Source organism: Carica papaya, chromosome 6, assembly GCF_054855325.1.
Source record: "Carica papaya isolate Zhongbai chromosome 6, ASM5485532v1, whole genome shotgun sequence".
Taxonomy (NCBI): domain Eukaryota; kingdom Viridiplantae; phylum Streptophyta; class Magnoliopsida; order Brassicales; family Caricaceae; genus Carica; species Carica papaya.
In genome coordinates, this window is record NC_142314.1 from 7,140,474 (window position 1) to 7,212,562 (window position 72,089).

Consider the following 72,089-nt stretch of genomic DNA (forward strand, 5'->3'; position numbering starts at 1 on the left):
AGGTCGAGAGGTGGAGGATAGAGTGTGAGTCGCCGATGTTGGTAACGTGAGATGATGGTACTTGTGTGTGTGCGTGGCCTAATGAGGTCGAGAGGTAGAGGAGAGAGTATGAGTCGTCGATGTTGGTGACGTGAGATGATGGTACTTGTGTGTGTGCGTGGCCTTATTAGGTCGAGAGGTGGAGGAGAGAATATGAGTCGCCGATGTTGGTGACGTGAAATGATGGTACTTGTGTGTGTGCGTGGCCTAATGAGGTCGAGAGATGGAGGAGAGGGTGTGAGTCGCCGATGTTGGTGACGTGAAATGATGATACTTGTGTGTGTGCGTGGCCTCGTGAGATCGAGAGGTGGAGGAGAGAGTATGAGTCGCCGATGTTGGTGACGTGAGCTAATGGTACTTGTGTGTGGGTGACTTAGTAAGGTTGTGAAGTAGCATGGTGAGTGTGGGTAGCCGATGTTGATGATGTGAGGTGTTGGATTGTTGTTGTGTGTGGGCTATTGACAGCCAGAACTGTTCTTTTGGGGTAAGATCTTGATGGCTAGTCGTAGGGGAGTTCTATAGTTTGTTTTGGGTTGGGTAGGATAATTGCATGTAGATATTTTTGAATTTCTTATCACTGCATACTACACTTGTAACTTGATTTTTATTGTATTGAGTTATGTGAACTCACTTCTCATCATTAACAGATGGAGTAGGAACGGAGCCGGGATCCGAGCTGCTGGTAACAGAGCCCAGTCTGTAGTGCCATAGGGCACAAGTTTTATTTGTGGTGTATGGTAGTTTGTAAAAGTTGTTTTAGTATGGATATTGATTTCTGGAAGTGTATGATATTGAGTTGCTATGTGATGTAGAGGTAGAATTGTATGTATATTTAGTTTGGAATAATGAGCTATGGACAAGTTTCTCTTATGCGTGATTGGAATGACATGAGATTTGCGTGTCGAGTCGTAAGAGTGCTTTATCTTATGCCGTTAAGAAAAAAAAAAAAACAGAGTATTATAATTAGCGAGCTTCATTTTTAAAGTTTCTCTGATTGTCGGTTGCAGCTGTAAATACAGAGTTCAACTTATTTGTCTACTATTTTTTATTGTTAAAGAAAATAAAAAAATAAATATAGATTGAAGTAATTTAAATAATAATATTTTTAAGTAGAAATTTATATTTTTGATTAATTATATAATATATAAATAATTTTCAAATAAGAACACACATAAATATATTTTGATTTTGTAATTTTTTTATAAAAAATATATATTACTATTAAGTTGAATAATAATTAATAAATAATAAAACTAAATATTTAAATAAAAGAATTATAATTTTTAAAAATGAAATAAGAGAGAAAATAATTTAGGAATAAGTATGTGTACTTATATATACTTAAAAGTAAAATGAGTATTTTATATTTAAATTAACTTAACTTATTAATAGTAACAATCAAAACTAATCGGTTATATCATTCTAATAAACAAAAAATATTTTATAGAAAAAATAAAACGTAGACTTGCTTTTGAAATATAATCATTTACAATATCATACATAAGTTTTGTTTAAGTACAGACAAATAAAATATTGGATAAATTTATATAAAATTAAAAAAAATACAAAGCTTTTTCTAAATAAAAATAGAGTAAAATTAAAATTTAACTTGTCAATTATCGTATAAAAGTGATCTTTTATGAATTATATTGGCGTCGACGGGATCCAACGGTGTCGTTTCGGGTAAGCCATGCCCAAAAGGACACAAACGAGAGCTTCAAGTCGCAGAATTGTTCCGATACCCGCCGCCGCTAGTTACCTTCCACCCCCGTAGCCGGACCTGAAATGGCTTCCTGGCTGTTTAATAGAAATTGGAAGGCTATCTCCTTGCTAACACCGCGTTTGGGAGCTCGTCTATGCTTCCGATCAGACGCTGCACTTGAAGCCATAGCCAAAGCGTCTGAGGAGAAGGTGCCAAACGTGGTGCTGTACAACTATCCGTCCTTCTCGGGAGCGTACTCGGCGCTCTTTGCTCACCTCTTCCACTCTCGTCTCTCTCTCCCTTGCATCATATTGCCTTTCTCGTCCATTGAACCTTTCAGGTCAATAATAACTTTATTTTTTACCGAACAGACATTTATACATACATAATATGTGCGTGCTGAACTATTTCGATGGGGCGGGGGGGGGGGGGGGGGGGGGGAGGGTGTGCGCGCGCGCGCATGCTGGACAAAATACGTGAAGTTGAGTGATAGAGTGAGTTTGTCCTTTGGTTGATTGGAAAATACAGGATAGTAAGAGAAATCAAAACACTCTGTGCTTGCTTAAAAAAAATTCAAGAACCAAAGTGACTTTGGATTCGTGTTAATTATTCTTTGTTGTAGGGTTGAGGATTTGTATGTTGAAGGGTTTGAGAGGTGTTATCTTCTTGATCTTCTAGGTCCACAAGGATTCATTGCAAAGCTCTTGCAGCGATCAACATGCAAGTATGTTTAAATTCCATTTGTGAGTTTTCTCTTCTTGTCATGCATACAGATATATCTGTTACATTGTTGAAGTTTTTTTAAGGTTTTGAATAGCTTAAGTTCTAATTTTTTTCGTTTGGATTAAGGATAATATGTTTTGATCACCGAAAAAAATCTGTACTTTCACAAGTGCCCTCCATATATGACCATCCTGAGAAGCTTTCAGTTCATGTTGATCTCGAAAAGTGTAGCTCAAAGGCTGCGTATGAATATTTCTCGAGAAAGTTTGCGGAGACAAAGTCTTCTCATCTGAGCAAAGTAGAGAATGCTGTCTTTTTTCCTTTGTTAACTTGCATCTTAGATGATAATGCATTAAACATTGAGGCGGAAATTTACTTCTCTTTGATCAGGGGGATTCTGTTAGTTTCTTAATGCCAGAAGAAAAAGATCGTGTCGAAACAGTTCTTACCTACGTTGAAGATATAGATCTTCGTCGATGGAATTTACCGGACATTAAAGCTTTTAGTATTGGAGTCAAGCAATGGAATTCAAACATAAATTGCATCACTAATCCATACATGTATAAACAGGTTCAGTGCTTTGAATTTGATTATCTCTTCTTGTTCTCTCTCCATCAGTCCACTTCCATTTTCTCATGCTTCTCTCCTTTTCTTGGGTTAATTTTGAGAGTAATATTTTATTCTGTGAATTTTAACCTAGTTAATTTGTTGGTTTTCAATGCTGAAAATCGAAGTAATATAGAAGTTTGGATCATACTGCCTGACATTTTGGGTTTTTTTTTTTTTTTTTTTTTTTTTTTTTTTTTTCCGGAAACTATATAAATGTAATTGTGAATGTTTAAATGAAGTTGTGATCATCTTTAAGAGAGACCACATTTTTTTTTCGGAAACATATAAATGCATATGTTTCTCATGCTTTTCTGAGTAATCTAAAAAGTTTTCTTCAAAACTTCCTTAAAACATAAATTAATGTTTAGAAAGATGTTTCCATGGGAGCTCACTTTGCTCTTGGGATTAAGTGTATAATATCTATGATCAATGCTGCCTTATCTTTACAATATCTCTGTCAAAAACCTTACAGTATTAATATCGTGTGTAAATAGAATTAGATTTGAGATAATCCAAAGAGCATTTAGAGAAGTGATTCTCATTTGATGCTTTTTTTTTGGAGATAAGGCTCTCATTTGATGACTTGTATCATGTTACTGTTTCATTTTCATATATCACTTTCTTGTATTTTGGTTGGACATTATCAACTTTTTGAATTTTTTCAATGTGCAATAGAGAATCTTAACCATCCCTTTGTTCTCTTGGTTTTATTGCATTAGGATCCACTTTTGTTTACCATTACGCATATTAGTTTGTTGAATTTATAAAAAATTCTTTCCCATTTTTATATAACTTGAGTCTCAAATTGCTTTGATGATTTGTGATAGGTAGTTTATTCAGACTCATAATGTATGTTCTACCAAATTTTATTATACTATTCACTGGTAAAACTGATAATGAGAAATGGACATGAGAAAACAACATCGACTTGAAGGTTAAAGGATCTACAGCCCCTTGCTTACTCTGTGTATGCTTATTCCCTTCTTGCATGCTCAAAGTCAGTTAATTTCTTTATTTGAACTTATTTTAAGAGTGGAGTGGGTTTTGGTAGAACAAGTCACATGGTAGTTGATAAGAGCATCTTTTTGGTGCTTTGTTCATTTGTGAAAAGAAAATGAAAAAAACAATCCAGACACTATGTCAGAAATTAGTTACCTTTCTTCCTATAGGTGTATTTATTTGATCGTGTCACAGTGGTCATGTTTTCATTAGCCAGTAATAACAATGATCTATCTACCTAGAGGAAGATAAGGGAGATTTAATCCTATATCCTTCTGTAATGACAATTGATTCTAGTCTCTTTATTAACTAAGATAGGTGGCACCCATGATTTTTCGTTTGTCTAACTATTTCATAAAGTTTGTGGAAAAGTTATCAATTGATGGTTAATTCTTATTGAATGATCTTGAACTGCTTTTGTTACTTCTAGTGCATGTCATATCTTCTGTATTAGTTATTGTTGATAAGGATTTTATGTTAAGTAGAATACTATATTATTTAGAGTTCTAATGATATAATTATATCCTATAATTAGAGTTCAAATAGAATAAGGATAACTAGTTTATATATATCTTTTAAATGTAAACAAAATAAGGAATAAAAAATTTAGAAATTTATTTTCTCTAAAAACTTCATAGTATCAGACCGCTGGTAAAAACTGAAGTTGCATATTTGCAAGCACCGATAAAAATTGAAGCTGCACATTCGCAGGCGTCGATAAAAATTGAAGCCGTTTATTTTCAGGCGTCGGTAAAAAGTGCAACTACACCTCCAAAAACGCCGGTAATAATATACAACCACACAACCATAAGCGCTGGTAAAAAATTGTAGTCGCACATCCTCAAGTGCCAATAAAAATTTAAGCCGCACGTCCAGAGATGCTGGTAAAAATTTAAGCCGCACATACAGAAACATTAGTAAAAAATTACAGCCGCACATCAATAGATGCAGGTAAAAAAGGCAACACCATTACCTTTTTCTGCGCACATTCAGAGATCTGTCCGGAGAAGACGAGCCAAGCCAACTTTGAGTCATTTTAGAGCCGAGTCTGAGTTGTTTTAAAACTAAACTCAAGCTGTTTTAGAACTAAACTCTAGCAGTTTAGAGTCGAACCAGATCTTGTTTCGTTTTTTTGGCTCCTTGGTGCAGATAGGAGGTCCATTTTTCATTACTGGGTATTTTTTCTTCTTAGTTTTAGCATTCTAAAATAATAGAAACAAAAAAGTTGAGTGTTATTAGCTTTGATAATTTTTCATTACAAATCAGTCCATAAAACTTGATAGAACTAATTATTTTGTTTGATCGAGATTTTGTTTATTGTTCATCAAATCTAGAGGATTGCAGGGTTACATTACTGATAAGGTGAAGAAATCATATATTAGTAGTTTAGAATATAACAGATGGGACTCTGAGAGCTCATTGGTGATGTCATGACTCATAAATTCCATACAACCTTATGTTGTCAGAACATATATGTTGCTTAACACTGCCGAAAAAATATAGAATGCAGCATCTCTTACATATTCGCAGATGGATAATGACGCCCAGATTTATGAAATCCGGAATAAAGTTCATGGCACAAAGCAAGAAGAGATGATTATTTCTCAGTATTTTTCTGAACTAAATGAATTATGGCAGGAGTTAGATTACTATCAAGATTTTCAAGCAGAATGTCCTGCAGATGCAGTCAAATTTCAGAACTTGATAGAAAAAGAACGAATTTATAATTTTTTAACTGGTTTGAACACCGAATATGATCAAATACGGGTCTAAGTGATTGGTAAGGATCATTTTCCTTCATTAGAACAAACTTATGCTTATGTTCAGTAAGAAGAGAGTAGAAGAAATGCCATGTTTCACATTGCACCAGTTGAGAAAGCTGGATTAGTTGCTCAGTCTGATCAATCCAGAGATATATGGAAATGTGATTATTGTGGCAAGGCAAGACACACTAGGGAAACTTGTTGGAAGTTGTATGGAAAACCAATTAGAGGTCGGGGAAAAAGAAGAGATGGAACCACAAGAGCTTAAACAAATTTTGTTGAAGTTAGGGAAACACCTGGTTCACCATCCATTGGAACCTTTTTCACAGAAGAAGTTCAAAATTTGAAGCGCCTTCTGAGTCAATTTAACTCTCCATCAACTGTTCGCACATCAAATATGGTAAAATCAAGTATTATTCATTCTATTTTCACTCCTGATAATTGGATCATATACTCTGGAACTAATAGACACATGACAGTCTCTTCTAAAAAATTCTTAACCTATTCTTCATGTACTGAAGGAGATAATGTCCGTATAGTAAATGAGTTATACACCCCCGTGTCGGGAATAGGTTCCATTAATTGTACTTCTACTATTACACTGTCTTCAGTTTTACATGTGTCTAGTTTTTCTGATAATCTTTTATCTATTAATGTCATAACTAAAGATCTCAACTGTAAATTGAATTTTTTTCTGATCATTGTATCTTTCTGGATCTTCAAACTGGGAAGAGAATTGACACTGGTAAACTGCAAGATGACTTATATGTTTTGGATAAACATCTGAATTTAATTGAAAATCAAGCAATCATTGGGAATAAATAAGTCAATATGGAGATACTACAATCGCACCCACGATTGGGACATCCTTCATTTTTTCTTTTTAAAAAATTATATTTTAAGTTATTTAAAAGAACTTTTATGGAGTTTTTATTTTTTGATGCATGTGAACTTGTTAAACATAAGAAGAGCTCTTATCATTTAAGTAATAATAGAAGTATTGATTCTTTTAAGACTATTCATTTTGATGTGTGTGGACTTATTCAGAATACCTTTCTTTCTGGTCATAGATGGTTTGTTATTTTTATTAACTGTTGTAGTAGAGTATCCTGGATTTATCTGTTAAAAGTAAAAAGTAATGTATTTTCATGTTTTCAATCTTTTCACAAAATAATATGTACACAGTTTGGTGCTAAAGTTAAGATTATGCGAACTGACAATGGTATAGAATGTATGGATAGTGGGTTATGTGCCTACTTGGAGTCAAATGGGATAATTCATCAAACAAGTTGTGCTTACACCAGTGAACAAAATGGAATTGCTGAAAGAAAAAAAAGACATATACTAGAGGTAGTTCGGTCACTAATGTTCACCATGAATCTACCAAAGAGTTACTGGGGAAATGCAGTTCTCTCAGTTGTCTATCTTATTAATAGAATGTTTTTGCGGATCCTAAATTTTAAAAGTCCTATGGAGGTTTTGCAAGGAAAAAATTCTTACATTGTTTCCCCAAAAGCGTTTGGATGTGTATGTTTTGTTTATGTTAGAAATGTGGGTAAACTAGAACCTAGAGTTCTTAAGTGTGTATTTGTTGGATATTTTTCTATCCAAAAAAGTTATAAGTGTTATCATCTACCATCTAGAAAATATTTTGTAACTATAGTTGTTACCTTTAGGGAGAATGAACCTTACTTCAACTCAAACTCAACACCTCTTCAGGGGGAGAGTGAGAAGGAAGAAGTAATACCTAATTGGATAACGATTGAGAATCATATTCAGGGGGAGAATTCTATTACAGAAAGTCTTAATCAAGAAAATAATGTAGGATATCTAGACAAATCAGACTTGAAAAGGTATTCAAGGAAAGAGAAGTTTGAAAAAGTTATTATGCAGTCTGTCCCAGGTCAAGAATCTTCTTTGGTTTCAGAAGATACCGGTGAATTATTTTTCTCTTGTGATTTATCAGATAAATGTATTGCTATTAGAAAGGGAACGAGAACTTGCACTAAGCACCCTATATCTAACTTTGTTGCATATGACTCTCTATCTCCCTCTTATAGAGTCTTTGTCTTGTCTATTTCCTCTGTGTCTATTCCACAGCATTGGAGATAACCTCTGGGAGATCTCAAGTGGAAGAAAGTCACGATTGAAGAAATGAAAGCATTGACAAAGAATGAAATATGAGAACTTGTTTCACCTCTGCAGTAAAGAAGATAGTTGGTTGCAAATGGGTGTTCACTGTAAAACACAAAGCAGACGAATCGATCGAAAAATACAAAGCTAGATTGGTGGCTAAAGGATTTACTCATACCTATGGGATTGACTATTAGGAGACATTTGTACCTGTTGCGTAGATGAACACAATTAATCTTGATTGGGATTTACAGCAGTTTGATGTAAAAAATGCATGTCTCCCTGGAGACTTGGAGGAAGAGGTGTACATAAAAATTCTACCTGGATTTGAAGATGAGAGGATGCAAGGAAAAGTTTGTCAATTAAAAAAGGTTTTATATGGATCGAAACAGTCTACAAGAGTATGGTTTGAACTGTTTAGAATAGTTATAATCTCTTTTGAATATCAATAAAGTAATGCGGATTATACCTTGTTTATTAAATATCGTGAGGGTAAAGTCACTCTTTTCATTATTTATGTGGATGATATTGAGGTGACCTAAGATGATACAAAGGAGATGACTCAATTGAAAGAACTTCTTGTTCAAGAGTTTGAAATAAAAGATTTAAGAATATTACAATACTTCTTGGGGATTGAAGTTGACAGATCCAATAAAAGGATCTTCATTTCTCAAAGGAAGTATATCCTATACTTACTAGAAGAGACTGGTATGATGGGTTACAAGCTAGTAGAATCACCTATTAAGAACAAACACAAATTGCAAGCAGGTAGTGGTACATCAGTTGACTTGGAAAGATACCAGAGACTAGTTGGAAAACCCATTTATCTCTCACATACCAGACCCGATATAGCATATGCAGTTAGTCTTGTGAGCCAGTACATGCATGATCCTCGTGAGACTCATTTACATGTTATCTTCCGCATATTACGATATCTGAAGTCTGCACTAGAAAAAAGTCTACTCTTTTTTAAGTATGGTCACCTTAAAATATAAATATTTACAGATACCAATTGGGTTGGTTCCCTAGATGATAGAAGATCAACTACAGGTTATTACACACTTGTAGGAGGCAACTTAGTCACATGGAAAAGTAAGAAATAAAGTGTGGTTGCTCGCTCCAGTGTTGAGGCAGAATATAAAGCAATGGCCCAAGGAGTATCTGAAGTACTATGGTTGTAAAAACTAATGAGGGAGTTAAAACTGCTTAAAAATGAAAAATTATTCATGTTTTGTGACAATAAAGCAATGATTAACATTGCTCATAATTCAGTTCAACATGATAGGATAAAACACATTGAGATTGATCGACATTTCATAAAAAAGAACGTGGTTGATAGCTCTCTATATTTATATCATGTATTTTCTGACGACTGAGTGGCTGACATTTTTACTAAAGGACCATGCAACAAATCTCTTCAGAACTTGATTTGCAAGTTGGGCATGTGTGATATCTTTGCGCCAACTTGAGGAGGAGTGTTGATAAGGATTTTATATTAAGTAGAATATTATATTATTTAGAGTTCTAATTGTATAATTATATCCTATAATTAGAGTTCAAATAAAATAAGGATAATTAGTTTATATATATTTTCTAAATGTAAACAAAATAAGAAATAAAAAATTTATAAGTTTATTTTCTCTAAAAACTTCAGTTATTATTGTTGCTGTTTTATGTTTGTTGCAGTTATTGAAGATCAGTACAGAGGGTCTAATTAGCAGCGGAAATTCATATATTTCTTATCAGCAGATTGCTGCAAATAAGCTGATGGATAAGGTTTTTAAAATTAGATTGGGCAGAGGTTTTTATGGGGAGTGCCTGGTAATTATAAATCACCATGTTTCTTTAATGTACTTCTATACATTTTATCAGAACTTATTGTTTATTTTATGTGGACTTCCTTGACCATTTGCACAGCCTTAGCTCTCCAAGTGACGCTGTTCATTGCACACATCTTAATTTTATGGTGTAGGATAAAATTGATGGATGCATTTTGTAGCATTTCCCTCTCTGTTCTTCCTGACTTCTTAAACATATTTAAGCAAATTTTTAATTTTTCTCTCTGGTCTCAGGGAGTGAAAATAGACGGAAATTCCAACTTAAGTGATGAAATTGGCAAGCAACTTAGTCTAAAAAGTGCAGCAGCTGGTTTAAGGTAATTATTCTCTGTTAAAAATGTGTCTAGATGTCTTAAATTTCTCTTCCATATTTCCTACTCACCAAAGGTTCCACGGATAATTTGTTGTTAGTGTAGAGATTTCCATATGGCAATCAGATATGATTTAAGTATCAAATTGGCATTGCTCTGAAGCAATCTGAGAGTCTGAGATGCCTTTCCTTGGCACCTATTGATACCACCTGATTTGAACATAGCATGCTATTCAAAACAACTGAGAATAGCTCTTTATGCCGAAGCCCTATTATACATAGTCATGTCCCAAGAGACTTTTGCCATCCAACCAAGTTAGTTTTTGGTTTTGGTGTCAAAATTAAAATGTCTTACAACTGTTCGATTTTATGGCCTAGGTTGTTTTCTGTTGGTACATATTTCTAAATTAATTCATTGCCCTTCTCATGGATGCTTTTATTTGAGATGCTTATTTTTGTGGGGTAAAGAAAAAAAGAAGCTTTAGAGGGTGTTGGGATTGCTTAGTTGGTGCTTATAAGAAACTTTAAGCACTCATGTTCTGATATTCATGTTTGGTAACATCTAACAGAGTGCTTATTAGGCTATTAGAATTGACTTAAAGTATAAAATAGGTACATCAATTCTAGAATTTTATGTTCTTTTTCATATCCTCTTAAAATTAGCAATACATATATAACATTTGTAATTAATATCTAAATTTTTATTAATTTTTATCAAAACACCAAGTTTATTGACACTTCGGGATAGAAGAGCACTCTGTCAATTTGAGTGGTTACATGCTCATAGTTTTAAGGTGAAATGTGTACACTTACTTTATTATTATTATTATTTTTCCAAAAAGACTGATGAAATGTTGTCAATGTCTTTTCACATGTGCTGTCTGCTGTGAAGGTTTTCAATTATTTGGCTGCCTGCTTTTTTAAAAGCTTTTCTACTACTTCATAGTTCAAACCATTTCTCAACAGCACAGTTTCTTCCTTAACAAGTCATTCTCATTTCCTTGTAAGCAGATATTTCCACTTTTGGCGTATATATGTATTGCTAAGTGCAGAAGGACCTATTACATAGTATCTGTATTGTTGATGTCAGGCCCATTGGAGCTGTTGTATGCATGCAACGGAAGAATTTGAAAATGTGCTTGAGGAGTACTGATAGCACCACTGATACCTCTGAAGTTGCTAAGGTGAACTCCTGGTTAATGAACTCCATATTTTCACTTCTATATGACTTTGGTATATAGTTGAAACAAGTTTCTTTTGCCTTGCTAAATGGAAGGCATACGGTGGAGGTGGCTCCCCAAGTTCGAGCTCTTTCATTATAAGAATGGATGAGTACAACCAGTGGGTTTCAGGGCCTGCAATGTGATCTCCTCAAGGTATGAAACACCATCCTTGAGGCACTCACCTATTATCAAGTCAATGGACTTGTTCAAAGTAGTATATTATCTCCTCCTACATATCAAAACTGCTAAATTGTAGTTCACAGTGTTGTTTGTTTCATATAATTTTTTTATGGTCGTCTGTTTCATATAATTTGGTAGTTGTCTGTTTCATATATTACAGGCTATTCATATCTAGTGCTTTTATGACTTTCAGTAGTTTAATGATGTTTGTATTGTCTGATCAAAAATTATATCTTCAATTTGAAACATCAAACCCACCCCCCAGAATATCTTTTAAGGGAGTAAACATTTAACCAGAAGAATATTACATCTGCTTCAGCTTATTCTTTGATAAAGATGATTCCCTTCTCCTCAAGAGCTTTAAAATTATAGTATGCCCCAAAAAATTTTCCTCATTAAACCATTTGGAATAGATATACAAACTACCTGTGGTCGTTTGTCCTTTTTGTATCATTCAAATGGCTAATAGTTCCAAAAACATACTAAAAATACAGAGGTGGATTTTGTTAGGACAATTATCCTTGTGGCATACGATCTCCTTAGTCAAAGAAAGAGTAAAAGCCCTGTTGGTTCTTCTTGCATAACCATTTTGATGTTCTGCTTGTTCTTACTAGAGCTTTCTTCCTTTAGTGATTGATTGAAGGATAGACCGGTTTGCAACTCTTAATGGTGGTGTTCAAACTTTTGAAGGAGAATGCATATAACAGAAAACTACAGGTATTAGTTCACTGGGCAACCATCAACCATTATGCCCTTGGCAGTCGGACAACTTGCTAGTTCACAGTGTTCTCCATCTGTACCCCACCAAGTCAAACCTTTACCTTCCATGCTTAGTGAGAAGTACAATAATACAGCCATAAAAGCCACGCCAGCATCTAGTGCTGCTGAGAGGACATAATTGTACCTCTGCCACCACTGTTTACGGTAACGGAAGATGAAAAAGTTGAAAATTGTTCCAACTAGGATCCATGCGTTATAGTTTAATGCTGTTGCTGGCGGCATCATCCCTGTTGCTCCCAGGAGCACTGGAAGGTTAATTAGGGGAATCCAAGACTTTTTAGGGAATGCTTTGTGAAACAGCCAAACTATAATGGGCCCTATTGCACCTCCAAGGAAGAACCAATTCATTGCTGGATAGTTTCCTAGCCTTCCAAAGATCCGTCTGGGTCCTACCAAACCCCATATCACAGACGCATCAAAGAATACTCTATCACCAGGACATGTCCAGGGACTATCAGGAGGAAGGAGTTCATCTTGGCATATGTTCTCAACAGAGGTCAGCAACCACCATGCGACTGAAATGTTTATGGTTCCAGCAAGAATTGTTCCAATGAACTGTCCAGATATAGATTGAAAAGCATCATAGTATTAAAGTTAGTTAACAACTGAGCTAGAAAAGATAGCAGTTGAAAGTAGAATTTGAAGAAAATGACAGTTTATTCATAAATGACTCCCACAAAATTTAATAAACCCATTTATTTTTTTTTTAAAAAAAGAACTTAATAAACCCATCTGTTGGCCATACAAGAATTTTTCCTTTATATTGTTTGCTATATAGATTTGTGAAATGCTTAAACCATTGTATTCAATTCCTTTTTGAATTCCTGCAAATTGCTTTTTGATTTGTAGCATTTTCAGTGGTTGCTCCTGCTGTCACTTTCCTTTTGGTATTACTAGGGTCATTTGTTGGATCAGGGAAACTATAGAATTGCCTATCAAAATCCCCAGTGCCTATGATAGTTTCTGTGGCCATTTCTTCTTTTGTTGAAAAAGTTCTTATTAAGATTAAATGAAAATCAAACATTGCTTAAGCTTATGTTTTTTCTTGCATCATGGGTAGTGTACACACTAGTAGGAGAGAAAAATGTACCTGAACCAAAAACATTGATCTTGGAGGGATCTTCATGTAGTGTCCTAGCTTGAAATCGCTAAGGAAAGAAACAGCTTGAGCCATACTCATGTAACCGTACGTTTTGAAACATACATTGGCAATTGGTCTTCCAGGATATATGATACCCATGACATACTCTGTGATTATGTTCAAGCCTGGCGTCTGTATGAAAAAGCACCCAAGCATTAATGGGAAAGGAAGACTTCATCCCAAAAATGACTAGAGAAAGGTTGCACAAAATTGAGACAGCTTGCAACAAAATTAAAGAAACTCATAAATTTGATAAATTTCAATGCACACTACAAAACCAAAACTTTGACGTAGAGTTTTTTACCAGGCTGGCACTCTCTTTGTGCCATTGCAAAAGATGTTTTTGCAATGAAAATGCCAACTTAATTATGAAGTTTAAGGAGAGAGAATAATTCAATCATGGAATTGGAAGAAACAAGTTTAATCCTGTATGATGTGTGGAAAACCATTCTACTGCGACCCAGGCTTAGTAGTTGGGATACAATCCTAGCGTTAACGAGAAGTTCTTGTATTTTAATCAACTAGCTGTAAGTTAAGAAAAGGAAAATGGAGCAGTAGTTTATTCAGTTACCTGATTTGTTGTGGCAGTGATAATGCTGATTGGAAGGGTGAAGATGAAGGCCATGACACTGGCAAAGATGAGTCCCCACCATGGCATCTGAACCTGATCATTCAAGAAGATGCAGAGTAGAAGAGAGACTGCAATTGTCATACCAAGCAGCAAATAAAACCACCAAGGAGGTATGTCCTTGTATTTTCTCATCAATTTTGTATGGATATCCTCCTTGCCCTTGTAAGAAGCACGATATCGTTCATAAATTTCCCTGTTGATCATAGGTGCATATGAAAACCTGACTGGCTTGTAAATTTAAATTTCAAAAGCCATTCTGAATATGGATGAAAAGAAGGTTGCACTGACCATTTTCCATTTTACAGACTTTAGGCTTATTTTTCCTCTTATAGTATGAAATCATATCACTTTGATACTATATCCTATATATGAAAAGTGTATGAATATATAAAATTTTCTGTTTTAATTAAAAATAATGGAGAAAATGGTATCTGAAAACCATTGGTTTGAAAAGATATAACTTAGGGTAACCGGACAAGCAGAAACCAAGAATGAAAAAAATGGTAGGTAACTACCTCAGGTTGTAAGAAATTTGTGATAACATTGTGAAAAAGAAAACAACATAAAATTTAATTTTTTAATAGAAAACTTGTAAAAAGAAAAATTTAACGTTCTAGAAAATTTGTTAAAAGAAATTTTTTATAGAACATTAATAATTTAATATTATTGATTAGAAAACCAACAACAAACAGTTAAAAGAACTTCTGAGGTAATGTGGACTGACTTGAGCTATCAAAAAGTTGCATTTCTCAGCCATTTTTTTTCCTTTTGTTCTCCTAATATGAAAGACTTTTATTTGTATGCCTAAAAAAATTGAAAGCTAAGCCTTGTCTGGAACTTGATAAAAGATGAGTAAAATATTTACCTTCCGTAGAAGAAAGCCACGTGTGTAAGAGTGGAAGCAATGGTGGCAAAACCGAAGCCATAAGTGAGAGCAAAAAACATGCTTAAATGAATTCGTCCCTGCTCTTCATACTTTGGTAGATCTATCTCAAACTTATCATTCACAATAGCTGTTATGTTGTACTTTTGCCCTTCGGCTGTGAACAGATGTGAGGAAAAGATTGGAAATCTTCTTGCAGAATACAAGTCTAGGCCAAAGTAACATATAGGGATTACTATGTAAACTATCAATACATAACCCAGGAAAACATTGACGATGGCAAAGAAAGGACTAATGAGAGGACTAAATAAGAATGATGCCACAGCAGTCCAGTCAAGTGTTAGTGCTCCCAGCCCAAGTCCCCTCATTCCCGAACCAATTTGTTGTGCTGTAACTGACTTGGGAAATGCCCAGCATATCCATGAAATGCTTGTAAGTGTAGAGAAAAGATACCCTGGAACCAGATACCATGAAAAACTGCAAATTAATGCAATTAGGAAGAACTTTGCCCTTGTCATGCGTTCCTCATCCTTCTCATGCAAAGCTCTGCCAAGTTGAAACAAATATTTTTTGGATATTAGTTTAGAGTAGAAAATCATTCGTATAACATTATTCTTAAAGAATAGTTGCTTCTGGGGGCTACACAGTCTTAAGAGTGCTTGGCAGTGATAACTTGGTTTATCATTTCAGCATATCTGAAATTAAGGAATTGCCACGAATGATCCCCAGTTGAAAATCACATAATTAAAGGTCATTGAAGTTGTATTTGGTTAGTGCTACATGCTATATTTTAGACATATTATTGGGACAATGGGTAAGGTTGACACTTGATCATGTATGAACCATGTAATAATTAAAATTTGAACGGAGAGGACATAATATTTTTCGCACTGCGAAGTAGTTGGAAGAAACTTAGGCTTAGTGAAGTCATTAATCTTTTCTCCTCCCACCCCCAGTAATTTTTTTTAATTTTGAAAAACATTAATCTTATCGTAGCCGATGGAAGATGACCAAATTAGCAGTAGGACCATTAAAAAAAATAGAAGATCAATATTTTGGACCTTCAGCTGCCTTCTAGTCTCTAGAAGATTCTCACTCTTATTGTTCTAGGAATATGTTATGGGTGTTACTGTCAGGGATATGCTAATCTACCGCATGCTTTATAAATTTCATGATTTAGCTATATAACTTTATTTATAAAAAAATGATTTAGCTATATGACCAATTTTTTGACACCCATAAACCAACTATCAGCTCTGTAATTGAATCTTAATCAAGCCCTCTTGATTGAACTGTACCCGGGATATTTTGGTTGGTAATACGCTATTACTTTTGAGTGTGATCTAGGTTTGATGATCTTTAGACTGCTGATTACATCACTGAAAGACAATTATCATTGTCATCTTGATGAAATACCCAGCTTGGCAACAAAGGCCCACAATGTTTTGCCAAAAATTATGTTATTTAAGTAAAAGATGTGTGCTGCTTTGACATTCCACCAAACTAGGATGAGATTACCAACCAAACCATTGCAGAAAAAATTGTCAATAGTTATCAACAATACATTGGGGAACAACTTTTGATAACGATGGCCATTGCTTAGAACAGCAAAACTATGATCTACAAGATACTAAAAAAGTCTTTTTAGAATTGTCTTTGAGAATTGGAAGCCAAAAGACAATTGAAAGTTTTGATAAAACAAAAAGCAACAAGCTTTCTTTGTTGTTAGTGTTGCACTTGTTGATGTTCACATGACTTTAGTTGTTTAATAATCTTCTAGTGATAGATACACCTCCAGAGTCATTACTGTCTTATGATTGTGGCTTCCTCCTGGCAGGTTACATGTTCAATGAACTTGGTCCCAAGAAGTTGTTTCCTGATGATGAACAAAGTTTCACAAGTCCTTTGTGCTACACTTGATTATTATGTTCTTTAACCGCTAAAATAAATGTTAATGCGCTATACCGCAACTTTTGTGAACTACCGCCAACTGGTGGGAAGTCCGAGGCAAGATCTTCTTTATGAAACATGGGGGTTTTATATCTATTTACTATAAATATATGTAGTGAGAGTGAAGCAGTGTGGTTCAATGATTGACACGTGTCCACTAGCAGGTGGCTTGCTAATAGCATGTTTTTTTTAAGAGATTCACTTGTTACAGGCTGTCTTTTTTTTTTTTTTTTTTTTTTTTTTTTTTTTTTTTCCTTTTTAGTAGGTGAATTGCTTAAATTTTTTTCAATAAAGGTTGTAATTAGTAAATGCAAATAGAAGATTTATTCAGATTTTTTTGGGTACAGCATACAATATATAATTTTACTGTAGGTAAAAATTGAAATGTAAATCTCGATACTAAACAAAAACTGGAATAACTACTGGACTAATCCGGGTGTTTGATTTGTTCAGACTTTGATAAAGCTGGATTATTTCTCAACCAGAAGGTGGTCAAATTATTCCAACCACAGTTTGCTTAGGGTTTGGTATGTTTTTCAATTTTGTTTTCTTTCATGATTGACGTGTTCTTTTTCTCTGCCGCAAAGTCAGCAAGTTAGGAGGAAGACTGGGAAATTGGCATGTTTGACGTTTCAATTTTCATGGCAAATTCAGACAGCTAGTTAACTTATTCTATAGATAAATTCAAACATAAATAAACCGTTGAAACAAAAAAAAAAAAAAAAAGAAAAAAGAAAACCAAAGAAACTAGAGGATTGTACTAGACTTAGGCGGTTCATCTTGGATTCCAGTTGACCCATCAGAGTTGACTCTAGAGGAATCTTATGATCCCATCAAGACTTGTTTAATATTATAAAAATAATAATAGCCTCCAATTTTAGGATATGGGAATCTCCTCATTTGCAGGCCCAGGAAAAGAGCCTTATCGATTGGGATCTGACACGTGACTTGTTTATAAATGACAGTTGTTTTCTTCCTCATAATAATAATTCTATTGTGAAATAATAAATAAATAATTGGTCCTTTTCGCCTTAATATATTCTAGCGGCTTGTTTAAATAAGACAAAAATATCAATCAAAATTCATCCTCCCGATGAACAAAATTTTCTTTTGCCCAACTGGTCTCAAGTGGGGACGAGCAAGGCCGGTTGTATCCTTTTCTAGGAAGGAATTTTATGCGTAAGAACCGTCTTGAGGAGTGTGAAGATGAAAGCCTGAGAGTCGGTCACGGTGTCGTTTTGGTGGAATGATAAATCAGTGGGTAGACATGTCTTGTTAAGCGTTTTCTAAGATAGTCGCCTAACAATTGACGATAAAACTTATATTGAGGGTAGCGTCAGGTCCATCAGAAAGTAGGAGGAAATGTCAACTGAGCGAGCGACTCAGTGAGTTGGGGGGAGAATAAGGAAAGAAACGTACCGGAAAAGAGAGACCTGAACCAGAGTACTCGGCCACCACATTTGAGCCGGTTCCACCACGTATTTCCTCAACAATCCAGCCCACCCATATCCCAGCACCTATATATATTCGGATAATATATATGTATATTAGTTTCACTAGTTTAATAATTTTCAGAAAATAAAAAGGTATAATATGCATACTTAAAAATCAAATAAATTCTCTTTCCAAAAAATTTAATTAAAACAAAAATACACATAAAATTGGATTTTCACAAGTAGTTTTTGAGGAATGCACTAATTCATATTTATTGTAATTATCACCTACCTACATTTTTTTTTATTAATTTGTCTTATTCTTTGACTTACGCAACTATGTAAAACTTATAAACTTCTTTCAAAAATAAGCAACAAACGTACTTAATTAAATATATATTTTTATTTTACTTATAACTTTCACATAACACTGTGACTGCTTACTTAAAAAAGATATTGTAGGTTAAAATAATTAAAAACACACAACTAATAATTTAATAGTGTATAAATAAGGTATTTAGTGAAAAACTATACAATAATAAATTTCTATGCCTGATATGACGTCAACAGTTTCCCAGACAGCGAGCCAACAACTGTTTTCACAAGTACGCTTCCTCCCTCGTCTCAATTTATAACATCTCTTTGTACTAAAATGAAAAACATTACCAGCTTTTGCTTCAAAAAATAAAATAAAATAAAAGTGTAAAACCCATAAAAAAAAATTCCTAGTTTTTTTAGAAAAGAAAATCATATTATCTTTGTAGACACCAACCATTTCTTACTTTTTTTTTTTAATAGTAATTTTATAGCAGAATGTATATACATAACTGTTGCCAAATTACTATATATACATATATTTCCCCTTAAAATTTTATTAATATATATAATATTAAGCAAGAAAAAGAACAATTAATAGACTTCAAAAAAAACAAAAAAAAAAAAAAGGACAAAAACAGAGTACCTGGGTGGTAATAATGAGAAGCCACCCAGCGAAGAATGATATGCTCCGTCCATAAAATGCTTTGATGATCGTAACAATGCCGACCGCATAAGCCGACCCGGATCCGAAAGCACTCCCGGCGTTAGCAAATATAGAAATCAGCACATGCTCCTTCATGTTAAACGGTCCCGGGTTCAGCGAAAACTTTTTCGACCCGAACCCAGGGATCCTGAACTGGGTCTGGGGCAACACCGCAGCCAAGAAATGGCCGATGGGGAGTGTGGCCACTTGAACGGTGATTTGGGTAATGATGAGCGGCTCAGTTCTGTAAGCGAAGAACTGGTTGAGGAAGGAGAGGAGAGTGCAGGAGAGTAAACCCAGGAACCACATCCGAAATGTCCATACGGGTAGGGTCGGGTCGTCGGTGTTGGTTACCGTTAGCCGGACTTCTTCGATGGGTGAAACGTCGTCGTCTTCGTCCTTGGCGGTGGAGTATGGGGTTTGAATATCTAAGGAAGCCATCGGCAGAGGAGAGAGGAGGCGATGAGTGAGAGGGAAGGAGTTTGTTTGGTTGGTTGGTGATGGGGTGCTGCTGCTATGGAGTATTTAATATAATATTTGGAATTAAATTATTTATTCGATTTTCTTTTAATTGAGCATCTGACTTCATTTTTTGGGATTTAAGAAAATAGAAAAATAAATTTTAAAAAAATAAAAAAATATAAAATATTAAAGAAGAAAAAGAGAAATTTTGCTTGCAAGGGGTTTGGATTTTGGAATCAACAAGTGGAAAAGGTGGAAAAGATGATTGTGTACAAGTGATGAGCAGCGAGAAAAATGAAGTGTGAATTGAAGGATTCAATGTATTTTAGTCAAAGATATTGATAAAGTTTGCAATTTGACACCCATGTACTACTACTACTCCACATCAATAATATAAAATTACATTCAAATCTTTTTTTTTTATATAAAAAGAAAAAATATATAATAATAATTTAACTCAGATAATTTATTCATATGACATAATAATGCATTATGTTAGAGAAAAAAGTATTTAATTTTTTTATATTTTTTATTTTAGATCATCATTATTATTCTTTTAAAATATTTTTACACCGATAAACTATGCTTAAAACAAATAAATATATAAATTTAATTATAATTAAAAGATTTTTCTTAAATACTTAAAAGTTAAATAAATTTATTTTTTGTTAAAATTTTAGTTTTATTTAAATTATACATTATCTAATAAGTTAAATATATACATATATTATTATTTAAGATAACAATAAATATTTATAAAAATTTGTCTCTATCTTTTTAATATAATGTATTCATTTAAATATTGTCTAATTGGTTAAAAAATTTATGTCAGAAAATCAAATCAATATTTTTATTTTCTCTTCTTTAGTTCCAACATTTAATTCATCCAAACTTTAGTCACATCTAATTGTTATTTTTGGCCAATGACAAACCAAAGTAGATGATCCTTTTATAGACACAAAGCTGCTAAAAGAATAATTTTAAATTGGAAATTAACACATAACATCTTGTCACTTGGGTAGTACCATTAGATAATTAATGGATGAAGCACTATATATGGCAAGAAAAAAATATTAAAAAAAATAATTAATTACTAATTATTTTTCTATGTGAAAATATTATATTGAATTTTTTATTTGTTATGTCAACTTCAACTAAAAAAATTTAATTATCACATAATATTTTTTTATTTAATAATATAATAACTTTATTGATATTTAATTTAACTTAATCATCATGTATTCACAAAAAGACTTAAATTATTTATTTAACTAAATTAAATAGTATAAAATGTATTTATAAATTAGCAGAATCTATATATTAATATTGAACTCTTACTCATCATGGTGACTAATTGTGTAATACCTGAGTTCAGAATTTGGTCTGAGATTAATTTTAATATTTTAAATATATAAAAAAATTTATCTTAAAATTAATTTATTTTATTTTTTATTAAATTTATAAAAAAAAATAGGTTATGAATGAAATTAAAAATAATTTTTTTAAAAAGGGTAAAAATTTGGGTTCGGTTGGTGTTTTTGAAAGAAAAATCAGAAATTAGAAGTCATAGTGCAAATAAAAAAAATTTCGCCATGTAGGACTGTCCCATCAGCAACTCCGACGAACTAGAGCACGCAACGTGACAAGACACGCTGACATCGGTACCACATGGGGATGCCACACGGGCGATCCACATGCCCCATATTGAACAGGTAAGGATCATTTTCGCGCGTGTGGACAATCTAGATTTGTTCTTCTTTTAAACGCGATCGGACAGTTGAGATCAAATTGCGATGAACGGTCCATATTTATTTTCTCCTTAAATGCGATCAGACTATCGAGATCAAACGTGATGAACGATACAGATTCGTTTTCTCTTTAGGTGCGATCGAATGGTTGAGATTAAACGCAATTAACAACCCAGATTAACGCGAGATGAGTATAATAAATATTTCGCATCACACTAAATCCAAACCCTAACTGTCAGCCTCCCGCCGGAGAAGAAGAACCAGTCACTGGAGAAGGGAGCCAACCGCCGACTGCTGACCGCCGCTGTACCAAAGCCACCTCCAACTGCCAAAAAAAGGTAAAAATTCTTCTATCAGCTTGGAATTCTATTCTGAGCACCCTTGTAGCCATATCGGAGCAAAACGAACGGTGGGTGAGCTGCAAACCGCGGGTAAAGTCCAACAATATCGCCGTGGGTAAAACCCGCAACCTCCTCTGATGAACCCTTTTTCCGTTTTTCGTTTAATGCGATTTTTTCACCGTTGTGTTAACCGTTTTGTTTTCTATATGTTGACAGAAGAAAAACTCCTAATCGCGAAGGTGACCCAGAAAAGTCGCCACACGCGGAAAACCTCACTGGTAATAGGTTTTAATTTTCTGATTTTTTCGGCCAACCGAGATCCCCTAACGTGTTTTTTCACAAGGATATGTATAAAGCCAGTCGAGACTGGCCAAAACTGATAAAAAATGGCTAGGCCAAGGCAAACCACTGCTGTAGGCAGTGGTGCCATCGTTGGAGCACGGCGGTGCCGCCGTGCCGAAATTCTGAAATTGGTCGGAAATGATTTTTTCCACCGATTTTGGATTCCTATAATATATTTTAGTACGTGACAAGTATTTTGGATTCCGCATGGATAATTTAGGAAATCCAAAGACTGCATGTAACACCCAAATTATTATTTTTTATTTTCGTATTTGAATTTTAGTTTAATTTTTTATATATTTAATTTATAAGATTTTAATTTAATTTAATTTAATGAAAATAAAAATAAAAATAATGATAAAATAGGGTAAAATTATTTTTTGGATTTAATTGAAATTGATTTTGAAAAAAAGGGGTGAAAATTTGGATTCTGGGGGTATTTTTGAAAAGAAAATCGGAAATCGGAGGTCAAAATGCAATTTGAAAAAGTTGTGCAACGTCAGCAGCCCCGGCCAACCAGGACATGCCGCGTGGTAAGGAACGTTGACACGGGACGGGCCACGTGGGCGATCCGCGTGCACACGATCGGACGGCCTAGATCCATTCCCGCGCACACGGACGGCCCAGATCAAATGTGCGTACGGATGGCCCAGATCTCACGCGTTCGGACGGCTCAGATTCAATCAGACACGGACGGCCCAGATCGCATCGCGATGGACGGTCCAGATTTAATCCCAAATAAATCGCAATTGGACGATCCAGATTAAATCTTGATGAACGGTTGAGATTAAAAGGGGAAGGGTATAAATAACCTCACCCACACCCGACCACAAAACCCTAGCCACCAGTGCCTCGCCGGAGAAGAAGAACCAGACACTGGAGGAGCCGGCCGCCGCCACCCGCCACCGCACCGGAGAATTTTTTGACTGCCAATCGAGGTAAATTTTCTCCTCCTGGCTCGTTTTTCAATGCTGAATCCGCCTATGGCCAAACCGGAGCCAAACCATCGGCCAATCAGCCGAAAAACCCCGCTGAAGTCTAGCGGCGCCGCCGCGGCTTCCCTCTGTTTTTGCTTCCGATGAGGCCCTTCCCGGTCTCCGTTCGATGCAATTTTTATACCACTATGATCACCGTCCTTTTCTCTGCAGGTTGACCGGAGCAAAACATCAAGACGCGTGTTTTTCGTGATCACCGCTGCCGGTAAGTCTCGGTTTTTCGTGATGTTTTGGCCCACTGAGGGCCTTAGGGTTGTTTTATCGCAGGGACTAATGCAAGTTTGGCCGAATTCGACCGAAAACGGCCAACCCGAGGCGAATCACCGCCACAGGCGGCGCCGCCGTCGCCGGAGCACGACGGAGCCGCCATTCCAGAACTCCAATATTGGCCGAAAGGGACCCTAGGTCTGATTTGGGATTTTTTGGGACACGTGCAGGTACCGGTAGTACGTTTCAGTTTTCTAAGAAAAATTCAGAGAATTTAGGGACAGCCCGTAGGTGCACTGTAGAGCTTATTTTAGACCCCAAAACAAGTAAGGATCTCTCACCCTACCTCCTATCACGGCATTAAAGCTTAATAAATAATTAAACGGTATTTTGTGACTTTATAGATATGTATAATTGATTGAGGTTGCCAATGGAGCTCGAATCTGATACATTGTTGGTCAGTTGTTGTTTGATCTATTTTTCAGTATTAAATGCAGTATGATATATGATGTATTTATTTTATGGTCTCTTATGCATGAATCATGATTTCTTTTATTATGGTTTGTATTATGGTGAACCCGATACTGTGTTGTCTTGTTTGGTGTCAATTACTGGTTTACATATTGTGTATGATTGAATGATTAATACCAAAGAAAAGGGCAAAAAGGTTATGTGAATTGATAAATAGATAATGTGGACAGCCTGACTAGATATCCTGGGATATGGTGGACGGACAGGGTCCGTAGGGAACCCTACCGGGAACGTGGTCTCTCATATCGGACGGGGTATGGAGACCTTATGTGTTTTGGCGCCCATACCGGACGGGGTATGGGGACGGCCCTGGAATCAGGTTATTAATGTTAATGGTTCACGTGTAGCGGGGACCCCCTATGGATCCCAATGGATACTAGTAGGCTAGTAAAAGAGGAAATTTATTATCCGATTATTGAAGTGCAAAAGTATGACATGTGTTCTGTTACAAAGTCGATATGATTTTATGATGGTTATAATGTTATTGTTTTCATTTGTTATTTTCGTGAATCTCACCGAAGTAAGTGGACAGTAAAAATTTTTATGTTACTAAATGAGTTTGTTATAAATTATGCTCCATTGGTTGTTTTTGTTTTCTACCGACCTTTACTCCTGTGGCAGTGAGATAGTGTGATGTCTTTACTGGGCTAGTGTAGCTCATTCCTTATTTAACCATTTCAAATCAAGAAGATGGGGTTCCCGAGCCCGTTTCGTAGGAAGATGGCGAGTTAGACGCCTAAAGACTTTATAGTTCTATTTATAGTTTTTATTTCGAGTATCTCTTTTAATTAGCTTGTTCTTTCATATTTTGAGTACGTTTTTGGTTAATGTGTAAGGGATGTTAATCAAAATTTTTATTACGCTTCCGCACTTAAGATTTTTAATACATACATCTTCATTTAAATTCCGGGACCGTTACAGTTGGTATCAGAGCTGCGTTCCTCGGACTCATCCCTTACACAATAATGCTTAGAGAAATACCCACTGATAAATCGTTACTCAACTCTTCCGTGTGAAATATAGGTGCAAAGAAATGAGGAGAGGAAGACCCCCACTAAACCGAGCAGCTCGGGATGATTCACTCCGGGAAGATGTGAACAGAATATTCGAGATGCTGGAAAGGATCATGGCTGCCCAGCAAGGTCGAGAGGAGAGAAGGGAGTTACCCGAACCTCCCCCACTACCACGGGTTGAGCCACCGCTACAACAAGCGGATCCCGAGACACCCTGGCATGAGCTTGCTCCACCACAGTACCACCCGGCACCACTGCCGCAGTATGAATCAGTTCCCCAGCCACCATACTGCCCGGCACCACCACAGTACAATCCGATGCCCCCACCATATCAGCAGGTGCCACCATAGGGCCCCTCAGTCTATCCCCAGCCGGGCCCAATCCCTTTTCCACAGGACCCAACTCCTTCCTGGATCGACCCGGGCTATATAGAGAGGTACAAGAGACTAAACCCTTCCATTTTTGTAAGGGGATCCTCTTTTGAAGATGCCCAGTACTGTTTAGCGGAGACTGAGAGAGCTTTCAAGACCTTGGGAGTGGTTCCTGAGCAGAGAGCTGCCCTTGCTTCCTATATGCTGGTAGGGGAAACAGGTCGTTGGTGGGAGCTCAAGCAGACCACCCTGCCTACACCAGTCACTTGGGAGCAGTTCTTAGCGGCCTTCCATGTAGAGTATCTCCCTGAGCACATCCGACACCTAAAGGAGATGGAGTATGTTCAACTGGTCCAGGGAAACATGACAGTATCGGAATATGCTCGTAAGTTCCTAGAGCTTGGCCGATACTCCCCAGAGACATTGATGGATGAAGGCCGAAAGGCCAGGAGATTTCAGTGGGGCCTCCGCTCGGAGATCAGGCAACACTTGTTGGTGCTGGAGCTCAATACATATTCAGCAGTTCTAGCAAAGGCACAGATTGTGGAAAAGAGCTTCAACACCCGTCCTCAGCCAGCGGGGAGTTCCCGACCCTCAGCTCCGTTCCGCAGCCCAGCACCTATTGCGCCTGCCCAATTAAATAAGAGGCCCAGACCAGCCATCTAGGCCCCTCCTCAGGCTCCAGGGGCAACACATGGGAAGATCTGTCAGCACTGCGGCAGAGATCACGGGGACCGACCATGCTACCGCCTCAACAACACCTGTTGCATATGTGGCAGTGCCCAACATTATGCAAGAGAATGCCCGAGAAACCAGAATCAAGGAAGGCCTCCTATCCAGGGCAGAGCTTACAACCTTACCCAGCAGGATGCCGACGCCGAGCCGGATGTGGTACAGGGTATGTATATTATCTGTGACCATATTGCTCATGTTTTATTTGACACTGGTTCATCATATTCCTTTATTTCACATGTTTTTGCTTTCAAAATTAATGTATCGCCTGATAAACTTGATTCATTATTGTTTGTGTCTATTGCTGGGGGTGAGACACTACTAGGGGAAGTTATCTACAAGGCTTGTGCCGTGGAGATAGCAAATAGAAAACTGAGTGTAGACCTGATAGGGTTAGACACGGGAGATTTTGATGTAATCTTAGGAATGGATTGGTTAGCGGCGTATCACGCTACCATAGATTGCTTTAACAAGAAAGTTGTATTTAATCCTCCTAACGAGGAGCCATTTACAAATTAATAAAATCATTTAGTACTTATTCCTTGATGGTAAGTTTTCTTAACTTCTAGTGCCTTAATATTGCTATTTTCTCTGACTAGGCAAACCCAAGAAGAAAATTTGTATTCAAGAGATCCCGGTAGTCCGAGACTTCCCAGATGTGTTTTCGGACGAACTACCCGGTCTGCCAGTGGACAGGGAAGTCGAGTTCACTATAGACCTACAGCTAGGTACCCAGCCCATTTCGGTTGCTCCTTACCGCATGAGCCGCATTGAGATGGAAGAGCTGAGGAAACAGATCACTGAATTGCAAGACAGTGGTTTTATTAGACACAGTGTGTCCCTTTGGGGTGCCGGAGTCACTTTTGCAAGGAAGGGAGATGGAACGTTGAGACTGTATATTGATTACAGAGGATTGAACAAGGTTACAATTAAGAACAAGTATCCCCTTCACCGGATTGATGACCTCTTCGATCAACTGCAGGGTGCACAGGTCTTCTCTAAAATAGACCTACGATCAAGTTACCATCAGGTGAAGATAAGAACACAAGACATCCCCAATACGGCCTTCCGAACCAGGTACGGACACTATGAGTTCCTGGTCATGCCATTTGGGCTAACCAATGGCCCAGCAATCTTTATGGATCTGATGAACAGGGTCTTCAGAGAGTTCTTGGATCAATTTGTCATCGTGTTCATTGATGATATCTTAGTATACTCAAAAAGCAGAGAAGAATATGCTCACCATCTTGCCCAAGTTCTGCAGGTCCTCAGAAAAAAGAAGCTATATGCAAAGTTGAGCAAGTGTGGATTCTGGCTTGAGCAGACCACCTTCCTAGGACATATCATATCGAAGGAAGGGGTATCAGTGAATTCCGAAAAGGTTGAAGCGGTACTTGGCTGGGAGAAGCTGACATCAGTTAAGGAAATCCGTAGCTTCCTAGGGATGGCAGGTTATTACCACAGGTTCGTTGAAGGATTCTCCAGTCTAGCAGCTCCTCTAACCCGACTCACAAAGAAGAATGCCATATTTGAGTGGAATGAGGACTGCGAAAGAAGTTTTTCAGAATTAAAGAAGGGGTCGACTACTGCACCAGTGCTGGCTTTACCGAGTGGATCGGGAGGATATACAGTTTATAGTGATGCCTCCTATATAGGCCTGAGTTGTGTTTTAATGCAACATGGAAAGGTTATAGCATATGGGTCCAGACATTTAAAGAATCATGAGAAGAACTATCCCACCCATGACTTGGAGCTTGCCGCAATTATACACACCTTGAAAACCTGGCGCCATTATTTGTACGGAGAAACCTTTCAGATCTATACCGATCATAAGATTTTAAAACACATATTCACTCAGAAGGATCTCAACATGCGTCAGAAAAGGTGGATGGAACTTGTTAAGGACTATGATTGTGATATCTTATACCATCTGGGTAAGGGCAACGTGGTAGCAGATGCTCTTAGTAGGAAAAGTGCAGGTATCTTAGACCATTTGATGGTTTCAGAATGCAGGCCAATTGGAGCCACGCAACAGGTTCGACTTCAGGATCTGAAGAGAGTCACATGTTTGGTCCACCTGACAGTCCAGCCCGAGTTAATCCAGAGAATAAGGGAAGCCCAGTCAGTCGACCCCGCCTTGGTAGCCCACAAGAAGGATGCAGAATAGGGAGTGAGCTCAGAATTCCGAATCTCTGCCGATGGATTACTTCGTTTCTAAGACAGGGTGTGTGTCCCAGATAACAGTGAGTTAAAAAAAGACATCATGACGGAGTCCCATAGCTCGAAGTTTGTCATACATCCAGGAAGCACCAAAATGTACCAAAGCATGCGACCACAGTTTTGGTGGAATGGGATGAAGAGAGACATAGCCAACTTTGTATCTAAATGCTTGGTATGTCAGCAGGCCAAGGCAGAGCATCAGCGCCCAGGTAGGTTACTTCAGCCTTTACCGATCCCGGAGTGGAAGTGGGAACATATTACCATGGACTTCGTATCGGGACTACCCAAGGCACGTTCATGACATGATGCCATATGGGTAATTGTTGATCGACTTACCAAGTCTTCTCACTTCTTAGCCATCAGGATGACCGATCCCTTGGACAAGTTGGTAAGAATGTACATCCGGAAAATAGTCAGATTGCATGGAGTTCCAGTGACAGTAGTATCCGACAAGGATTCCAGGTTCACTTCTCGATTTTGGAGTAGCTTTCATCAAGCTATGGGAACAAAGCTGCCTTTTAGTACTGCCTTCCATCCCCAAATTGATGGACAATCAGAAAGGACAATTCATATACTTGAGGATATGCTCCGAGCTTGTGTCCTTGACTCTGGGGGCCATTGGGACGACCATCTACCCCTGATAGAGTTTGCCTACAACAACAGCTACCAAGCAAACATTGGCATGACTCCATATGAGGCGTTATATGGGCGCCCGTGCAGATCACCGATTTGTTGGGAAGAAGTGGGCGATAGAAGATTGTTCGGTCCGGAGTTGGTAGAGGAGACCACGTCCAAAATAGTTAAAATTAGAAAGAACATTCAGACAGCTCAGAGTAGGCAGAAGAGTTATGCAGATACCCGGAGGAGAGACCTAGCGTTTGAGAAAGACCACCAGATGTTTCTTAAGGTCACTCATTTCAAGAGAATTAGTAAGTTCGGCAGGAGGGAAAAATTAAACCCCCGATTTATTGGACCTTTTGAAATCTTAGACAGGATTCGTACTGCTGCCTACAGACTAGCACTGCCTCTAGAGCTCTCCAGAGTCCACAATGTGTTCCACGTATCCATGCTACGTAAGTACAACCCGGACCCCTCTCATGTCTCGGCTCATGAACCGCTTCCACTCCAAGAGGACTTATCTTACAAAGAAGTACCAGTCGGCATCACGGACCGAAAGAGCAGGATACTCCGCAACTGGGAAATATCATTTGTAAAGGTCGTGTGACAGAACCACACGCCCAGGGAGGCTACCTGGGAGCTAGAGATTTTAGAGCCCAGTATCCCAATTTGTTCGACCAAGAGTAAGAGGCAAATTTGGGGGACCAAATTTCTTTAAGGGGGGAGAGTTGTAACACCCAAATTATTATTTTTTATTTTCGTATTTGAATTTTAGTTTAATTTTTTATATATTTAATTTATAAGATTTTAATTTAATTTAATTTAATTTAATAAAAATAAAAATAATAATAATGATAAAATAGGGTAAAATTATTTTTTGGATTTAATTGAAATTGATTTTGAAAAAAATGGGTGAAAATTTGGATTATGGGGGTGTTTTTGAAAAGAAAATCGGAAATCGGGGGTCAAAACGCAATTTGAAAAAGTTGTGCCACGTCAGCAGCCCCAGCCAACTAGGACACACCACGTGGCAAGGAACGCTGACACGGGACGGGCCACGTGAGCGATCCGCGTACGCGCGATTGGACGGCCCATATTCGTTCCTGCGCGCACGGACGGCCCAGATCAAATGTGCGCATGGATGGCCCAAATCTCACGCGTACGGACGACCAAGATTCAATCAGGCACGGACGGCCCAGATCGTATCGTGATGGACGACCCAGATTTAGTCTCAAATAAATCGCGATTGGACGGTCCAGATTAAATCTTGATGGACGGTTGAGATTAAAAGGGAAAGGGTATAAATAACCTCACCCACACCCGACCACAAAACCCTAGCCGCCAGTGCCTCATTGGAGAAGAAGAACCAGACGCCGGAGGAGCTGGCCGCCGCCACCCGTCGCTACACCGGAGAATTTTCTGACCGCCAATCGAGGTAAATTTTCTCCCCCTGGCTCGTTTTTCGATGCTGAATCCCCCTATGGCCAAACTGGAGCCAAACCACTGGCCAATCGGCCGAAAAACCCCACTGAAGTCTAGCGGCACCGCGGCGGCTTCCCTCTGTTTTTGCCTCTGATGAGGCCCTTCCCAGTCTCTGTTCGATGCAATTTTTATACCACTGTGATCACCGTCCTTTTTTCTACAGGTTGACCGGAGCAAAACATTAAAACGCGACTCGTGCCGAAGAAGCCGCTGCACCCGAGAGCACCGCCGCCGGTAAGTCTCAGTTTTTCGTGATTTTTTGGCCCACCGAGGGCCTTAGGGTGTTTTTATCGCAGGGACCGATGCAAGTTTGGCCGAATTCGGTCGAAAATGGCCAACCCGAGGCTGATCGCCACCGCAGGCGGCGGCGCCGTCGCTAGAGCACGGCGGAGCCGCCGTACCGGGACTTTGATATTGGCTGAAAGGGGCCCTAGGTCTGATTTGGGATTTTTTGGGACACGTGCAGGTACCGGTAGTGCGTTTCAGTTTCCTAGGAAAAATTCAGAGAATTTAGTGACAGCTTGTAGGCGCACTGTAGAGCCTATTTCTGACCCCAAAACAAGTAAGGATCTCTCACCCTACCTCCTATCACGACATTAAAGCTTAATAAATAATTAAACGGTATTTTGTGACTTTATAGATATGTATAATTGATTGAGGTTGCCAATGGAGTCCGAATATGATACATTGTTGGTCAGTTGTTGTTTGATCTATTTTTCAGTATTAAATGCAGTATGATATATGATGTATTTATTTTATGGTCTCTTATGCATGAATCATGGTTTCTTTTATTATGGTTTGTATTATGGTGAACCCGATACTGTGTTGTCTTGTTTGGTATCAATTACTGGTTTACATATTGTGTATGATTGAATGATTGAGACCAAGGAAAATGGCAAAAAAAGTTATGTGAATTGATAAATGGATAATGTGGACAGCCTGACAAGATATCTTGGGAGATGGTAGACGGACCGGGTTCGTAGGAAACCCTACCGAGAACGTGGTCTCTCATACCGGACGGGGTATGGAGACCTTATGTGTTTTGGTGCCCATACCGGACGGGGTATGGGGACGACCCATTTCACCCTCATACCGGACGGGGTATGGGGACGGCCCATTTCACCCTCATACCGGACGGGGTATTGAGGTTTATGGTTTTGGCGCCCATACCAGACAGGGTATGGGGACGACCCTGGAATCAGGTTATTAATATTAATGGTTCACGTGTAGCGGGGACCCCCTATGGATCCCCATGGATACTGGTAGGCTAGTAAAATAAGAAATTTATTGTGTGATTATTGAAGTGAAAAAGTATGACATGTGTTCTATTACAAATTCGATATGATTTTATAATGGTTATAATGTTATTGTTTTCATATGTTATTTTCGTGAATCTCACCGAGGTAAGTGGACAGTAAAGGTTTTTATGTTAATAAATGAGTTTGTTATAAATTATGCTCAATTGGTTGTTTTTGTTTTCTACCGATCTTTACTCCTATGGCAGTGAGATAGTGTGATGTCTTTACTGGGCTAGTGTAGCTCATTCATTATTTAACTATTTCATATCAGGAAGACGAGGTTCCCGAGCCCGTTCCGCAGGAAGACGGGGTTCCTGAGCCCGTTCCGCAAGAAGACGGCGAGTTAGATGCCTAAAGACTTTATAGTTCTATTTATAGTTTTTATTTCGAGTATCTCTTTTAATTAGCTTGTTCTTTCATGTTTTGAGTACGTTTTTGGTTATTGTGTAAGGGATGTTAATCAAAATTTTTATTACGCTTCCGCACTTAAGATTTTTAATACATATATCTTCATTTAAATTCCGGAATTTTTATACTGCCAGTAGGCACAGTAAAAAATTTAGTGTTTCGGATACCGATTTAGGTAAGGATCCCTCACCCTTTTCTCCGTTACGACAAATTGAAGCTTAATACTTAATAATTGTGTGTTTTTATGAAAAATTAGAGAACTCTAAAAAAAATTACAGGTCACTATTGGAGTCGAAACCAATTAGTTCACCGTCATTTCAATTTCTTGTTTATTTTTTCATATTGTCCATATTTGTTTACTATTATATTGTGCGTAACTCAATTGATGGTTTTTAGGCTCTTTTTGGTTATTTTGTTATTTATTTCCCCTGTATTGCATGCCGGTATTCTGATCATTGGTTATTTGGCTGTGTTAAACTATATTGTTGTCTAAATTAACTGTGAGTATAAAATGAGATATGGTTATTGTATGATTGATTGTTATGTTGATGAAAATTTGTATGAGAAAGACTTACGAGGTACACGGAAAAGGGCAGACGAGTCCAGTACATAAGGAATCTTATCGTGAATGTTATCTCAGTCGGACGGGCCTAGGAAGTCCCTTACCAGTTAGGTTTGAGAGATATGATTCACTTTTATAGCGGATGGGGTATCGAGGTGGTGAAATGTTTGACGTCTATTACTAAATGGGAGTATGGGGATGGCCGGTTAATTCTTTAATTAGATATTGAGTTCACGAGTAGGAGGACATCTCTATGGACCCCCAGGGGTATCGGTAAGCTGGTAAAAATGTAAAATGATCGTTCTTATTATCTTTTATGTAATAAATAATAGTGCATGAATATGAATTTTCATAAGTTATTGTTGAGAAAGACTTGTTACACAATATGGAATAAATGACTTTCTTTATAGTAAATGAATTTACATTAAATTAAGGGTTTCATTGATTGTTTTTCTGATTTTTACAAATCTTCAATTTTTCGCATTTATAATTAGTGTGATATTCTTACTGGATTAGTATACCTCATCCATTCATTAACTATTTTAGATTAAGAGAACCAAGATCCAAATTCCGATCAATAAAGAGTTTGTGAATAATTTATCATCCGAACTTCTTTCAAGAGTTAGTAAAGGCCGTTTTATGATTGCTTAGTTATTTGTCTTTTGTTTATTTCTTTAATTTTTGTTTGTTCTTTTAGAAAGGACATTCTCGTAATTCTATTGAGTATTTTAAAGTATTATGTAAAAAATGTAAATCTTAACTCGATTATTTAATTTATTACTTTATTTCTATTTAAATTGTGTCTTTACAAATTGAAGGCTAGCAATTGGTTCCGGTAATAGTAATATAATATTTATTTTCCACATATACAAATCCCACCATGTATATATTATATAGATAAGCATATAAGCAGCGTGTAATGATTAATCTAATGTGATGGAGGTGCGTGCAGCCAATGGTTATCTATCTTTCTATATAATATCTACAGGCTAACTCCCTTTTATTTGTTAGTTAGTGTACATATACATATATATATATATATAAATAGATATTCTATATGAAAGAATGAGAACAATAATAATTCATCAAGGGACTTTTTATACGTTATTATTATAATTTAAATAAAGTGCTCAAATGAAGAAAAAACATATATAATTTAAAACTTCCCTATTACAAATAAACTATAATTAATGCATTGGAAGATATATATATATATCTTTTTTCAATCTATATAATCATTTTAATACATAGTTTTCATCCTATTTATTTAAATAAAGTCATAATTACGATTATTTTATCTATTAATTTATTTATGGATTTTATTGATGCTTGGTGTATGTTACTGTTGTTTTTATTCAGGTTATGATAGTATCTACTGTGGTTTTGTCGAATATTACAATTTTGTATTACAAAATTATTTTCTTTTTTTTTCACGTTATTTTATATTTGACCTCACTTTTGTGTTTTTTTTTTCTCTAATTAAATTTTTTTATATAATAATTTATATTCACACTACTGGATAAATAGTTATAATAATTATGTAATATATTTTTAAGATTAGTAATTATGACAAAAATTTGAATATATAGTTTCATATAATTAATTAAATATATTACACAGTAATTATTATTTTCTTTATTTCGTTTCGTACAAATCAAAATTAGAGTAAGCTATTATGTTTATTCTATTTCAAAACTGTTATTTTACTATAAAAAAAAGAGTTATTATTTTAAATAATATTTTATCATAATAAAAAATTTATAAATAATATAGTCGTATATTATATTATAATTATTAACATATAATTTATCATCACGTGAGATATGAATTTTGTGAAATAACATATATAAATAATGTTATATTAATTTCAATTAAAGTTAGTCTGGTTGACTTAATTTGGTTGGCTTAAGTCATTGTGAAATCAATACACACATGTAGCATATAGAACGAGTAGCGTATATATAACAGAGTGCATTAAGCTGTAAGTATTGAATATAAATATATGTATATAATTAAAAAAAAGGGTATGAAAAAAAATATAAAGATATATATATATATATGTATATATAGTAATTAAACTGTAAAGACACGAAGGTTTCGTAATGGTTTTGAATTTGGTCATATAAAGTGGGTTGTCCAAAACTACTGTTCCAAACACGTCATGCTCCATTGATGAACACTAATTGGTCATGTCAAATGATTAATGCGGATAACTGAAATTACACAACTAAGAAAGAAAAGGTATTTAGGATAGTGAAAAAATTTAATTTAACTTTTAAGGTATTTTAAGATATTAATACTTCTAAAAAATATTGTTCAAAGTATGAAAGCTTTTTTTTTCTTTAAAAAAGTCAAAATAAATTGGACTCGATACACAATTAATTCTTTTTAGACAATTTTATTTACACATTTAAATAAATTATTAATTACAAAAAGTGATTGAGTATTTTTTATTATTTAAAACATATAAAAAATTTTAAATAGATGATTAAATAAAGTATTAATTATAAAAAATAAGTTATTTTTATTAAAGAAAATATTAACAATATATATTTACTACAAAGATTTTATTAACAATATTGTTCTATTTTCATCTAAATATCCAACTATTTATTTTTTAATAAGAATTTACTCACACACTCTTAATTGAATACAAAATATAGTGCATAGAAAATTAATAAATTTATTTAAAAATTAAAAAATAATAAAAAGTATAACTTTAATTTATTAAATTAATAAAAATATTAATATCTTTATTATTATTTTTGTAATGCCCAAGTTTAAATTTAATATAAATTAAATTTATCTAAATGTAATTTTTTAATTTTTTAAAATTTTATTTTGGAGTAAAAATAAAATAATTTTGATGGAGGATGAAATTGAAAAGAATTTCAGGAAAAATATGTGAAAATTTGGGTCTGAGAATATTTTTAAAAGAAAAATTGAAAACTGATGTCAAAATACAATTTAGAGAAGTTTTGCCACGTCAGATACCCAGTCAGTAGACCCGATGAATCAGGACGCGCCGATGAATCAGGACACTAATGCGGTGTCACGCGGGCAGTTCACGTGCCCGTGATCGAACGGCCCAGATGCATTTTCTCCTCAAACGCGATCGGACGGTCAGATTTGAATGCGATCGGACAGTTCATATTAGATTACGATGGATGACCCAGATCAAAAGCAGACGTGTAACAGTCCCAGAAATTCATAATGGAATGTATATTAAAAAATATCAAATGCGGAAGCGAAGTCAAAATTTGAATAACATCCCTTATACTAAAACCAAAACGTGCTCACAAAAATATAAAAGATTAAACTACCTAAAGGAGAAACTTGAAAGTAAAAACTACAAATGTGACTATGGAGTCTTTAGGCGTCCCCTTCGTCGTCCTCCTGCGGAACCGGCTCGGGAACGATGTCCTCTTGATCTGAAATGATTAAATAAGGAATGAGCTACACTAGCCCAGTAAAGACATCACGATATCTCACCGTCACGGAGGTAAAGGTGGGTAGAAAACACAAAAAGACCAATGGAGCATAATTTACAACAAATCCTTTTATCGATAATAAAACCTTTACCATTTACTTACCTCGGTGAAATTCATAAAACAATATACGAAAGCAATAACATCATCGTCATCATGGAAAACATATATACGAATTGTATAACATAATACCTATCACACCTTTCGTAATTCAATCGTCACGCAACATATTTTCCCTCATTTACCAGCCCACTAGTATCCATGGGGATCCATAGGGGTCCCGCTACCCGTTAACCCTTAGCACTTGAAATCATATTCCAGGGCCGTCCCCATACCCCGTCCGGTATGGGCGCCAAAGCACATAAGATCTCCATACCCCGTCCGATATGGGAGACCACAATCCTAGTAGGGTTCCTTACGGACCCGGTCCGTCCACCATCTCCCAGGATATCTAGTCAGGTTGACCACATTATGCAATTATTCATTTACATAGTCTATCATTCTCTTTTCCCTCAGTCAGCATCATCAATCCACATACAAACAAACAAAACAATAATTTATGCCAAACAGACAACATACAGCATTAATATCCCGGTCATTCAATCCATAATCAATAAAACAGTAAAATATGCACACGAAACTATAAAATGAAAACATCGAACCTCATGCTGTATTTAAAACTGTAAAACAGGCCAAATAGCAGTTAACCGTCAAACACACTAGACTCGGGCTCCATTAGCGACCTTAAGCAATTTCACACATTCGTTGATTCATGAAATACCGTTTTATCATTTATTGGACTTTAAAACCGTGATAGGAAATAGGGTGAGGGGTCCTTACTCGTTTCGGGTTCTGAACACGGCTTCACAGTGCGCTTGCAGGCTGTCCCTAATTTTTCCTAAATTTTCCTCGGGGAACTGAAACGCACTACTGGTACCTGCACGTGTTCCAAAAAAAATCCCAAATTAGGCTCAGGGCCCCTTTTGGACCAAATCGTAACTCCGGCACGGCGGCTCCGCCGTGCTCCGGCGACGGCGCCGCCGCTGGCGGCGGCGATTCGCCTCGGGTTGGCTGTTTTCGGCCGTTCCCGGCCGAATTCGGCCACACTCGCATAAGTCCCTGCGAGAAAACAACCCTAGGGCCCTCGGGGGGCCAAAAAATCACGGAAAAACGGAGCTTACCGGCGGCGGCGCTCTCGGGTGCGGCGGCTCTCCGGCGAAGTTCGTGTTTTGGTGATTCGGCTCTGGTCAACCTGTAGAGAAAAGAATGGTGATCACGGTGATATAAAAATTGTATCAAACGGAGGCCGGGAAGGGCCTCATCGGAGGCAAAAACCGAGAAGGGCGCGGCGGCGCCGCTGGGCTTCGGCCGTGTATTTCGGCCGTTTGGCCAGGATTTTGGCTCCAATTTGGCCACAGGAGGAATCAGCGTGGAAAAACGAGTCGGGGGTACGAAATTTACCTCGATCGGCGGTCGGACATTCCTCCGGTGTGGCGGCGGGTGGCGGCGGCCGGCTTCTGGCTCGTCTTCTCCAGCGAGCGGCAGGCGACTAGGGTTTGTGGTCTGGTGTGAGGGTTCTATTTATAACCCTTTGCCTTTTGATCTCAGCCGTCCATTTTGTTTTAATCTGGGCCGTCCGATCGCACGCTTGATCTGGGCCGTCCGATCGCACGCTTGATCTGGGCCGTCCGATCGCGCCCACGCGAATCGCCAACGTGGCCCTTTTTGGAACGACGTAGTTTTGCCACGTGGCAGGTCCCGATTGGCCGGGACTGCTGATCGGGCCTGCTGACGTGGTTGCCGATGTGGCTTTTTTTTTTTTTTTTTTTTTTTTTTTTTTTTTTTCAGCCCCTTTCCGGGCGCTACAAGACGGATATAAATAACCCACATCCACATCAAACCTTAACTCTAGCCGCCATATCTCCTCGCCGGAGAAGAAGACTCGGCCACTGGAAGGAGACCGTCGCCGCACCAGAGCCCTTTCTAACTGCCAAAAAAGGTAAAAAAAAATTTTTTACTCGAAATTCAATTTTAAACCCATTCATGATCGAATCGGAGTAAAAGGACCGACCAATTAGCCAAAAAACGTGGGCAAAGTCTGGCGGTGCTGCTGCTAGGAATTCCACAAAACGCCTCCGATGAGACCCTTTTCGATTCCCGTTTTGCGTTATTTTTTCTCCGTTGTGATTACCGTTTCCTTCTCTATAAGTTGATCGGAATAACACCCAACCATAATGTGAGCTAGAGGAGCCGCCGCACCGGAGAGCCCCACTACCAGTAGTTTCAGTTTTTTGTATTTTTTCGGTCAACTGAGACCCCTTAACATATTTTCTCGTAGGGATCGATGCGAAATCAATCGAAAACGGTCGAAAATAGCCGATCCGAGGTGGACTGTCACCGTGGGCGTGGCACTGTCACCGGAGCACGACAAAGTCGCTGTGCCGGAATTTTAAAATTGGCCAAAATGGGTTCTAAGGATAATTTTGGGTTTGTTTGGGACATTTGTAGGAACTTATAGCGCATTTTGATTCCCGAATAAAAATTCAGGAAACCCGAGAACCACATATAGGTGCAGTGAATAGCTTAGGTTTTCGGGCACCAAATTGAATAAGAATCTCTCACTCTATTCTCTGTTATAGAATTAAAATCTAATTAACAATAAATACGGTACTTTGTATAATTTAAAAAATATTTATAATTAATTACAGATTGCTAATAGAACTAGAACCGAAAACTATTTCCTATTGATTTCTGTTGATTGTTTTTACAGTTTAAATGCATGATAATGCCTTTGTAACACCCAAAAAAATTTCTTCTTAATTTTATTATTATTATTATTATTTTATTTTATTTTATTTTATTTTATTTTATTCTATATAAATATAAGTAAATATTAATAGAATTTAATTTATTTTAATGGAAATAATAATAATAATAATAATAATAATAATAATAATAATAAGGGGTAAAAATTATTTAGGGATTTAATTGAAAATAATTTTGGGGAAAATGGGTGAAAATTTGGGTTATTAGGGTATTTTTGAAAGAAAAATAAAAAATCGGGGGTCAAAAAGTAATTTAAAAAAATTGTGTCACATCAGCTGCCTGGTCAGCAGCCCCGGCCAACCAGGACGCGCTAAGTGTCATAGACACTGATCCGGGAGACCACGCGGGAGGGAGCCAAGTGGGTGATCTGCATGCGCGTGATCGAACGACTGAGATCGGTTCTAGCGCGCACGGATGGACAATATCAAAAACGCGTACGAACGGCCCAGTTTGCATTGCGCACAGATGACCCAGATTGAATCGCGCACGGACAGCCCAGATTGAATCGCGATGAATGGTCCAGATTCATTCTCAATTTAATCAGGATCGGACGGTCCAGATTAAAAGCGATGGACGACTCAGATCAAAAGTGGATGGGTATAAATAATCTCATCCGCACCCAAATCCTAACCATAGCCGCCAGAGCCCCTCGCCGGAGAAGACAGCCCAGCCGCCGGGGAGCCAACTGTCGCCACCCGCCGGCGTACCGGAGCAATTTCTGGCCACCAAATGAGGTAAAAATTCTACCATTTGCTCAGAATTTGATTCTAAACCCACATATGGCCAAATAGGAGTGAAAACACCGGCCAATCGACCGAAAAATGCCGCCGAAGCTCAACGGTGCCGCCGCGGGGTGTCTCAATTTTCTCCACTGATTAGGCCCTTTTCGATTCCCATTCGATGTAATTTTTTCACCGTTGTGATCACTGTTTTCTCCTCTACAAGTTGACCAGAGCAAAACACCCAACCGCGACGTAAGCCGGAGGAACCGCCGCACCGGAAAGCCCCACTGCTGGTAAGTTTCAATTTTTTGGGCCCACCGAGGGCCCTAAGTGTGTTTTCTCACAGGAACCGATGCAAGTTTGGCTAAATTCGGCCAGAAACAGCCAAAAACAGCCAACCCAGGGCGGATTGCCCCTGCGAGCAACGACACCATCGCCGGAGCCGCCGTGCCAAAGTTCCAAAATCGGTCGAGTAGGCCCTAGGTATGATTTTTGGGTTATTTAGCCGCCGTGCCATAGTTCCAAAATTGGTCGAGTAGGCCCTGGGTCTGATTTTTGGGTTATTTGGGACATGTATACGTACCGTAAGTGCGTTTTAGTTCCCGAAAAAAATTTAGGGAACCCAGGGACCACCCATAGGTGTAGTGAAAATCTAGTTTTCAACGTCAAATCAAGTAAGGACCCCTCACTCTATTTCTTATCATGAAACTAAAGTTTAAATAAATGGTAATACTGTATTTTTACAAATTAATAGATGTGCATAATTAATTAAGATTGCTAATAGAGCCCGAAATAGGACATTATTTTATGTCGATTCCTGTTTGATTTATTTTACAGTTTAAATGCATTATGGTATCTGGTCTATCTATTCTATGGTTTTAAATGCATGTATCACTGCTTACTTCACTATTGTTTGATTTTGGGAATCTAAGATATGCTTGTCGTGTTGGATGCATGTTACTTGTTTATGTATTCATGCATGAGTTGGCAATGGAGACTAAGAGCAGCTAGGAATGGGATGTGATTTGATAAATAGATAAGATGACAGCCTCACTAGATATCTTGGGAGATGGTGGACGGATCGGGTTCATAGGGAACCCTACCGTGAACGTTGTCTCATACCGAACGGGGTATGGGGACGGCCCACTTCACCCTCATAGCAGACGGAGTATTGAGGTTTATTGTTTTGGTGTTCATACCGGACGGAGTATGGGGACGACCCTGGAATTAAAATTTTTAAGGAAAATTAGTTCACATGTAGCAGGGACCTATCGATACTAGTAGGTTGGTAGGCTGGTAAAAACGAAAAACGGTGATAATCAGCTATTGTTAATGAAAATGGGTTTATGAAGTGTTTTATGTTACTGATTATGCATGAAATTATGATCTGTATGATATTATTGTTTTATAGGTTGTTTTCACAGGTTCTCTAAGGGTAAGAAAAAGGATAAGTGGTTTTATATTAAATAATTGTATCTGTTTAAAATTTGTGCTCCATTGGCTGTTCTCGGTTTTCTACCAACCTTTACTTCTGTGACCGTGATATAGTGTGATGTCCTTACTGGGCTAGTATAGCTCATTCCTTATTTAACCATTTCAGATTAAGAGGACCTGGTTCCCGAGCCCGATAAAAAAAAACGGCGAGTAGATGCTAGATACTTTATAGTTTCCTTTATTTTTCTCATTTATCGTATTTCTTTTAGAGAACTTATTCCGTGATATTGTTTAGTACTTTTAAATTATTGTGTAAGGGATGTTAACCTTAATCTTTTATTTAGCTTTTGTACTCAGATTATTATATGTATTTCCTTTTGAATTTTCGGGGTCGTACAGCCTTATTCATTTATTTTATAGCTTTGAATGCATGAATTGTTATTTTACATGTTTATAGTTGAATTAGAAAAATGGAGGTTAAAGGTAAACAGAAAACTTGTGTGATTAAGTGACTGGATAAAATAGCAGCCTTACTATATATCTTGAGAGATGATGGATGGACCAGGTATACAGGGAACCCTACCGTGAACGTGTCTCATACCGGATGGGGTATGAAGACTTGGTAACTATGTGCTCATACTGGATAGGGTATGAGGACGGCCCGCTTCACCCACATACCGGACGAGATATTTAGGTTTGGTAATTTGGCGCTCATACCGGACGGGATATGGGGACAGTCCGTAATTGAGAATGTTAAAGGAAAAGGTTCAGCGTAGCGGGGACATCCCTATGAACCCCATGGATACCAGTAGGCTTGTGGAAAAAGGGGCAATTGTTGTTTGATGATTTGAATATAAAAGTATGATATGTGCTATATTGCCAATTATATACAAAATTATGATATATATAATGTTATTATTTCTATAGATTGTTTTCTATAAATCTCACTACGGTAAGTGGACGATAAATTATTTTATTATTGATAAATAAATTTGCTTAATTTAGTACTCCATTAGTTTTTTATTTTTATTTTCTACCAATCTTCATTTCTGTATCGGTGATATAGTGTAATATTTTTACAGGGCTAGTATAGTTCATTCCTTATTTAACCATTTCAGATCAAGAGGACCAGGATACAGAGCCCGATCCGCAAAATGGTTACGAGTAGAATGCTAGTTTTCTTTATTTTTCGTTTATTTCCTTATTTTTTTGTGTTTCTTTCAAAATGAGTGAATTTCGAAACACTAATTAGTACTTTAAGTTATTGTGTAAGGAATGTAAACCTTGAACATTTAATTTGCTTCCGCATTTTAATTATCATTTATTTCCTTGAATATTTCCGGGGTTGTTACAGTTGATATCAGAGCTACGTTCATCGGACCCATTTCTTACACAAATCCTTAGAAAACATCGAAAATAATGAATTGTCACTCAACATTTCCTTGTGAAATGCAGGTACAAATAGATGAGGAGAGTAAGACCCCCACTAAACCGAGCAGCCCGGGAGGGTTCGCTTAGAGAGGATGTTGACCGGTTATTTGAGATGGTGGAAAGACTTATTGTTGCCCAGCAGGCCCCGATGAAAGGAGGGAGCTACCTGACCCTCCCCCGTTGCCACAGGTTCAGCTACCCCTGCAGCAGAAAAATCCCGAGCCACCCCAATATGACCCTACTCCTCCACAGTACCACCCAGTACCACCACAGTATGATCTGGTATCCAGCCATCGCATCACCCGACACTATCACAGTACAATCTGGTACCTCCACCGTATCATCAAGTACCACTACAGGGCCATCCAGTCCATCCTCAACCTAGCCCAGTCCCTCATCAATGGGACCCAGCTCCTCTCACGATGGACGCAGGCTACATAGAAAGGTATAAAAGACTAAATCTTTCTACTTTTGCAGGAAAATCCTCCTTTGAAGAAGCAGAGTTCTGGTTATCTGAGATAGAGAAGGCCTTCAAGACCCTCGGGGTGATCCTCGAAGAGAAAGTCATTATTTCTACCTATATGCTAGTGGGAGAAGCAGACCACTGGTGGCAACTCAAGCAGGTTACCTTGCCCTTTCCAGTCACTTGCGAACTGTTCCTGATGACCTTTTATGTCGAGTACCTACCAGAGCATCTCCGACATATGAAGGAGATGAAATTTGCACACTTGGTCTAGGAGAACATGATTGTATCATAATATGCTCGCAAATTCCTGGAGTTGGGTCGATATTCTCCTAATAGCATGATGGACGAAGGCAAGAAGGCTAGAAGGCTAGAAGGTTCGAGTGGGATCTCCGTCCTGAGATTATATAGCAGTTTTTTGTGCTCGAGCTCAGTACTTATTCGGCTGTTCTGACCAAGGCACAATTAGCGGAGATGAGCCTTCGTACCTTGCCTCAAGCAGCAGGGAACCTCAGGTCTTTAGCTCCATACCGCAGACCAGCACCTACTTCACCTGTTCAATAGAACAAGAGACCCAGGCTGATGACTCAGGCTCCCCCTCATGTTCCAGCAGCAGGACACGGTAAAATCTGTCAGCATTGTGGTAAAGATCATGGAGACCGATCCTATTATCACCTCAATAACACCTACTGTATATGTGGTAGTGTCCAACATTATACGAGAGAGTGCCCGAGAAATCATAACCCGGTCATACCTCCTGTTCAGGGCAAAGCTTACAATCTCATACAACAGAATGCAGAAGCCAACCCGGACATGGTACAGGGTATGTACACTATCTATAACCATCTTACTCATGTTTTGATGGATGCTGGTAAATTGCATTCATTTGTTTCACATGTTTTTGCATCAAAATTAAATGTACTGCTTGAAAAACTTGATTCTGTGTTATTCGTGTCTACTCTTAGAATAGGACATTATTGGGAGACGTTGTATATAAGGGCCTGTGTCATAGATATCGTAGATAGAAAATTGAGTGTAGATCTAACAAAAATTAACACAGGGGACTTTGATGTAATATTAGGAATGAACTAGCTAGCGGTGTATCACGCTACTGTAGATTATTTTAGTAAGATGGTTGTATTCAACTCTCTTAATGAGGAGTCATTTACAAATTAATAAAATCGTTTAACATTTGTTTTCCTCATGGAAAATTTTCTTATTATCGAGTGCTTTAACCCAACTGTTTTCTCTAACTACGCCAACCCAAGAAAGAAATTTGTATTCAAGAGATTCTGGTAGTTCGAGACTTTTCAGATGTATTTCTGGATGAACTACTTGGACTGCTAGTGGACAGGGATGTCGAATTCATTATAAACCTTTAGCTAGGCACCCAGCCTATTTCGGTTGCTCTTTACCACATGAGCCATGTTGAGATGGAAGAACTGAGAAAACAGATAATTGAACTGCAGTACAGTGGATTCATTCGACATAGTGTGTCCCCTTGGGGTGCTGGAGTCACATTCGCAAGAAAGGTTGATGAGACGTTGAAGTTATGTATTGATTACAGAGGTCTGAACAGGGTCATGATCAAGAACAAGTATCCCCTCCCCAAGATTGACGATCTCTTTGATTAGTTATAGAGTGCCCAGGTCTTGTCCAAAATAAACTTGCGTTTAGGTTATCATCAGGTAAAAATCAAGATAGAAGACATCCACAAGACAGCTTTTCGAACTAGGTACGGACACTATGAGTTCCTGGTCATGGCATTTGGACTAATCAAAGCTCCATCCATCTTCATAGACTTGATGAACAGGGTTTTCAGATAATTCCTGGATCATTTTGTTATTATGTTCGTTGATGACATCTTGGTTTATTTAAAAAGCAGAGAGAAACACGTTCACCATCTGACTCAAGTTTTGCAGGTTCTCAGAGAAAAGAAGTTGTATGCAAAGTTTAGTAAGTGTGGGTTCTACCTTGAGCAGACTACCTTCCTGGACAAATCATATCAAATGTTGGAGTATCAGTGAACCCCGAAAAAGTGGAAGCCGTGCTCGACTGGGAAAAATTGACATCGGTTAAGGAGATCCGTAGCTTTCTGGGGATGACATGTTATTACTGCAAGTTCGTGGAAAGGTTTTCTAGTTAGCTGCTCCATTGACTCGGCTCACAAAGAATAATGTCAAGTTTGAGTGGAACGAGAACTATGAGAGAAGTTTTTCAGAACTAAAGAAGCGGCTGACTATTGCACCTGTGTTGACCTTGCTGAGTGAATCGGGTGAATATACAGTTTACAGTGATGCCTCTTACCTAGATTTGGGTTATGTTTTAATGCAGCATGGGAAGGTCATAGCTTATGAGTCCACACTGTTGAAGAGTCATGATAAAAATTATCTCACCCATGACTTAGAACTTGCTGTAATTATACACACCTTGAAGACTTGACGCCATTATTTATATGGAGAGATCTTTTAGATCTATACCGATCACAAGAGTTTGAAACACATATTCACTCAAAAGGATCTCAACATGCGTTAGAGAATGTGGATAGAACTTCTCAAGGACTATGATTGCGACATCTTGTATCATCTGGGTAATGAAAGCGTGGTAACTGATGCACTTAGCAGCAAAAATACAGGTACATTAGCCTATTTGATGATTTCAGAATGCAGGCAGATAAGGGTCGCACAACAGGTACCGCTTCAGGACCTGAAGAGAGTCACATGTTTGAGCCATCTGACTGTTCAGCCTGAGTTAATCCAGAGAATAAGGGAAGCTCAGCCCACTAATCCCACCTAGCAGCCTTCAAGAAAGATGCAGAATAAGGAGTTAACTCAGAATTTCGAGTCTCTGCCAATGGGTTGCTCAGATTACAGAACAGAATGTGCGTTCCGGGTGACAGTGGGTTAAAAAAGGACATTATGATAGAGGCCCATAGCTCAAAGTTTGTTATGGATTCCGGGAGCACTAAGATGTACCAAAGTATGTGATCTCAATTTTGGTGGAACGGGATGAAAAAAGATATAGTTGACTTTGTTTCTAAGTGTTTAGTATGTCAGCAGGTCAAGGCAGAGCACCAACGCCCAAGTGGGCTACTTCAGCCATTACCAATCCCGAAGTGGAAGTGGGAACATATCTCCATGGATTTCGTGACAGGATTACATAAGGCACGCTCTGGACATGATGCCATCTGGGTAATTGTTGACTGGCTTACCAAGTCTTCCCACTTCTTGGCCATCAGGACCGATTCTTTGGACAAGTTGACAAGAATATATATTCGGGAAGTTGTCAAATTATATGGAGTGCTAGTGACAGTAGTGTTCGATAGGGACTCCAAGTTCACTTCTCAGTTTTGGTCTAGTCTTCAGCAAGCCATGGGAACGAAACTGTCTTTTAGTACTGCATTCCACTTCAGACCGAAGGGCAGTCAGAAAGGACAATCCGCACACTTGAGGATATGCTTCGAGCTTGTATTCTTGACTTCGGGAGCCATTGGGATGATCATTTACCCCTGATAGAGTTCGCTTACAACAATAGCTACCAAAAAAGTATTGACATGGCTCCATATGAGGCGTTATATGGGCACTCATGCACATCATTGATTTGTTGGGAGGAAGGGAGTGATAGAAAGTTGTTCGGACCAGATCTGGTAAAGGAGACTACATTCAAAATAGTTAAGATTAGGAAAAACATTCAAATGGATCAGAACAGGCAAAAGAGTTATGCGAACATCCGAATGAGAGATTTGGAATTTGAGAAAAGCGATCAGGTGTCCCTTAAGGTCACTCATTTCAAAGGAATCAGTAGGTTCGACAATAGAGAAAAACTGAATCCTTGATTTATTGGACCATTTAAAATCTTATACAGAATTGGTACCGCCGCCTACAGACTGGCACTGCCTCTATAACTTTTCAGGGTCCATAATGTGATTTATGTGTCCATGCTATGCAAGTACAATCCGAACCCCTATCACATCTTGACCCACGAGCCTCTTTTACTCTAGGAGGATCTGTCCTACAAAGAAGTACTGATCGGCATTGTGGACCGAAAGAGCATATTACTCCGAAATCAGAAAATTTCCTTTGTTAAGGTCTTATGGCAGAATCACACACCGAGAGAGGCCACATGGGAGCTAGAATCATACTTCATATCCAAATACCCCCAACTGTTTGATTGAGAGAGAGAGAAACAAATGTGAGAGACCAAATTTCCTTTAAGAAGGGGAGAGTTGTAATGCCCAAGTTTAAATTTAATTTAAATTAAATTTATCTGAATGCAATTTTTCAATTTTTTTAATTTTATTTTGGAGTAAAAATGAAATAATTTTGATGGATGATGAAATTGAAAATAATTTCAGAAAAATTGGTGAAAATTTGGGTTTTAGGGGTATTTTTGAAAGAAAAATTAGAAATCGGAGGTCAAAATACAATTTAAAAAAGTTTTGTCACGTCAGATGCCCGGTCAGCACGCCCAATGAATCTGGACGCAACGCGTGGCAGCAGACGCTGACGCGGTGCCATGCAGGCGATCTGCGTACTCGGGATCGAACGGCTTAGATCTGTTTCCACGCGCACGGATCGCTCAGATGCGTTCCCTTCCTAAACACGATCGGACGGTCTAGGTTAGATCGCAATGGACGACCAAGATTGGATCGCGATAGACAGTCCAGATTCACTCTCTATTTAATCGCGATCGGATGGTACAGATCAAACTTGATGGACGGTCCAGATCAAAAGCGAACGGATATAAATAACCCACATTCACACTAAACCCTAACCCTACCTTCTAGATCCCCTTGCCGGAGAAAAAGATCCGAATGATGAAAAGGGGACCGCCACCACCCGCTGCCACACCAGAGCCCTTACCAACTGCCAAAAAAGGTAAAAAAATTTATTTTGCTTAGAATTCAATTTTAAAAACACTCATGGCCAAATCAAAGCAAAAGGATCAACCGAGTGGCTGAAAAACGTGGGTAAAGCCCAGCGGTGCTGCCGCGGGAAATTCTACAAAATGCTTCCTGTGAGGCCTTTCCCGATTTTCATTCAGCGTGATTTTTCTACCGTTGTGATCATTGTTTCCTTCTCTACAGGTTGACCGAAGTAAAACACCAAACTACAACGTGAGCCGAAGGAGCCGCCACACCAGAGAGCCCCGCCGCCGGTGAGTTTTGATTTTTTGTATTTTTTCGGCCAACCGAGGCCCCTTAACATGTTTTCTTGTAGGGATTAATGCGAAATCGGCTGAATTTGGCCAAAAATAACCGACCCGAGGGGGACCGCCGCTGCAGGCAGTGGTGCTGTCGTAGGGGCACGGCGGCTCAGTTTTAAAATTGGCCAAAATGGGCCCTAAGACTAATTTTGGGTTTGTTTAGGATATTTGTAGGTACTTATAGTACATTTTGATTCCCGAAGGAAAATTCAAGGAATCGGGGAATTGCCTATAAGTGCAGTGAACAACTTAGTTTTTCGGGCACCAAATTGAGTAAGAATCTCTCATACTATTCTCTGTTATAGAATTGAAGTCTAATTAACTATATATACGGTATTTTGTACAATTTAAAAAAATGTTCATGATTAATTACGAATTGCTAATAGAGGTAGAATTGAAAACTATTTCTTATTGATTTCTATTAATTGTTTTTATAGTTTAAATGCATGATAGTGCCTTATTGATTTATTTTATAACTTTAAATGCATGTATTGTTATTTTACGTGTTTACGGTTGAATTAGAAAAGTAGAGGTTAAAGGTAAATGAAAAACTTGTGTGATTAAGTGACTAGATGAAACAATAACGTTACTGGACATCCTGGGAGATGGTGGACGGACCGGGTACATAGGGAACCCTACCGTGAACGTGTCTCATATCGGACGAGGTATGGAGATTTGGTAACTTGACACTCATACCAGACGGGGTATGAGGACGTCCCACTTCACCCACATACTGGACGGGGTTTTGAGGTTTTGTAATTTGGCCCTCACACCGGACCGGGTATGGGGATGGCCTGTAATTGAGAATGTTAAAGAAAAAGGTTCACATGTAGTGGAAACATCCTTATGAACCCTCATAGATACCAGCAGACTGATGAAAAAGGGGCAATTGTTGTTTGATGATTTGAACATGAAAGTATGATATGTGCTATATTGCCAATTATATACGGAATCATGATATATATAATGTAATTGTTTCTATAGGTTGTTTTCTATAAATGTCACTACGATAAGTGGGTGGTAAATAGTTTTATTATTGATAAATAAATTTGCTTAATTTAGTGCTCCATTAGTTTTTTTTTTAATTTTTTACCAACCTTCATTTCTGTATCGGTGATATAGTGTGATATTCTTACTGGGCTAGTGTAGCTAATCCCTTATTTAACTATTTCATATCAAGAGGAACAGGATTCAGACCCCGATTCGCAAGAAAGTTGCGAGTAGAATGCTAGTTTTCTTTATTTTTCGTTCATTTCCTTATTTTTTTTGTATTTTTTTAAAAGGGGTGAATTTCGGAACACTAATTAGTACTTTAAGTTATTGTATAACGAATATAAACCTTGAATATTTATTTCGCTTCCGCATTTTAATTATCATTTATTTCCTTGAATATTTCTGGGGGCGTTAAAATTTTTATTAATTTATTAAAATTAATTAATTAATTAAGATTATTTTTTAATAGATTTTTTTAAAACGTACAAATATAATATAATAATTTTAATTTGTTATTTTAAAACATAAAGAAATTGAAGGTAAAAGTAAAATAAAATTGTAATACCGGGCCCAAAATTTTGCCCGGGATTAATCTTAAAATAAAAATAAAAATAAAAATAATATATATAAACATAATTTTTATACTTATAAATTTTTATTTAATGTGAAAATTTGAAAAAAAATAGGTGAAGGATGAAATTGAAAATAATTTTGGGAAAAAAAGGTAAAATTTTGGGTTCGGGGGTATTTTTGAAAAAAAAATTAGAAACTGTAGGTCAAAATGTAATTCAAAAAAAATATACCACGTAGGACTGCTCAGTCAGCAGCCTCGATGAACTGGAGCGTGCTGCATGGCAAGGCACGCTGACTCAGACGTTATAAATTTATTCCTGGGCGCGTGGATGGTCTAGATCCGTTCCCTCCTCAGGCGCAATCGAACGGTCACGATTAACCACAATGAACGACCCAGATTTGTTTCCTCTTTAAATGCAATCGTACTGTCTAGATCAAATGGCGATAAATGGTACAGATTCATTTTCTCTTTAAACGTGATTGGACAGTCGAGAACAAACGCGATGAACGACTCAGATTAAAGAAAGACGGGTATAAATATCTCACTTCACACCAAACTTAACCCTAGCCACCAGCCCTCCTGCTGGAGAAGAAGAACCAGTCATTAGAGAAGGGAGCTGATCGCCGCCTGCAGCCACGCCGGAGCCACCCTCGACCGCCAAAAAAGGTAAAAAAAATTCTATTCACTCGAAATTTAATTTTGAACACCCTCATGGCTAAATCAGAGTAAAAGAACTAGTGGATGAGCAGGAAATCGCAGGTAAAGCCCGGCAGCGCTGCTGCAGGTAAAACAAAAAATCGCCTCCAATGAGCCCTTTCTCGATTTTTGTTTCGTGCGATTTTTCTACCATTGTATCCACCATTCTGTTTTCTACAAGTTGACTGAAGAAAAACGTCCAACCGTGTGAGTCGACAGAGCTGCCGCACCGGAAAACTCCGCTGCTAGTAAGTTCTATTTTTTGACTTTTTTCGGCCAACCGAGAACCTCTAACGTGTTTTTTCGCAGGGATGGGTGTGAAACCGATCGAAATTAGCCAGAACTAGCTGAAAACAGTCAGTCCGAGGTAAACCACTGTCGTGGGCGGTGTTGCCGTTGCCGGAGCACGACAGTGCTGCCATGCCAGAATTTCAAAATTGGCTGAAAAAGAATTTTAACACCAATTATGGATTTTTTTTGGGTATTTTTAGGTACGTGAAGTGTGTTTCAATCTTTGTAGAAAAATTTAAAAAATCCGGGGACCGCTAGTAGGCACAACTAAAAGTTTAATATTTCAGATACTGATTCGAGTAAGAATTCCTCACCTTATTCCCTGTTATGGAATTAAAGTTTAATTATAAATAATACGGTATTTTACGTAATTAGAAAACTTCAATAATTAATTACATGTTACTAATGGAGTCGGAATTGGTTATTTATCACTGTTTGTCCTATTTTAACTGATTTTTTGAATTTACAATTTTAAATGCGTAATAATACACTAGAATTGGTAAGATAATTTGGTTGTGTTTCCTTGATGCATGTATTTTTTGTCTTGCGTGATTTACAATTGAATTGTAAAATTAAAAATTAAATGCAACGAGAAATTATTTGGTCAAGTAAATGAATGAAACGGTTGTCTTAATGGATATCCTAGGAGATGGTGGATGAATAAGGTACATAGAGAACCCTACCGTGAACATTACCTCATATCAGACAGGGTATCGAGGAAAGATATTTTTCGTGCTCATACTGGACGGGGTGTAGGGACGTCCCGATTCACCCTCACACTGAAATAGGTATTGAGGGATGGTACTTTTGGCTCTCATATCGGACTGGATATGGGAACGATCGGTTAGTTGACAAGTTTTGTTATGGGTTCATGCGTAGTGGGACATCCCTATAGACCCCCAGGGACACCAGTAGGTAAATAAAAAGGAGAAAGTTGTTGTTCTGGCTAATTGAATATAAAATTATGATCTTTTTGTGTTATCGCCCCTATAGATCGATTTTCGAAAATCTCACTACGATAACTATGCAATAAATAATTTTATTTATGATGAATGAATTTACTTAAATTAAGAGCTTCATTAGTTATTTTTATGATTTTTACTGACCTTTATTTTTGTATTGGTGAGTAGTGTGACATTCTTATTGGGATAGTATAGCTCACTCTTTCATTAAACATTTCAGATCAAGAGAACCAAGATCCATATCTCGATCCTACTAGAGGGTTGAGAATAAGACGCTCAGTTGTTTACTTTTATTTCTTTCTTTGATTTTTTTGTTTGTTCTTTTAGAATGGTCATTCTCGTAACCCTATTAGGTATTCTAAATTATTGTGTAAGGAATGTAAATCCTAACTGTATTATTTCGCTTCCACATTCAATTTATGATTCTTATTTCCTTTTAAGTTTTGGGTTGTTATAAACATTACATCTGAAAAAATTTTATTGAACAAATTATAATAAGCGATAAATTTTAAAGGTTATGATAATCTATTAAAAAAATTAAAAAAAAAAAGAGAAACAAATGCCATGCGCAAACGTTTTTGTCCCCATTCAAAGGATTCGGTGACTAGCGTTGGGTATGAAATTAAATGAAAGCTCTACCTTGAGTCGACCGAGAGAATCGAACTCTAGTTTTTTGCCCTAACTGATTACTTCTTCAATACACCATATACTCGACGGCTAGCGCTGCAAGAGAAGAAAGCCCCAAGTTTTTCGTGCCAGTACATGTTGGTGCAAGATTTCACGCGCTGTCTAATGAGAAAGCTTTTAGGTCCGCCATGAAACGTGCTTGCCTTCCTGCTATTGCCATTCTTCGTAAGGTCAATTTTTCGTCCTCAGAATCTCTAGTGAATTTGGTCATCTAGTTGGATTTTAATCATTTCTATGTAACTTATCTCGTACTCTCGCTGAATTTAAATGTTATGATCTAAATCAAAATTTAAAATAATGTGCAGTGACTGTGGCCATGATCATTTGCTGGAGTTAGAGCACTTAGTATTTCTCGAGCTTTGTCACATTATTCTGTGATGTGATTTTTTATTTCAATATTTTGATAAATCGTTGTCCAACATGGTACCGTTAGAAGGTAAACTGTTATGATAATTTTGGTTTAACTTACAGGTTGAGGGAACTTGATCACTATCAAAAGTTAATTAATGTTTCACATTGAAAATTTTTAGAGAAGTCTGAATTAGTTATCAGTAACTTAAGCAAAATCACTTTTTGGAGGATAATAGAAGGTTCTGATTGAGAGTTCAATTTTCTACAACTTATTTCTTTAGTTCCTTTTCTACTTGAAATGGATCTGTAGCAGGAGTTCGAAAATAAGAAAAATAATTGTGTTGCTGCAGTTATTATTTTTCTACCTCATAGTTGGTGTATTTCTCATATTTGGCTGCTATTATATTTCCATACCATGGCTGATTGCTTTTCATTTACTTCATTTTATTTACTTAAATATGAGAGACAAGATACTCCCATTAAGAAAGTAGCATTTCTGCACCACAAGAATTTTATTTCATAACAATGGGTTTTTTTCCCCAGTGTTGTTTTCCCTTGAATACCGAGACTCTATAGCTCTCTCATCCTAATGCAACTTTATATTCTTAAAGGATTATCCAAGCACAAATGCCGGAAGAGGCTCCAATTTGATACAACACAGACTAATGGAAGGTGATGCCAGTCATATAGATGGTGATTCTAGAGCTTTTAGAGCTGTTGGAGCATTGCCAGGTAATTAAGAGCCAGGACCATTTGGAAGTTTATTCTTAATTTTGTATCAGCCAATTGTTGTACCAACAATCGTACCTGGTGCACAAGTTTTTTTTTTTTTTTACTTTATCCCTTCCATGAAGTTAGTTGGTATCTATTTCATAGTTGTAGACCAAGTGTAATACCTGGGCCCGAAATTTAGCCCGAGATTAATTTTAAAATTAAAAAATATATATATAAAAATATAATTTTTAAACTTATAAATTTTTATTTAATGTAAAATTAAGAAAAAAAAATAGGTGAATGAAGAAATTGAAAATAATTTTTGAAAAAAAAAAGGTAAAAATTTGGGTTCGGTGGGTATTTTTGAAAGAAAAATCAGAAACTGGAGCTCAAAATACAATTAAGAAAAAATGCACCACGTAGAACCGCATAGTCAGCAGCCTCAACAAACCGGAGCGAGCCGCGTGGTAAGGCATGCTGACTCAGTGCCATGCGGGAGGCCACGGTGGCAATCCACGTGCCTACGATCGAACGACCCGAATGCATTCCCGCACGCGTGGACGGTCTGGATCCATTCCCTCTTCAAGCACAATCGGATGGTCGCGATTAAACGCGATGAACGGTTCAGATTTGTTCCCTCTTTAAACAAGATTGTATGGTTGAGATCAAATCACAATGAATGGTCTAGATTCATTTTCTCTTTGAACGCAATCAGATGTTCGAGATCAAATGCAATGAACGATCCAGATCTAAGGGAGAAGTGTATAAATATCTCACATCATACCAAACCCAAACCCTAGCCACCAGCCCCCCGCTGGAGAAGAAGAACCAGTCGCCGAAGAAGAGAGCTGACCGCCGCCAATTGCCGGGCCCGAGCCACCTCCGACCGCCAAAAAAGGTAAAAATTCTTCTATCTGCTTGGAATTTAATTTTAAACACCCCCACAACTAAATCAGAGCAAAAGGAACGGCGAATGAATCGAAAACTGCGGGTAAAGCCCGACAGCATCGCTGTGAGCAAAACCAAAAATCAGCTTCGATGAGCCACTTCTCAATTCTCGTTTCGTGTGATTTTTCCACCATTGTGTTCACCTTTCTGTTTTCTACAAGTTTACTGAAGAAAAATGTCCAGCCACGAAAGTGAGCTGGCAGAGCTGCCGCACCGACAAATCATGACGCTAGTAAGTTTTCTTTCGGCCAACCGAGGTCCCCTAATGTGTTTTTTCACAAAGATGCGTATAAAATCGACCGAAATCGATCAAAATTGGCAAAAAAATGGCATGTTCGAGATAATCACTGCTACAGACAACGGTGTCGTCGCTGGAACATGGCTGTGTCGCCGTGCCAGAATTCTGAAATTGGCTAAAAAAGATTTTTAACACCGATTTTGGATTTTTTAGTGTATTTTTAAGTACATGAAACGTGTTTTAACCTCTGCAGAAAAATTCAGAAAATCTAGTGACTGTCAGTAAGCGCAGCTGAAAGTTCAGTATTTTAGATACTGATTCGAATAGAAATCCCTCATCTTATTCTCTATTATAGAATTGAAGTCTAATTATCAATAATACAGTATTTTGCGTAATTTTAAAAGTTTCGAGAATTAATTATAGGTTACTAATGGAGCCCGAACCGCTTTAAATGCATGATAATATACTAGAATTAGTAAAAATGATTCAGTTGTATTTTCTTGATACATGTATTGTTTGTCTTGTAATGATTTATGATTAAATTGTGAAATTAAAAATGAAAGGTAAACAGAAAATTGGTTGGTTAGGTTAATGAATGAATGGTAGTCTTACTAGATATCCTGTGATATGGTGGACGGACTGGGTACATAGAGAACTCTATCGTGAACGTCCCCTCATACTGGACGGGGTATCGAGAATTGGTATTTTTGGCACTTAGACCAGAGGGGGTGTGAGGACAGCCCGTTTCACCCTCATACCAGATGAGGTATTGAGGGATAGTATTTTTTGCGCTCATACCGGACAGGGTATGGGAACGGTCAGTTAGTTGACAAAGTTGGATGTTGGTTCACGCGTAGTGGGACATCCCTATGGACCCCCATAGATATCAATAGACAAATAAAAAGAGAAAGTTGTTATTCTTGCTTACTTGAATATGAGATTATGATGTTGTTGAGCTATTTTCTCTATAGGTCGGTTTTAAAAATCTCGCAACGGTAAGTATGTAATAAATAGTTTTACTTATGATAAATGAATTTAATTAAATTAAGAGCTCAATTGGTTGTTTTTATAATTTTTACCAACATTCATTTTTTGTATCGGTGAGTAGTGTGATATTCTTACTGATCTAGTGCAGCTCACCCCTTCATTAACTATTTCAGAATCAAGAAGACCAAGACCAGATCCTAATCAACAAGAGGGTTGTAAATAGTTCACCACCCGGCCTCCTTCAAAAGTTAGTAAAGGTCATCCTAAGATACTTAGTTGTTTACTTTTCGTTTATTCTTTTAGAATGGACATTCTTATAGCCTTATTGGGCATTCTAAATTATTGTGCAAGGAATGTAAATGCTAACTCTATTATTCCGCTTCCGCATTCAATTCATGATTTTATCTCTTTTTAAGTTCTGGGTTGTTACACCAGGTGTCGCAAATGCTATTCAGATTGCTTATATCTTGGTCAAGAGCAAATGCTGGGTCGAATGCTGCCAATGAATATATACAACACATGATGCTATTAGATTGTTGTGCCTCTTTTCCTCTGGCAATCTTGGTTTCTCTTTCTGCTCTTTCCTTCAAAAATTATCATTTTATCATGTTTAGATATTTATATTCCAATTTTTGTCATATAAGATTATGGTTTCTGTAATAAAAGAGGGCAGAACAAGCCAGCCACTTATGATGCCAGATGCCATTTTCTTAAAAAAAGTGGCTTTTGCCTTTCTTTCCATATTTTCTATGTGGTTGTCATGGTTAGATCAATTTTCAAGTGGTATAACAAAATATATTTGATTTACATTGGTTTTATGAAATTCATACAGATATATTTTCAATTCTATAACCTCCTTTAATATTATAATATCCTAATCATTCTCTTTATATGGTTGGCAAAAAGATTACAATATGTGCATTCCTGCTTTTTATTCTATTAAGGTCTCTATACTATGTCAATTCAGCAGCATATCATTGATGTAGGTCATTTCAGAAATTTAAAAGAATTATTGAATTTCAATATGGCTTTATAAATTTTGCGTTGAAGAATCTGATTTTTTCATAATTATTTTGAGTGGTAAGAGAAAAATCTAATTGTCTCCATTACAATGCGTATTAGCTTTGTTGGTAGCTCATATTCCTATGTTGCTTTGGGGGATAAAAATCTAATATTTCTTTGTGTTCACTTTACAAGTTATTAATTACACCTCATGGTGTCATGTTTTATGCTCCCTATTTACAACTTGTGGGAGAATTTCATGCATCTTTAGGTTCTTAGTTGGTGAAGGTGCTCACTTATGTGCGACGGCTAAGGGCATTGCTCCACCGGAAACTAGAATAGAGGCCGACAATGTAATACTTGGATAATTTTTTTTTATTTTTTTATTTATAAAAAATATAAAAATAATAATTTAATTTGTTTTAATTTAATTTTGTTGAATTTTTTAGAAAAAAATGAATTAAGGATGAAATTAAAAATAATTTTGGAGAAAATGGGTGAAATTTTGAATTCACATTGTATTTTTTATAGAAAATTTCAAAAATAGAGGGTTAAAACACAAAAAGGGAAATTTTGACCATGTAGGACGGCTTGTTCAGCAGCCCCAGCTAATCATAGCATGTCGTGTGGCAACTTCACTGACATCAATACCACGCGGGAAGCCACGCGAGCGATCTGCGTACCCGATGATCCGACAATCCATATCTCATCCCTCGTGCATGAATGGTTCAGATGCATTCTCTCTTTAGGTGTGATCAAACGTCAAATTCAATTCGATCGTGTGACCCAGATTCATTCTCTGAATAAGATAGATCCAACGGATGAGAGGGAGCCACATATCCCCAAATGGACGGCCCAGATCAACTCATGACTAGTATTTAAATATCGCGTTCTAGGGAACCCTAACCCTAGTCGCCCATGCCCTCATCGGAGAAGAAGAACCAGATGTCAAAGAAGAAGACCCATCATTGGTTGTCGCTGCACCGGAGCCACTGTCGATCGCTAAAAAAGGTAAAATTTTATCCTCCTTGCTCGGAATTAAATTTCAAGCCTCCTTATGGCTATATTAGAGCAAAATGGATGGCGAGTGAGCCAGAAATCACAGGTAAAGTTTGGCGGAATCACCGTGGCGGCACGTGCCGGAACCCTTAAATTGGGCGGAAAAGGTTTTCAATATCGATTTTGGATTTTTGAAGTATTTTTGGGTACGTGACAAGTATTTTGAATTCTGCATGAAAAATTCAGAAAACCCAAGGCACATCAGGAAGCGTATGGGTAGCACAGCACATCGAAACACTGATCCGGGTAAGAATTTCTCACCCTATTACCTGTTACGGTAAATGGAGGTCTAATAAATTGTAATCTTGTGTTTTGTAAAAATTAGAAAAACCCTAACAATAATTACAGGTCACTAATGTAGCCAAAAAATTAGTCAGTGTACGATTGCCCTAACCTCGTCTATGTGTCTATTTATTTTTCTATACTGTCTAAATTGTTTATTGTTTCACCGTATGATTAAAATTATTACATTTAATTATTTTTTCATTATTAATTGCCTGATTGTGATTCTTCTGATTGATTGATTTGAAATAAAGACTTTAATTATATTTCTTAATTGTTAAGGTATAAAAATGTATTATTTACTTAAATGTCATTTGATTGATCTGTAAATATAAAATAAGATGTTAGTAGGTGATTGATGATTGCTTTTTTATGGGGATCTATATATGTAAAGCTTACTAAGTACCTTGGGAAAGGATGGATGGACCTGGCACATAAGAAAAACCCTATCGTGGATAATACCTCAGTTGAACGGGGTTGAGGGGTCCCATACCAAAAGAGTTGGGAGATATGGTTCACCCTCATACAGGATGGAGTATCGAGGTGATGATGTATTTGGCGCCCATTACCGAACGACGTATGGGGACGACCGGATAAATTGACAAATCTATATATTGGCTTCACGAGTAGGGAGATATGGTTCACCCTCATACAGGATGGAGTATCGAGGTGATGATGTATTTGGCGCCCATTACCGAACGACGTATGGGGACGACCGGATAAATTGACAAATCTATATATTGGCTTCACGAGTAGGGAATATCCCTATAAACACTCAGGAGTCCCAATAAGTAGATAAAAAGGGAGAATGACTGACTTTACTCACTTGTATATGAAATTATAAATGTTATATAGGTGTTTGTCTTACAGGTTAGTTTTAAAAAACTCGTAATGGTAAATATGGAAATAAATTTTTAATATTAAATGCATTTATTTATATTAAGAGCTTCATTAGTTATCTTGTGATTTTTACCAATATTTGTCTTTTATATCAGTTATTAGCGTCATATTCTTATTGGGTTAGTGTAATTCAGTCTTCTATTAATAATTTCAGATTAAGAATATCAAGATTCAGATTCTGTTTAGCAAGAATGTTGTTAGTAGTTTATCTCCCGAATTCCTTCAAGAGCTAGTGGAGGTTAACCCCTATGACTTTTATTTATTGGGTTTAAATCATTTATTTCCTTCTTTTTATGAGCCACTGTAGTGTGGACATTCCTGTAGCCCTATTGGGCATTCTAATTTACTGTGTAACGAAAGTAAACCCTAATATTATTACTTGTTTCCACATTTAAAAATACAAATTCATTTCCTTTAAGTTCCAAGTCATTATAATTGGTATCAGAACCGCGTTTTTTGGAACTATTCCTTACACAAAGGCTTAAAAATTCCAAATACAAACTATCGCTCAACTCTTCATAGTGAAATGCAGGTACAAGAATATGAGAGGAAAACCCCCACTAAACCGAGAAAACCAAGGATGGGTCACTTCAAGAAGATGTTGATTGACTCTTTGAGATGCTGGAGAGACTCATATTTGCCCAGTAGGCTTGGGAGGAAAGGAGGGAGCTGCCTGATCCTCCCCTACCGCCACAGTTTGAGCCACCCTTACAGGAGCGATCCCAGTACAACCCTGCTCCTCCATCGTATCATCCGGCACTGTCACAGTACAATTCGGTGCTCCCACCATACAACCAGCTGCCGCCATAGGGCCACCCGGCCCTTCCCCAGCACAATCCAGTCCCTCTTCCACAGGATCCAATTCTACTTATGATGGACCCAGGGTACATTAAAAGGCATAAAAAACTAAACTCATATATCTTTGCAGGGGCATCCTCTTTCAAAGAAACCGAGTATTGGTTAGCTAAGACAAGGAATATTTTTGCGACTCTTGGGGTAGTTCCTAAACAGAATGTGGTACTTGTCACCTACATGCTCGTGGGAGAGGCAGGTCGCTGGTAGCAACTTAAGCAGGCCACCCTTCCTGTTCCAGCCACTTGGGAACAGTTCTTGATGGCCTTCAATATAGAGGACCTCTCAGAGCACCTTTGGCATCTAAATGATATGGAGTTTGCATACCTAGTACAGAGTGATATGATAGTGTCAGAGTTTTCCTGGAGGTTCCTAGAGTTGGGTCAGTATTTCCCTGAGAGTATGATAGATGAAGACAAGAAGGTAAGAAAGTTTGAGTGGGGCATTCGTCCTGAGATCAGACAACAGTTATACGTATTTGAGCTCAGTACCTACTCAGCTATTCTGACCAAGGCACAACTAGTAGAGTGAAACCTCTGTATCTTCCTTCTAGCAGTGAAAAATTCTAAACTCCCAGTTCCACACTGCAGGTCAGCACTCACTGTATTGGTTCAGTAGAATAAGAGACCTAAGCTAGTGACTCAAACCCCTATCAAGTTTCGAGAACAAGACGCGGTAGGACTTGTCAATAGTGTGGCAAGGATCATGGGGATCGACCCTGCTATGGTCTCAACAATACATGCCGCATATATGGGAGTGCCCAACACTACGCGAGTGAGTGCTCACAAAATCAGAATCAAACCAGACCTCCTATTTAGGGCAGAGCATATAACCTCACTCAGCAGGATGCTGGAGCCAACCCGGACGTGATACATGGTATGTACACTGTCTGCAATCACCTCGCACATGTTTTAATTGATACTAGTGTTTCACAGTCATTTGTCTCACATACTTTTGTAAAATATTTGAATGTTTTACTTGAAAAACTTGATTCTGTACTGTTTGTATCTACTTCTAGGAGTATGACACTATTAGGAGAGATTATATTTAAAGATTGTATCGTAGACATAGCAAATAAGAAACTAATTGTAGACCTAATAGAGATAGACACAGGGAATTTTAATGTAATCTTAGGAATGAACTAATTAGTAATGTATCACTACACCATAGATTATTTCCACAAGAAACTTGTATTTAACCCTCCTAATGAATAGTCATTTACAAATTAATAAAATTTTTAAGTATTCTTTCCTCATTGCAATTACTTCATTTATGTGAAGCTTTAACTCACTTGTCTTTTTTTATAATAGGTGAACCTAAAAAAGAAGTTTTCATTCAAGAAATCATTGTGGTCCGAGAATTTCTGGATATGTTCCCTAATGAACTACTTGGACTGCCAGTGAATAGAGAAGTTGAGTTTACCATAGACTTTTAGCCTGACACTCAGCCTATCTCAGTTATCTTTTATCGCATGGCTCGTGTAGAGATGGAAGGACTGAGAAAACAAATCAAGGAATTGTAGAATAGTGGATTCAACCGACACAGTGTATCTCTTTGTGGCGCTGAAGTCACGTTTACAAAGAAAGGGGATGAGACCTTGAGATTGTGTATCGACTACAGGAAATTGAATAGATTCACAATAAAAAACAAGTACCCCTCCCCAAAATTGACGACCTTTTTGACCAGTTACATGATGCATAAGTTTTCTCCAAAATAGACTTACGTTCAGGTTACTATCAAGTAAAGATCAGGGTAGAGTAAATTCCTAAAATAGCTTTCGGAACCCAGTACGGATACTATGAGTTCCTGATCATGCCTTTTGGGCTAACTAATACACTGACTATATTTATGAACTTGATGAACATGATTTTTAGAGAATTCTTGGATTAGTTCGTCATTTTATTTATCGATAATATCTTAATCTATTCAAAGAGCAGAGATGAACATGTTCACTATCTGATTCAGATTTTACAAGTTCTTAGAAAAAAGAATTTGTACGTAAAATTGAGTAAGTGTGGATTCTGACTCGAACAGACTAGCTTTCTAGGATACATCATATCAAAGGATGGAGTGTCAGTGAATCTTGATAAAATTGAGGCAATACTTGGTTAAGAAAAATTGACTTCGATTAAAGAGACTTGTAACTTTCTAGGAATGGCAAGTTATTATCGCAGATTGTGGAAATGTTTTCTAGCCTAGCCGCTCATTTGATCGGATTCACAAGGAAGAATATTAAGTTCGAATTGAATATGAACTGCAAAAGAAGTTTTACAGAACTCAAGAAGTGGTTGACCACCACACCCATTTTGGCCCTACCAAGTAGGACGGGTGGATACACAGTGTATAGTGACGCCTTTTATCTAGGATTATATTGTGTTCTGATGCAGCATGGGAATGTCATAGCCTATGGATTCAGGCAGTTAAAGAGTCATAAAAATAATTATCCCATTCACGACTTAAAATTGGGCAACATTATCCACACCTTGAAGACTTGACGCCACTGCTTGTATGGGAAAACTTTTGAGATTTACACAGAACATAAAAGTTTGAAGCATATATTCACTCAAAAGGATCTCAACATGCATCAGAGGTATTGGATAGAGCTCCTCAAGAACTACGATTATAAGATTTTATATCACCAGGGAAAGAGTAATATGGTAGTTGACACACTCAGCAGAAAAAGTGCAGGTATACTAGCTCACCTAATAGTTTCTGAATGAAGGGTAATAGGGGCTACACAGCAAAAACGGCTTCAGGACTTAAAAAATGTTACATATCTTACCCATCTGACAGTCTAGCCCGAACTGATTCATAGAATAAAGAAAGTCCAGTTGACCGATTCCACTCTAACAGCTCTCAGGAATGATGCAGAACATGGGGTAAATCCAGAATTCATGGTCTCTACCAATAAGCTACTCAGATTCCAAGATAGGGCATGTGTTCCAAATAACAGTGAACTGAAAAATGACATCATGACAGAGGCTCATAATTCAAAGTTTGCTATATATCCTGGAAGTACTAAGAAGTATCAAAGCATGCAACCCCGATTTTGGTTAAGCGGGATGAAAAGAGAGATAGCCAACTTTATCTCTAAGTGCTTGGTATGTCAACAGGTTAAAACAGAGCATCAATGTTCAGGCAGGTTACTTTAGCTATTACTGATCTCAGAGTGAAAATGGAAACATATCACCATGGACTTCGTGACATGGCTGCCTAAGATACACTAAGGACATGATGCTATCTGTGTAATTGTTAACCAGCTCACCAAGTCCTCTCACTTATTGGCTATCAAGATGACTGACTTCTTGGACAAACTAGTAAGAATCTATATCCGAAAGATAGTCAGGTTACATAGAGTTTCAATGATAGTGGTATCCGACAGAGAGTTCAGGTTCACTTCTTGGTTTTGGTCTAATTTTCAACAAGTCATGGAAACGAAACTGTCTCTCAACACTGCATTCCACCCTCAAACTGATGGACAATAAGAGAGGACGATTCGCACACTAAAAGATATGCTTCGAACTTGTGTTCTAGACTTCGGGGGGCTATTAGGATGATCACCTATCTTTAATAGAGTTCGCCTACAATAACAACTATCAAGCAAGCATCGACATGACCCCATATGAGGCATTATATGGCCGACCCTGTAGGTCGCCGATCTACTGGGAAGAGGTGGGTGATAGAAAATTTATTTGGTCCGAATCTTGTAGAGGAGACTACAACCAAGATAGTTAAAGTAAAGAAGAATATCCACACAGCTCAGAGCAGGCATAAGATTTATGTGGACACCCGGAGAAGGGATTTGAAATTTAAGAAAGGCGATCGAGTGTTTCTCAAGGTCACCCCTTTCAAGGGAATTAGTAGATTTGACAAGATGGAAAAATTAAATCCCCGATTCATTGGACCATTTGAAATTTTAGACAGGATTAGTACGTCTGCCTACAGATTACCACTACCTCCAGAGCTATCCAAAGTCCATAATGTGTTTCATGTGTTCATGCTATGCAACGAGTCTCTTTCACTTCAAGAGGATTTATCCTATGAGAAGGTATTGGTAGGCATTATGGACCGAAAAAGTAGAGTATTTCGCAACAAAGAGATTTCCTTCGTCAAAGTCCTATGACAGAATCACACATAGGAAGAGGCCACTTGGAGTTAGAATCGGACTACAAAGTACAGTACCCTCAATTGTTTAACTAAGTGAAAGAATGATAAATTTGAGAGACCAAATTTTTCTTAATGGAGAGAGAGTTTTAATACCCGGGCCCAAAAATCGACTCGGCATAATTTTTTTATTTTATTTATTTATAAACAAATTAAAAAATAATTAATTTAATTTGTTTTAATTTAATTTTGTTTAATTTTTGAGAAAAATAAACTAGGGACGAAATTAAAAATAATCTTAAAGAAAATGGGTGAAATTTTGAATTCGGTGGGTGTTTTTGAAAGAAAATTTAAAAACAGATGGTTAAAATGCAAAAGAGATAAGTTTGACCATATGGCACGGCGCAGTCAGTAGCCCTAGCGAACCAGAGTACGTCGTGTGACAACCTCACTAACATTGACACCACGCAGGAAGCCACACAAGCGATCTGAGTGCCTGGTGATCCGACGATCCAGATCTCCTCTCACGCACGTAAACAGCACAAATGCGTTCCCTCTTTAGGTACGATCAAACGATCAGATTTAATATGATCGTATTGTCCAGAATCATTACCCAAATAAGATAGATCCAACGAATAAGAAAAAGGTCATGTATCCCTGAACAAACAGTCTATATCAACATGAGATGGGTATTTAAACATTATGTTACAGGGAACCTTAACCCTAGCCGCACTTGCCCTTGTTGGAGAAGAAGAACCTGACGCTGGAAAAGGTGACCGACCACCAGCTGCCACCATACCGGAACCACCACTGACTGCCAAAAAAGGTTAAAATTTTTCCTCCCTGCTCGGAATTCAATTTCGAGCCTCTCTGTGGTCATATCAGAGCAAAAAGGATGGCGGGTGAGCCGAAAACTGCGAGCAAAGCCCAGCAAAGCTGCCGCGGCCAAAACCCTAAATCCTCTCTGATGACCCCTTTCTAGTTTCCTGTTTCATATGATTCTTTAACTATTGTGTTCACTGTCCCTTTCTGTGCAGGTTAGCCAAAGCCCCACTCCCAAAGGAGAACTGGCAAAACCGCCGCACCCGAAGACCCCCCTCCCCCCAGGCCGATAGGTTCGATTTTTTGATTTTTTTTGACCAATTGAGGCTTTTAACATATTTTTTACAGGGATACATGTACAACCGACCAAAACTAAGCAGATCAAGACGAACCACTACTGTGGGAAGTGGAGTTGGCGCAGAGCACGGTAGCGCCGCAATGCTAGAACCCCAAAATTTTTCGAAAAGAATTTTCAACACTGATTTTATATTTTTGGGATATTTTTTAGTGCGTGACAAGTATTTTAATTTTTGTAAGGAAAATTCGGGAAACTCGAGGCCCGTCAAAAAGCATAATGAGCAGCATAGCGCGTCGAAACACCGAATCTAGTAATGATCCCTCACTCTATTTTCTATTACGGTAAATGAAGGTTTCATAAATTGGTAATCTTGTGTATTGTAAAAATTAAAAAAATTATAATAATAATTACAGGTCACTAGTAGAGCAAAAAAATTTGTGAGTATACGATTGTCCTAAGTTCGTCTATGTGTCTATTTATTTTCCTATACTGCCTAAATTGCTTATTATTCCACCATATGATTTAAATTATTACATTTAATTGCTTTCTCATTATTGATTACCTGATTATGATTCTTATCTGATTAACTGATTTGAAATAAATGTCCTAATTACATTTTTTAATTATTAAGGTATAAAAATGTATTGTTCGCTTAAATGTCGTTTGATTGATATGTGAATATAAAATGAGATGTTAGTAGACGATTGGTGATTACTTGTTGATGGAGATTTATATATGAAAGGCTTAGTAGGTACACTAGGAAATGGTGGACCGATCCGGTACATAAGAAAAATCCTACCGTGGACAACACCTCAGCCGGACGGGGCAGAGGGGTCCATACTGGAAGGGTTGAGAGATATGGTTCACCTTTATACTAGAAGGAGTATCGAGCGATGGTGTATTTGGCGCCCATTACTGGACAGGATATGGGCACAGCCGAGTAAATTGACAAATCTAAATATTGGCTTCACGAGTAGGGGAATATCCCTATGAACCCCCAAGGGTCCCAGTAAGCAGGTAAAAATAGAGAATGACCGATTTTACTTACTCGTATAGGTAAGTATGGAAATAATGTTTTGATATTAAATGAATTTACTTATATTAAGATTTTCATTAGTTGTTTTGTGATTTTTACGAATATTTATTTTCCGTATCAGTTATTAGTATGATATTTTTATTGGGTTAATGTACTTCAGTCTTCTATTAATCATTTTAGATCAAAAGAATCAAGATCCAGATTCCAATCAGCAATAAGGTTGTGAGTAGTTTACTTCCTAAACCTCTTTAAGAGCTAGTGGAGGTTAATCCTTAGGACATTTATTTATTTGTTTTAAATCATTTTTTTTTTCACGAACCGCTGTAATAGAGGCATTCCCATAATTCTATTGTCATTTTAATTTACTGTGTAAAGAATGTAAACTCTAATATTATTATTTGTTTTCGCATTTAAAAATATAAATTCATTTTTCTAAATTCTGGATCATTACAGATAAGGCGTAGTATTTAGTATAGAGACGTTGCTATTCACATATTATTCTTGTTAAATATTAATTTTTTGGGAAATAATGTTTTATTTAGAAAATTAAAGCTCGTGTGTTTGGATGACTTGGTTAAGATACTGGATGTTTTAAGCAGTGGCTAGTGATGGATAGGGCAAGAACGCAGTGGAAAAGGTATAAGACAATGCTTGTTAATGCCGAGACTGAAGAAAGTACTGCTGAAGGCTATTCCGATGATGTACAGGGGAATGCAATAATATCAGGTTTTCTGTTGCTTTTATTTGTCAAACAAATCAATCACTTCCGTACAAAACCACTGAGTGTTAAAATTATCTTTTTGTTCCAAAAGCAAAACAAGAATATCATTTACTCTGCAGTAACGCTGTTGCTCATATTAACTATTATTCATGTCTATCACTTAAATACTGTATGCCATCATGCTTTCATGTTTGTTCACTTTCATTTTCAGCTTTATCCCTTTCAGCAGGCTTTATTAAATATGAATTTTACTAGTAACTGAAATTTGTCACTGTATTTCAGACCAAGAAGCTCTTAATCGTATTCCTTTGCGAGGGAATGGGGCTAATCAATCCTCTCTTCCAAGTGTTTTGGAAGAGGACAGCATCATGGACGCTGTTGGAGTTGTTCGTTGGACACTGAAGGACACATTGCATCTGGGGCGTCCAGTGGTAGTGTTGCACTGAAGGTAGTAGTTAATTCTTAAAAGGTATTATTCTGGAGTAATTACGTTGGTTGTGGGAATATGTAATTTCTGTGTCTTTCGAAAAAAAATATAGCAGGTTAGTGGGTGCATGGGATTAGCACCCATGTACGGTTCTGGTTGTTGGCCTTGTCGAAAGGACCTTTTAGGGCTCCATTTATGGTTGGGTGTTGTGTTATTGGTGCAGGAGAATACTTGATGAAAGGCTTTGCAGCTCGGGAATGCTGTCTTGTTATCACCGTATTATTACTTTCCATTACATATTGTTTCACGATTTGAAAGAAATGCAAAACCCTTTTTGTTTATTCTAGTCTGTTGCATGTCATGTCTTTTATCTTAGCTTGTTTCATGATTCTCTTTCTTGAATGTCTGCAGATTTTTTTGTAATATTAAACCTATTGCATCTAATTTTGATGTTACTTATCTTAAACTCTCTGCACTTTTAATTAATTTGGGCACAATCAAGTTTGACTTGAAATTTGTATTCTGTGTTTGTCAAATGTATGCATGGATTGGTCATTTGGTTGGCTAATTTTAAGGTGAATTCCCCAGGAAAATGTACAGACTAGAATAATTTGACTGTCCATATGCAAAATAAAGTGCAAATAAAATATCTTTTTTCTTTTCGTGGAAAGTTGACGAGTACTCTGGTAAAAGTTTAGATGATGGGGCTGGTAGCTTTGCATGTACTGATGCTTTTTGTGAATTAATCAAAAGAAGTTTTGTCCAAGGAAAAGATAATTTGAAAACTTTCCCTACTCTTTAATCCTTAGCTTACACTCATTTGAATGACTGAGGAAGGTGAAGTTCTATTATTAGAAGACAGGTTCACTAATTGATTGTGTGCAAGACAAATAGGAATTTAGAACTTCAATTCTATCTTTAAACTCTCATAATTTCATTTGGTTGAGAAAAAGTTTTAACGAAAGCTAAATATCATCTAAAACTGACTTGTTCTGATCTTTAAAGGCAAGTTGCCAGAGATTTATTATTTATTTTATATGGACTTCCTTGATCATTTACACAGCCTTAGCTCTCCAAGTGACACTGTTCATTGCATGCATCTTAATTTTATGGTGTAGAATAAAGTTGATGGATGCATTTTATACCATTTCCCTCTTTTGTTCTTCTTGACTTCTTGACATATTTATGGCATAGGATAAAAGCTAAACATCATACCATTGCTCACAGCATAGAATCTTCTTTAACAATTCTTTCTCATTTCCTTGTCAACAGATATTTTCATTGTCGGCGGCGTATATATGTGACGTGGGGAGCTTCAGGATCAAAAACACTTTTGATCGTGAAGCCACTATATTTAGCATGTAGAAATTCAATTATTTAAATCAAACATTCCCTACTTGAATCATATTTAATAAAGTGAATACTGTCAAAATAATCGAGAAAATAAAAAAGAATTGAAAAGATAATACGGTTTACCCAATAAGCCGATTCAAAATCTTTCGACTCAATAAGATGGTTAAAACAACATTCTGTTGAAAAACACTAAAAAATTGGTAAAACTAATTTAGCAACAAAGCTGAAATTTATTCTCAAATATAAAGTTGTTTTACAGTCTAATGGTGAGACCTATTGTTGATATTTAGAGAAAAAAATAATAATTTTATTTTTCACACTTTACGTTATTACACTTAAGATATTTATAAAATTTTTAATATATAAACAGAGAAATTCTTATTTTAATAAAATTCTAATTATATGAGATTATTATTTTTTAGAGTTCTAATTACATAATAATAATTAATTAAATAATAAACTAAAATAATAAAATATGATAATCAACACCCTCCATTAAATAGTTGAAGGGATATCACACATACCCAACTTATTTCTAAATAAATGTCATGTTTACCAATGTTAAATGATGCTAAAAAAGTGCTGCAAACTAAAACCAGATCTGTCAGTCAGCAGCTCGGCTCAGCTCGACTCAACTTAAAACAGCTCGGCCCGACTCATCTCAAATTGGTTCGCCCTGTCTTAAAACAACTTGACTTAGCTTAAAATAGTTCAATTCGGCTCAAAACGGCTCGAAGTCGACTAAAAAAAGCTTGAACTCGACTAAAAAATAGCTCGAAGTCAGCTAAAAATTGGCTTGAACTCGGCTCATGTAAAGACCCCGGAAATTTAAAAGGAAATGTATATAAAGAATATGAGTGCGGAAGCAAAATAAAAAGTTTTGATTAATATCCCTTACACAATAACTTAAACATACTAACAATATCAAAAAATAAGTCATCTAAAGGAAATACTAGAAATGAAAGACTATAAGAAAACTAATAAACATCTAGGCGTCTACTCGTCGTCTTCTTGTGAATCAGCCTCGGGAACCAGGTCCTCCTGATATGAAATGGTTAAGTAAGGAATGAGCTACACTAACCCAGTAAAGACATCACACTATATTACTGTCACAGAAGTAAAAGTTGGTATAAAACCAAAAACAACCAATTGAGCACAAATTTTGAATAAATTCATTTATCAATAATCAAACCATTTACCGTCCACTTACATCAGTGGGATTTATAAAAACAATCCATAGAAACAACAACATCATAAATATCATGAATTCATACATAATCTGTAACATAGTACATGTCATACTTTTATATTTCAATCATCAAACAACAGTTACCCCCTTTTTATCAGCCTACTAGTATCCATGGGTATCCATGGGGATCCATAGGGGTCCTTGCTACACGTGAACCATTCCCTTAACAAACTTAATTATCGGGGCCGTCTCCATACCCCGTCCAGTATAGGCGCCAAACAATAAACGTCAATACCCCGTTCGGTATGAGGGTGAAACGGACTGTCCCCATACCCCATCTGATATGAGCGCTAAAATATTTAAAGTCTCCATACCCCATCTGGTATAAGACAACGTTCCCGGTAGGGTTCCCTATGGATCTGGTCCGTCCACCATCTTCCAAGATATCTAGTGAGGCTGTCAATTTATCCATTTATTAATTCACATCCCTTTCTTATTTTTCTTTAGTCTCCGTTACCCATTCAACATGAATACTAAAGCAATTAACGAGCATTCAACAAGGTAAGCATATCATTAGATTCACAAAATCAGGTCGAAATGAAGTAGTGATTCATGCATTCAAAATCATAAAATAAATAAATCAGATACCATACTGTATTTACACTGTAAAATAAATCAAACAGAAACTGACAGAGAAATATGTCCGGTTCGGGCTCCATTAGCAATCGTAATAAATTATGCATATCTATTTAATTTATACAAATACAATTTTATCATTTATTAGACTTTAATCCCATGATAGGAAATAGGGTGATGGGTCCTTACCTAATTCGATGTCGAAAACTGGATTTTCACTGCGCCTACAGGCAGTCCCTAGATTCCCTGAATTTTTTTTCGGGAACTAAAACGCACTTACGGTACCTACACATGTCCCAAATAACTCAAAAATCATACCCAAGGCCTATTCGGCCAATTTCGAAATTCCGGCACGGCAGCTCCGCAGTGCTCCGGCGACGGCGATTCGCCTCGAGTTGGTTGTTTTTGGCTGTGTTTGGCCGAATTCAACTAAACTTGCATTGGTTTCTGTGAGAAAACACCCCTAGGTCCCTCGGTGGGCCGAAAAAATATCAAAAACTGAAATTTACTGGCGGCGGGACTCTCCGGTGCGGTGGCTCCTCCGGCTCGAGTCGCGATTTGGTATTTTGCTCCGGTCAACCTGTAGATGAGGGAACGGTGGTCACAATGGTGAAAAAATTACATCAAAAGGGAATGGGAAAGGGCCTCATCGGAGGCAAAAATCGAAAAAATCTGCGACGGCGCTGCTGAGCTTCGGCAGTGTTTTCCGACCAATTGGCCAGTATTTTTGCTTCGATTTGACCATAGGTAGGTTCAGCATCGAATTCTGAGCCAAGGGAAGAATTTTTACCTCGTTTGGTGATCGAAAATTGCTTCGGTGCGGCGGCGGGTGGCGGCGATCGGCTCCTCGGCGGCTAGGTTGTTTTCTCCGCCGAGGGGCTCTGGCGACTAGGGTTAAGGTTTCGGTGCGGATGAGATTATTTATAACCATCCGCTTTTAATCTGAACCGTCCATCGCGATTTAATTTGAGCCGTCTGTGCGTGTGCAATCTGAGCCGTCCATGCGTGTTTTTGATCTGGACAGTCCGTGTGCGCGGGAACGAATCTCAGCCATTCGATCGCGCGCACGCGAATCGCCCACGTGGCTCCCTTCTGCGTGGCCTCCCGCGTCAGCGTCTCTGCCACGCGGCGTGTCCTGGTTGGCCGGGGCTGTTGACCGGGCTGCTGACGTGCCGCAATTTTTTAAAATTACGTTTTAACCCCCGATTTTCAATTTTCTTTTTAAAAATACCTTCAGAACTCAAATTTTCACCATTTTTTCTCAAAATTATTTTTAATTAAATCCCTAAATAATTTTATCCATTTTTATTATTATTATTACTATTTAAATAAATTAAATTAAATTAAATTAAAACTATATATTATTACATAATAAATAATGTATATTCATATAATAATTACAAAAAATTAAAATAAAATAATAATAATGATAAAAAAAAAAAAGGGTTGTGGTGTTACAGCTCAGCTCAATATTCTCTGTACAGATCTAGTTCCATGCGCAAAGCTCTTCTTCAACCCGTGTATTGCGCAGGCTCGACGCGGCTCCTTCTCTGGACAGGTCTGATTCTGCCACATGCAGAAATGGTCAGATGGGTTGGTTCTTATGATCAGAGGCGCGCAAATCTGGTTTCTTTCGCTGCTGGTCGGTCTTTTGGTCAGACACGCATAGATCTGATTTCTTCTCCCGCTGGTCAGCCTTCTGGTCAGACG

The 72,089-nt window shown here is 37.4% G+C and overlaps 3 protein-coding genes and 1 long non-coding RNA gene across 11 annotated transcripts; 3 read left to right on the top strand and 1 right to left on the bottom strand.

The window, feature by feature from the left end:
* The first annotated feature begins 1,678 nt into the window (after positions 1–1,678).
* On the top strand, positions 1,679–17,165 carry LOC148253266 (heat shock protein). 5 transcript variants are annotated; one of them, XM_088206673.1, is made up of 10 exons: positions 1,680–2,081; positions 2,364–2,465; positions 2,591–2,762; positions 2,855–3,034; positions 9,655–9,789; positions 10,041–10,123; positions 11,207–11,300; positions 11,393–11,492; positions 14,029–14,181; positions 16,792–17,165. In XM_088206673.1, the coding sequence occupies exons 1-8, from the start codon at positions 1,825–1,827 to the stop codon at positions 11,480–11,482; spliced, it is 1,113 nt and encodes a 370-aa protein (XP_088062799.1). In that variant the 5' UTR covers positions 1,680–1,824; the 3' UTR covers positions 11,483–11,492; positions 14,029–14,181; positions 16,792–17,165. The 5 variants fall into 5 exon arrangements, with proteins under 5 accessions (XP_088062803.1, XP_088062804.1, XP_088062800.1 ...); XM_088206677.1 differs by lacking the exon at positions 9,655–9,789 and having other exon boundaries at positions 1,679–2,081; XM_088206678.1 differs by lacking the exon at positions 2,591–2,762 and having other exon boundaries at positions 1,679–2,081; positions 2,420–2,465.
* Positions 11,894–19,944, bottom strand: OPT4 (oligopeptide transporter 4). Its single transcript, XM_022037491.2, has 6 exons — positions 19,299–19,944; positions 18,324–18,421; positions 14,937–15,500; positions 14,012–14,264; positions 13,390–13,572; positions 11,894–12,854 (listed from the first exon to the last, which is right to left on the bottom strand). The coding sequence occupies exons 1-6, from the start codon at positions 19,797–19,799 to the stop codon at positions 12,240–12,242; spliced, it is 2,214 nt and encodes a 737-aa protein (XP_021893183.2). The 5' UTR covers positions 19,800–19,944; the 3' UTR covers positions 11,894–12,239.
* A 42,503-nt stretch (positions 19,945–62,447) lies between these two features.
* Positions 62,448–63,278, top strand: LOC148253267 (uncharacterized). Its single transcript, XM_088222375.1, has 3 exons — positions 62,448–62,481; positions 62,647–62,894; positions 63,054–63,278. Exons 1-3 carry the CDS (start codon positions 62,448–62,450, stop codon positions 63,276–63,278), a joined length of 507 nt encoding a protein of 168 aa, XP_088078501.1.
* A 3,339-nt stretch (positions 63,279–66,617) lies between these two features.
* Positions 66,618–68,696, top strand: LOC148253268 (uncharacterized). 4 transcript variants are annotated; one of them, XR_015821604.1, is made up of 3 exons: positions 66,618–66,779; positions 67,057–67,222; positions 68,474–68,696. It is a non-coding gene; the product is annotated as an uncharacterized LOC148253268 (long non-coding RNA). The 4 variants fall into 4 exon arrangements; XR_015821603.1 differs by lacking the exon at positions 68,474–68,696 and adding an exon at positions 67,425–67,709 and having other exon boundaries at positions 67,057–67,243; XR_015821602.1 differs by lacking the exon at positions 68,474–68,696 and adding an exon at positions 67,425–67,708 and having other exon boundaries at positions 66,619–66,779.
* The last annotated feature ends 3,393 nt before the right edge of the window (positions 68,697–72,089 follow it).

Excerpts from the sequence above, each read along its gene's own strand:
- LOC148253266 (XM_088206673.1), top strand. The coding sequence starts at position 1,825 with ATGGCTTCCTGGCTGTTTAATAGAAATTGGAAGGCTATCTCCTTGCTA. Across the intron at positions 3,035-9,654 it reads ATCCATACATGTATAAACAG|TTATTGAAGATCAGTACAGA; the intron begins GTTCAGTGCTTT and ends TGTTTGTTGCAG. Across the intron at positions 11,301-11,392 it reads ATACCTCTGAAGTTGCTAAG|GCATACGGTGGAGGTGGCTC; the intron begins GTGAACTCCTGG and ends GCTAAATGGAAG.
- OPT4 (XM_022037491.2), bottom strand. The coding sequence starts at position 19,799 with ATGGCTTCCTTAGATATTCAAACCCCATACTCCACCGCCAAGGACGAA. Across the intron at positions 15,501-18,323 it reads GTTCAGGTCTCTCTTTTCCG|AGCTTTGCATGAGAAGGATG; the intron begins GTACGTTTCTTT and ends TCAACTTGGCAG. Across the intron at positions 12,855-13,389 it reads GATCAATGTTTTTGGTTCAG|TTCATTGGAACAATTCTTGC; the intron begins GTACATTTTTCT and ends ATATCTGGACAG.
- LOC148253267 (XM_088222375.1), top strand. The coding sequence starts at position 62,448 with ATGGTAGTTGACACACTCAGCAGAAAAAGTGCAG. Across the intron at positions 62,482-62,646 it reads ACTCAGCAGAAAAAGTGCAG|CTCTCAGGAATGATGCAGAA; the intron begins GTATACTAGCTC and ends CCACTCTAACAG. Across the intron at positions 62,895-63,053 it reads ACTTTATCTCTAAGTGCTTG|CTCACCAAGTCCTCTCACTT; the intron begins GTATGTCAACAG and ends ATTGTTAACCAG.